General features: G+C 40.6%; 1 protein-coding gene across 1 annotated transcript; it reads right to left on the bottom strand.

Annotated features, from left to right (window-relative positions):
* Window positions 1-39,839: 39,839 nt before the first annotated feature.
* Window positions 39,840-70,822, bottom strand: LOC140860162 (early light-induced protein 2, chloroplastic-like). Its single transcript, XM_073263014.1, has 3 exons — window positions 70,606-70,822; window positions 70,414-70,506; window positions 39,840-40,190 (listed from the first exon to the last, which is right to left on the bottom strand). Exons 1-3 carry the CDS (start codon window positions 70,750-70,752, stop codon window positions 39,840-39,842), a joined length of 591 nt encoding a protein of 196 aa, XP_073119115.1. The 5' UTR covers window positions 70,753-70,822.
* Between the last annotated feature and the right edge of the window lie 1,267 nt (window positions 70,823-72,089).

Below are 72,089 nucleotides of genomic sequence, written 5' to 3'. Positions count from 1 at the left end.
CAAGCGCGGAATCCTTTCTCTTTTTTTTTTTTTCTGCAGCCTGAGCATTCTCTGCCCAGGCCTTCCGCGCGCGGGCGAGGCGTTCCTCGCGCGCGCGCGAGGCCTCCGTTGGGCCTCTGAATGGTTTGCCCGCGCGCGCGCGAGCTTGGTACCTCACGCGGGCGCGAGCCTTTGGTTGGTCTCGGGTGTTGAAGCTCGCGCACGCGCGAGCTTGGTTCCTCGCGCGGGCGCGCGGCGTTAAAAAAAAAATAAATAAAAAAAATAAAAAACTTTTGAATTGTTTTACTCTTGGATTCTTGTTCGCTTACTTGTTGTTTAATCCGAGATTAGTGGTTTAGAATCGAGGTCTCACATTAAGTGGTATCAGAGCGTTAAGATTCTTGGTCGAACTAGAGTGAGCGGGGTAGATCGAGTCTGTGTGTAATGACTCCTCGCATGTGTTTGAATTATTTAATTGTGTACTTAATTCCATGCGAGCATGCTTTATTGTTTGAGCATTATTTGAATTACATGGTTGTGTGATTTAAATTAATAAAGCATGATCTACTTGAGATATAACCGTTTCTGTTCTCGACTGGTATTCGGTATTCCAAGCGGTTGTAAGGGCACTGATGGTAGCGATTGAGATATCTCGTGTGCTAACCTTTGATAATCAGATGGGTCCTCGTCGAGTGATAAACAGAAACACACCACCAGTTATCCCTGCGACTGAGCAAGCTAGCACTGAGGTTGATCAGTTGGATGCTTCAGCGACTCCTATGGAAACCTTGCTGAAGAGGTTTCAGTCGTTCAATCCACCATTGTTGATGGGTTCAAAAAATCCAGTTGACTGTGAGAGTTGGTTGGATGATATGGATCAGTTGTTTGATTCCATTGACTACACAGATGACCGCCGAATCAGGTTAGTAATTCATCAGCTGCGTGGTGGTGCTAAGAGCTGGTGGATCATGACAAAGAAAGCATTTGAGAGTAGAGGTACAGAGGTTACTTGGACTCTTTTTAAATCTGAGTTTTATAAGCGGTTTTTCCCTATCTCGTATCGTAAGGATAAGGGAGCAGAGTTTGCAAATCTGAGGCAAGGGAATCTGAACATTGAAGAGTACGTGGCTAAGTTCGATAGTCTGTTGCGTTTTGCACCGCTAATTGCCATAGATGAAGAAGCTAAGGCAGATCAGTTCATCAACGGGTTGAACCCCGATGTCTTCACGTTGGTTAACACCAACAGGCCTAGCAACTTTGCGGATGCCATGAATTACGCAAAGGGAGCAGAAGCAGGCTTGTGGAGGCAAAGAGGTAATCAGGGGGCACCTCAGCAGCAGAGGCAGTATCAGAACCAACCATCTCAATACCAGAATCAGCCACCTCAACATCAGAACCAGCAGCAGAGGTATGAAGGTGGAAACAGTGGGGGAAACAGAAAGGATCAGTACAAGGCAAGAGGTAAACAGTTCAAGAGACAGGGAACAGTTCGTCCAGTTCCAGTGGTTCGAAGCAATTCGGTTCAGGACCGAGTTCTGGGTCATCATCCTTGTACTGCAGCAAGTGTGGAGGAAGACACTCACCGGATCAGTGTGTGGGAGTCTTCGGCAATTGTAACACATGTCAGCAACCGAGACACTTCTCTAAAGTGTGCCCTCAACGTAATAGAGATAGAGCTCAGAGTGGGAGTTCGTCTAGACCTGCAGCTCAGCCGGAGAGGCAGTCGTCTGCAGTACACTCTTTCCAACCCCAGCAACAGCAGAACAGACAAGGAGGTAGCTCTAGTGCAAATCAGCCTCCGAGACAGCAAGCACGAGTCTTTGCATTGACAGAGGATCAGGCTCAGGCAGCACCTGACGATGTCATAGCAGGTAACTGTTCGATTTTCGGTCATTCTGCTCATGTCTTGATAGATACAGGTGCTTCCCATTCCTTTATCTCTGAGAAATATTTGTTATTGCATGCTTTGCCAACTGAATTGTTGCCTACAGTAGTAGCTGTTACTTCACCTTTGGGTGGAGGAATTGTTTCTGTCCGACTGGTCAGGAACTGTGAACTTTGTTTCGAGGGGAATTGGTTAGAATTCTACTGTATTGTGCTTGGGTTGTCAGATTTTGATTGTATTGTCGGTATAGATGCTTTGACCAAGTACAGGGAAACCGTTGATTGTTTTCTGAAAGTTGTCAGGTTCAGACCTGAAATGGCAGACGAGTGGAAATTCTTTGGTAAGGGTTCTCGATCTAGAATTCCTTTGATTTCAGTGTTATCTATGACTCGTTTGTTACAGAGAGGTGCAGAAGGATTTTTGGTTTATGCGGTTGATGTACTGAAATCTAGCCCAGCTTTGGTTGACTTACCAGTGGTTAGAGATTTTGCTGATGTGTTTCCGGAAGATGTTCCTGGATTGCCACCCATTCGAGAGGTTGAATTCAGCATTGACTTAGTGCCAGGTACTCAACCTATTTTAAAAGCTCCTTATCGTATGGCACTTGTTGAATTGAGAGAGTTGAAGGAGCAGCTTGAGGATTTGATTGCCAAGGGATACATCAGACCTAGTGTATCGCCTTGGGGTGCTCCTGTTCTATTCGTTCGGAAGAAGGATGGTTCTATGCGGCTCTGTATCGACTACCGTCAATTGAATCAGGCTACAGTTAAGAACAGGTATCCTTTACCCCGAATAGATGACTTGTTCGATCAACTGCAGGGTTCTTCTGTCTACTCTAAGATTGATCTGAGGTCAGGCTACCATCAGCTGAGAGTGCGAGAGGAAGATGTTCCTAAGACCGCATTCAGAACGAGGTATGGTCACTTTGAGTTTATAGTCATGCCGTTCGGTTTGACTAACGCTCCAGCTGTTTTTATGGGTTTGATGAACCGTATCTTTCAGCGTTATTTAGATGAGTTTGTCATTATTTTCATCGATGATATTCTTATCTACTCGAAGAACCGTACTGACCATGCAGAGCACTTGAGAATCGTCTTGCAGATTTTGCGAGTTGAGCAGTTGTTTGCCAAGCTATCGAAATGTGAATTCTGGTTAGATCGAGTTGTCTTTCTCGGTCATATTATTTCTGAAGATGGGATTTCTGTCGATCCCAGCAAAATCGAAGCGATTATGAATTGGCCTAGACCGACATCAGTACCTGAGATCCAAAGCTTCATGGGTTTAGCTGGTTATTACCGTCGTTTCATCGAGGGTTTCTCGTCTATTGCCAAGCCTATTACCCAGCTGACTCAGAAGAATGCGCCTTTTGTCTGGACTCCAGATTGTGAGGCTAGCTTTGTTGATCTAAAGAGGAGACTGACCAGTGCTCCAATTCTTACTATTCCTAAGGGTACTGGAGGGTTCACAGTCTATTGTGATGCTTCTAACCGAGGCTTGGGTTGTGTTCTTATGCAGCATAAGCATGTGGTGGCGTATGCATCAAGGCAGCTGAAACCGCATGAGACTCGTTATCCTGTTCATGATCTTGAACTTGCAGCGATTGTATTTGCTTTGAAGATCTGGCGTCACTATCTTTATGGTGAGTCTTTCGAGATCTTTTCTGATCATAAGAGTCTTAAGTACTTGTTTTCACAGGCAGAGCTGAATATGAGACAGAGAAGATGGTTAGATCTGTTGAAGGATTTTGACTGTGAGATCAAGTATTATCCAGGGAAGTCGAATGCAGTTGCAGATGCCTTGAGCCGAAAGCTTTGTTCTTTATCTCTTTCAACTATCGGTGTTTCTCAGTTGGTCGATGATTGTTGCACTTCTGGTTTAGAGTTTGAAACAGATAGGGAGACTATCAGAGTGTTTGCTATTCAAGCCGAGCCGGAGTTGTTTGTTGCAATCAGAGATTCACAGAAGTTTGAGCCGAGCATTCAGGTTTCGGTAGAGAAAGTCAGAACTGGGCATCAGTCAGAATTCCAGGTTAGAGATGACGTTTTGTTTGTGAATAAACGTATTGTTGTGCCTGATATTTCGGAGTTGAGACAGCGTATTCTCCGAGAGGCTCATTGCAGTCGGTTTAGCGTTCATCCTGGAGGTCTTAAGATGTACAACGATCTGAAGAGTCAGTTCTGGTGGAAGAGAATGAAGAACGATGTTGCGAGATTTGTATCTCGGTGTTTGAATTGTCAGCAAGTGAAAGCAGAGCGGAAGCGACCAGGTGGTCTTTTGCATAGCCTATCTGTTCCTGAATGGAAATGGGATCACATTTCTATGGATTTTGTCACGAAGCTACCACGATCCGTTCGAGGATGCGATGCTATTTGGGTAGTGATCGACCGATTGACGAAGTCTGCGTGTTTTATTCCGTACAGGATGACGTATCGTCATGATCAGATGGCTGAGTTGTATGTTAGCAATGTTGTGAGATTGCATGGTGTGCCGAAGTCGATCGTTTCAGACAGAGATCCTAGATTCACTTCTCACTTCTGGCACAGTCTTCAGGGGGCACTTGGTACTCGATTGCATCTGAGTACAACTTATCATCCTCAGACAGATGGACAGTCAGAGCGGACTATCCAGACGTTGGAGGATATGCTGCGAGCGGTAGTGCTAGACTTTGGCACTAGTTGGCAGGATTCTTTGCCTCTTGTCGAGTTTTCTTACAACAACAGCTTCCAAGCGAGTATCGGTATGGCGCCTTTTGAGGCTTTGTATGGTAGAAAGTGCCGATCTCCGTTGTTTTGGGATGAATTGTCCGAGTCACCAGATTTGGGACCGGAGATGCTTAGAGATATGGCAGAGCAGGTTAAGATCATTCAGACCAGAATGAAGTCAGCTCAAGATAGACAAGCAAAGTATGCGAATGTCAGACATAGACCTCTGAGTTTTGAGCAGGGAGACCGTGTATTCCTTAAGATTTCTCCGTTCAGAGGCACCGTCAGATTCGGTAAGAGAGGAAAGTTATCTCCGAGATTCATCGGTCCGTACGAAATTCTCGAGAAAATAGGCGATCTTGCCTACAAACTTGCACTTCCTCCGTCTTTATCTGGTATTCACGACGTTTTTCACGTCTCTATGCTGCGAAAGTATCAACCAGATATTTCTCATGTTCTGCAGCCTGACGAAGCCGAGTTAGACGAGACTCTGAGCTATTTTGAGCGACCGATTCAGATCCTTGATCGGAAAGAAAAGCAACTCAGAACCAAGTTGATTCCGTTAGTGAAGGTGCAGTGGAGCCGTCACGGTGTTGAGGAAGCGACTTGGGAGACAGAGTCTGACATGAGACAGCGTTTTCCAGAGCTATTCGGATGACGTGAGTTCTTCTTACTGTCTTTTGATTCTTTATTCTATCTTTGAGTTGTGGTTCTCGTTGATTTCGAGGACGAAATCTCTTCTTAGTGGGGGAGAATTGCAATGCCCCGTTTTTATCTTAAATGAGTTTATTTGAGTTAATCAGAGATTACAGAGTTCTCGAGCCGGTTTGATTTTGATCAGGGTCCTTTTTGCAAATTTTGGAAATTTCAGGGACTAAAATGCAAATATGGAATTTTATATATTATCTACAACTTGATTGGATTGAGAATGGTCTTCTTCTCCTCCTCCTTTCCTTCTCCACGCCTCCAACCTCCATTAGAGAGCCAAACGTGAGTTTGGAGCTTTCAAAATCCAGTCCGAGCTCGATCCGTCCGTTAGAAATTAATTCTGAAGGCAGATTATCGATCACTGCAGTGAGAGCTCTGTTATATTGTAAGTATTTCTCCGATCGGATATGTTTTGTTTTTCGTAGGTTGTTAGAATCGATTTAGATTCTAGTATGTTGTTCTAGACAGAGTTCTGATCGTTTATTATCTGTCGGTTTTGAATTAGAGCGACGTTCGGAATTGTTATGATTTTTGGAAGCATTATTCGAAAATGTGGGTTTTGAGATTTGTTGGGTTTGTCTTGTTGTTGTGGTTTTAGCATTGAATTGAGTTGATATCAGTATTGAATTGCTGTCTGCGTTGCCGGTTTGTTCAGTTTATAGCCGTTATGCCGTCGGTTTTAGTTTTGAGGGTTTCGAACCGTTTTTGAGTTGTTGAACTTGGCTTGTAAGTTGGTCTTTGTTGTTGATCAATCTCTTGTATCTGAACAGATTCGTTTGGAGTTGTCAAGCCCTGAGTTAGCAGCTGATTGATCGTTTCAGAGTTGGACGAAGATCGGTAATGAGATTTACCTTGATCCGTAGTTGTTGTTTAGATTGTATAGTTGTTGATACAATCTTTTGTTGTAGCTTTCCTGGAGTTGGAACTACTGCATTGAAAGGTAAAAGCAGTCATCGTAGCGGGATAGCATACTCGGGACTGTTGGTTCTCGAGTTTCCCTTTTTAAATCACATATTGCATTGATACTTGTTCTAGCACGTGGAACTTGTAATTGTTGATTGATTGAGTTTTTGTTATGTGGCTTATGTTTATGTTTCTATTATGCATTCATCTTGAGCCTACTTTGATTTCAGCGGGCAAAACCGCCCTTTTGTTAGACGTTTGGGAACTATGATTGAGTGGCCTAGGTTGTAGTATTTCGCCTAGTGCTAGCATACTCATTGTGGTTGCTCAAAGTCTAGAGGAGTGGGATACGTGGCACCACCTCGATTGGGAGAGTCGGTGAGTCGTTACGTGATCTCATCCTCGGGATCCCAAAAGCAGAGCAATACTCCCGTGTTTATCAGAATCGATATCCTGGTTTTAAAGACATGCATATCATTAACTTCGACTTGAATATGTGGTTTGATAGCATGTTGTGTATTCATTACTTGATATGTTGCTTTTACTGGGATTATCATTCTCACCGGTTATCCGGCTGTTGCTTTGTTTTGTATGTGTACTTGGCAACAGGTGGGGCAGGAACAAGTCAGAAGAGGCATGGTTAGCTTCGAGGGCAAGTAGTAGAAGTGAGACTCGGTTTAGAAGTCGAATTAGCATGTTTATCTAGTTTAAGATTGAAGCATGTTAGAACTCGAACTTGATATGTTTTGTTATTCGAATTAGTTCGTATTCGGATTGTAATCTAAAATCGAAGTATGTTGTTGTTGTATCGATTTAGACTTCTGGTTGTTTTTATGCCTTCTGAAAGCATGACTTGTTATGGCATGTTTCCCTACACTCTGTTATTGCATTTGTATTTGAAGGCATGTCGGACCAAGCGCGGAATCCTTTCTTTTTTTTTTTCTGTAGCCTGAGCATTCTCTGCCCAGGCCTTCCGCGCGCGGGCGAGGCGTTCCTCGCGCGCGCGCGAGGCCTCCGTTGGGCCTCTGAATGGTTTGCCCGCGCGCACGCGAGCTTGGTACCTCCCGCGGGCGCGAGCCTTTGGTTGGTCTCGGGTGTTGAAGCCCGCGCACGCGCGAGCTTGGTTCCTCGCGCGGGCGCGCGGCGTTAAAAAAAAAAAAAAAAAAAAAAAAAAAAAAACTTTTGAATTGTTTTACTCTTGGATTCTTGTTCGCTTACTTGTTGTTTAATCCGAGATTAGTGGTTTAGAATCGAGGTCTCACAGGAACCGTGTTTGATTTCGAGGACGAAATCTTTTCTTAGAGGGGGAGAATTGTAACGCCCCGATTTTATCATAATTGACTTTATTTGAGATAATCGAAGATTCCAGAGTTCAAGAGCCGGCTTGATTTTGATCAGGGGCTACTTTGCAAATTTTGGTTTTTCCAGGGACTAAAATGCAATTTTGGACTTAAATAGATATTTAAGCATGGTTGACTCTTTCTCCTCCATTTTGCATCCCTTCCAACGCCTCCTCCCTCCATTAGAGCCGACTCCAAGCTTCCTCAAGCTTCCAGATTTCCTCCCGAGCTCGATCCGTCCGTTGGAAATTATTTTTTAAGGCAGATTAGCGATCACTTCTGCGAGAGCTTCGTTCTATCGTAAGTTTTTCTACGATCAGATACATTATAGTTTTGGGATGTTGTTAGAATCGATTGAGTTGCTAGTATGTTGTTCTTGACAGAGTTCTGATCGTTTATTATCTGTCGGTTTTGAAATAGAGCGACGTTCGGAATTGTTATGATTTTTGGAAGATTATTCGAAAATGTGAGTTTGGATATGTGTTGGATTTGAGTTTGAATGTTTGAATGTCGATTGAACTGAGTCTATTGGATTGATATTATGTTGTTTGCATTTCTGGTTTGATCAGAATACAACCGTTATGCCGCAGGTTTGAGTTTTGGATTATCTATCGGTTTGAATTGTTTGAGTCAAGCCTTCGATTGAGTTGTATGTTAATCTCGAGCCTTATTACTTCTTGTACAGATTGATTTGATGCTAGTGGAGTTGCGAGATTGCATCTTTGTGCAACTTGGAGATTGTAGACGGTATAGTATCGATTTCTTATTATCGATTGAGATAGTTTGATTGAATCTTGATTGAGGAATCGGTGTTGTTTCCAGGTTTGGAGCATCGACGTTGTTGAAAAGAGGTATAATATGACTTAGACTGGAATGGAACGTGTGACTCGAATCCGACTTGATTCGAGTGTTCCGGAAAAATCACATACTTGCATGTTATTTGATTATTTGAGTTATTTGAGTTATGTTTTGCATTGCATTCATATTAAGCTAAGAATCCTTGATTTGAGCAGCGGGCAGGACGGCCCTTTTATGATAGACGTTTTGGGGATTATATTGTGAGTGGCCTGGGTGTATCCGTTTCACCTAGTGCTAGCATACTCCTTATAGTAGCACCAAAGTCTAGAGGTTGGAGATACGTAGCACCACCTCGATCGGGAGAGTCGGTGAGTTGTTTACGTGATCTCGTCCTCGGGATCCCAAAAGCAAAAGCAGCAACTCTTTTGATTATCCGACTTGATAATCCCAGATTTAAAGACATGCATTGCATTTATGCATCTGAATTGAGTTTATATATGCTTTTGGAATTGCATGGTTGTTAATTGAATATCTGGAAGTTGATGCATTTCGTTTGAGATGTTTTTATGATATGCATGTTTGTCTCTTTTACTGGGAATTATATTCTCACCGGATTATCCAGCTGTTGTATTTGTTTGTATGTGTACTTGGCAACAGGTGGGGCAGGACCGAGTCAGGGATCGCATGGCTAGGTGGAAGAGTTGATAGAGTGAGGCCTTGTTGTTGTAGAAGTCGAATTCTAATCGAAAGTAGATTTTATTCGAATTCGTTTTGTATCGGTTATGGAACTTAGATTGATGCATATTCTATTAGTTTGAGATTGTATAACTCTAGAACTACCTTTGTATGTTGATTACATGTTGTTGGATTCGGATTTGAGCATGTTAGATTGAGTTGGATTGAGTTTGTAAGGAAAGGCATACCCTGTTTTGTATTTTTTTTGGGCAGGGGGGGTGCGCTCGATCCTATGAAAGGCTGGGATCGAGCGCAACCCCTGAAAATATTGAGGCAGAGACTTGCAGAAAATGGTGCGCTCGATCCTGGATTTTTGCCGGATCGAGCGCGGCACATGAATCTTTCTCGACAATGAGTTCAGGATTATGGTGCGCTTGATCCTGGAATTTTCTAGGATCGAGCGCAGCACTATTCATCAGAAAAAAAAATTTTTGTTATTTGTTTAATGTCTTATCTTTTGGCCTTTGATTGATTATCGATAGGACTAACTCTTGATTAGATGATTAGAATCAGTGTCTCACATAGTGCACAATGCCACAAGGAGGTCGAGATGAAACCCAACCCGATCTTGCCCTATATTGGTAAGGGAGACCATAATAGCTCTAGCCCCACACGAACACATGCTAAGGTAATGAAACCCATAATGATTTGGTAAGGGAGGCCAAAACGTCTTTCAGCCCCACACGAACACATGAATATGTATTCACAACCATCTCACTTCGTTCACCAATATTTCTTTCCTTTATTGAATTTGAGACTTAGCATGCACATGTAAATATGACGTACATGTAAATGTTAAAAAATAATCATTCATATGACTCAGACATGGATGATCGGGTGGTGATTTAGGTACTAAACCAAAGGATGGAGAATTTAACTCATAAATTGCACTTACGACTAATTCGAGTGGTTTGCCCTTAAAATTAATAACTTGCTCGATTCTTAATCAAAAGGGATTCCGCTTGAAACCACGACTTCATGATGCTTAGAACTAATTATGGAAATCATCCTTGGATTTTATTTCCTAAGTGATCATTTTATAAAATTCCTATTTCCGGGCAGCAGCCTTTTGGCTCCAAAAATTCTGTACCTAATCAATTAAAAAAAAAAATTAGAACTCGACCCAAAACTTAACCGAATAAATTCCCGCTTGAACCGACATATTCCTAACTTCCTAGACCATTTCCAAACTCAAGACCATATCCAAATTCTGATTCCAACCCGGTTTTAAACAACCGTATCCGGACAGCAAGCCTAGAATACAAAATTCTGTACCTCTCAAATCCATAGCCTATAACTCCTCCTAAACTTAACCGAATTCATTTCCGCTTGGACCGGTAATTTCTTAACATCTTAACCCAATACAAAACCCGAGCCCATAGTCAAAATATGTTTTTAACCCCGCCTTAGACCCATGATTCCGTACAGCCCCATCTATTCCAGAAACCTGGTCATTCCCTCTTCTCCATATCAATCCCAAAACCTATCAATTTGTCCCTCACTCCTCTAGCCACTATCCTAGCATCAAAGATCAACATTGAAGCTAACCTAAAGTCCCTTAACATTCATCATAACTAATCACATATGCCACTTCACAAGCACCCAAAACCAATCCTTAAGGAAGCTGTGAAATTCGAAATATACCATCCACAACCACATTCCAATTCCACTCATTCTAACACTACTATGTGAACTTCATATCACCCATGGTAGTTCCTAAATCACCAAACCAATCAACACCAACAACAAAACACCCAAAATTCGAAACAGGCTAGGCAAGAAAGTTCTGAAATTCGAAAATATTCTAGCATGCTTACCATTACATTTCAAATCTTTAAAATCAGTCATTCCTCACATATGAACGTGATTAAATCAACCAACATTAAAAAATCTTAGAATACCCAACCGTGAGATTCAAATAAAACTAAAACAGGGCACACATTCATGCTGTTTTCGTAAAAAAATAAAATAAAACTTAAAAGCAATCAATATAAATAAATAATCTACAACGTGAGCGAAAGAAACCATAATCTTGCCTAAGCTACCAAACCGAAGCACAAGAGTTTGAGATGGGCAATGGCCGATCCTACGAGCTGGAAAGGGGCTGAACTCAAGCTCGAACAGAGGGGAAACCAGCTTGCTCAGCTCACTGTGGTGGAGCTTCACCGGAGAAGAGAGGTGGCTGGTGGCGCTCGAAGCATGAAGAAGATGGAGAAGGCGATGGATTGCTTGAAGAAATGAAGGAACATGGGAAAATGTCGCGAGCTTCTGTGTGTGTTTAGGCATGTTGTGTGTGTGTTTAGGAGGCTAGGGTTTAGTTTAAGTTCAAGTGTGCAAAAGTGCTACAATAATTAAAAGTGCTACTCTCAAAATAGCAACCTAAACTTTAAAGGAATTTAGGCTAAAATTTAGAAATTAAATAAAACGCTTAAAATATTTTGATGTCACGGCAAGAAGTAAAATATTTGAATAACAAGCAGAAGGATTTAAAATAATTTAAACAAACTAGACTAACTTTTAGGAACAATTTAAATAAATACACAAGCAGAAATAAAAACCTTTAAAATGATTTGGATAATTAAAAAGGATTTAAATAAATAATCTAGAGATTTAAAATAATTTAAAAAACCTTACCACTAAACTAAGGCTATTTAAAATAAATAAGTTGAACACTCGAAAATATTTAACCAAATAAGCTAAAAAGTTAAAATCATTTAAAAGAATAAACTAAAAAATTAAAATCATTTAAAATAATAAACTAACAATTAAATCATTTAAATAAGCAAGCTTAATCCTTTTAAAATATTAACACAATTAAGTTGCACAATAAAAATCATTTAGACAAATAAACATAAACAAATTAAAACATTAGTTAAATAGTTAGTAAAATAAAATCACTGAATAAATAATAAAAATATTTATTAACAAATAACTCACATAAAGAATTTAAATCAAATAAACTTAAAAATAATAATCCTAACATTTATTAAATTTAATGCAAGAGATTTAGTAGATTGGATTTTAGGCTTCACAATAACATTACCATCAAATATAGACATCATATTCCTAGGCTAGATGATATGTTAGATGAATTGCATGGTTCTAGTATTTTTAGTAAAATTGATCTTAAAAGTGGTTATCATCAAATTAGAATGAGAGAGAGTGACGAGTGAAAAACTGCTTTCAAAACTAAGTATGGATTGTATGAGTGGTTGGTTATGTCATTTGGGTTAACTAATGCACCTAGTACTTTTATGAGGTTGATGAATCATGTTTTGCGTGCTTATATTGGAAAATTTGTTGTGGTGTATTTTGATGATATTTTGGTGTATAGTAAGAACTTGAATGAGCATGTTGAACACTTGAGAATTGTGCTAATCACACTAAAAGCTGAACATTTGTATGCTAACTTGAAAAAGTGTGTGTTTTGTACAAAAAAACTTGTGTTTCTTGGTTTTGTTGTGAGTTCTTGATTAGTGCATTTTGTATGCATTAGTTTGTGTTATTTTTATTTTTATTTTGCATGCATTCATATGTTTTTGTGGTTGTTTTAGTTAGTTTTAGCATCTTTAATTCATTTATTTGCATAATACTCTTCCTGGTCTGTTTTGAAGGAAAACTTGGCATTATTTAGATTTTTGGACAGAATGTTGCTCGCTCGAGCGAGAGGCTACGCCCGCTCGAGCGAGCTAGATGGGGCAAAAAGGATTCCGAGACAGAAGATGGCTCGCTCGAGCAAGAGGCTATGCCCGCTCGAGCGAGCAAGGTTGGAAAATTTATCTCCCGGACAGAGGACTGCTCGCTCGAGCGAGACCCTATGCTCGCTCGAGCGAGACCCTATGCTCGCTCGAGCGAGAATCGCGCGCAGAGTTTTTAAAAAAGAGAGTCTTACTCGGGAAGGATACCAACTTTTGAAGACCCTTGGGCATATAAATATGATTCTTATCAGCAGAATAAGGGTAACACATCAGATTTGAAGGCAAAGGCGGCTACTACACCTTGGGAGAGAAGATTTCTCGTTTCTTCTTCTTTTCTTATTTTTATTTTCAATTCATGATCAAAAACTTTGTTTGAATTATGAAATTGATTCTTGAGTAGTTTTCTCTTTCGATCAAGGCCACGTGATTGGGCCAGACAATTTATGTATAAAACTCGTTTGTTTATTTGAGATTTTTAGACTTGATTTGATTTTATTGATTATCAAATTTATATTTGTCTTACAAATTTCTTGGACAGTTATTTGTTTGCTTTTTAATCGATTCCAAGTCGACAGAGAAGGTCTTGAATTCGATCACTTTGATAGTCAACATAGTGTAAAACTGACTAGAAATAGAATTCGGTTTCATTATGCGGTTTGGGTGTAAACTTAATTTTCACAGTTATTCATGCATTCAAGTTTGATTAGAATTACGAAAGATTAGTTCATCAATATTTGAATAGGTTTGATTGTTCTAGAAATAGTCCTTCGAACAAATTAGGAAAATTCCCGTGAATTAAGATTAAGTCTGATGTCTTAGATCGACTGCTTGTTACATGAATTGTCTGGTACCTACGTGAGTCCTTGATCGAACGTTTACCAAATTTGAGTTAAATCCAAATTTTCCAGCTCCGTTTTAGTTTATTTAATTTTATTTGCAATTTTATTTGTTAGTTAAAAATCTGAAATCATCCTTTTAATTAGTCTAGATTAGGTAGAAATAAATATATTTTGGTAATCATTTTTATACAGTCCCTGTGGGTTCGACACTTGGACCTTTGTCCACTATATTATTACTTGACCTGGTACGCTTGCCAGTTGAATTTATTCACACCGATTAACGCGGTCAGTGCTCAAGGTGTCAAAGTTGATGAGGACAAGGTAAGTTCAATTCGAGATTGGCCAACTCCTACTTCTATTGATCAAGTTCGGAGTTTTCATGGTCTTGCAAGTTTCTATAGGAGATTTGTGAAAGATTTCAGCACTTTAGCGGCTCCTATGACTGCGGTGATCAAGAAGAACATTCCATTCCATTGGGGCGAGGAGCAAGAGAAGTCTTTTGATATTATTAAGCAAAAATTAATTAATGCTCATTTACTTGTATTGCCTGATTTTTCTAAAACTTTTGAAATTGAATGTGATGCGTCAGGTGTAGGAATTGGCGGTGTTTTGATGCAAGGCGGACGACCGGTTGCATACTTTAGTGAGAAATTAAGTGGAGCAGCGCTGAATTATCCTACTTACGACAAGGAATTTTATGCATTGATTCGTGTGCTAGAGACATGGCAGCATTATTTGAGGCCAAAAAAATTTGTGATTCATACGGATCATGAGTCTTTGAAGCATCTCAAAGGACAACAAAAACTGAACAAGAGACATGCAAAGTGGGTGGCGTTTGTAGAGAATTTTTCCTACATTATCAAGTACAAGCAAGGGAAAGAAAATGTGGCAGCAGATGCTCTATCACGAAGGTATGTGCTTTTATCTACTCTAGATTCTATGTTTTTGGGATTTGAGTATGTGAAGGAATTGTATGCCAATGATCTTGATTTTGGTTATATTTATGCGTCATGGTTCCATGGTCCAAAGGAAAAAAATTTCATGCATGATGGATATTTGTTTAAGGAAGATAAGTTGTGTGTGCCTAAAGCGTCTATTCGTGAATTACTTGTCAGGGAATCACATGGGGATGGTTTGATGGGACATTTTGGTGTGTCTAAAACTTATGAAACCTTACGTGAACATTTTTATTGGTCACATATGAAGCATGATGTTGAAAATATTTGTGAGAAATTTGTTACTTGTAGAAAAGCTAAGTCTAGGACACAACCACATAGATTGTATACTCCACTTTCTGTTCCTAGTGAACCGTGGGTAGATATTTCTATGGATTTATTTTAGGACTACCAAGGTCTAATAAGGGGAGGGATTCTGTGTTTGTTGTGGTTGATAGATTTTAAAAAATGGCTCATTTTATTGCTTGTCATAAATCTGATGATGTTTCTCATGTTGCGAATTTATTCTTTAATGAGGTTGTGAGATTACATGGCATGCCTAGGAGTATTGTGTCTGATAGAGATACTCGTTTCTTGAGCTACTTTTGGAAAACATTATGGTGAAAACTTGGTACTAAACTACTGTTTTCGACTACATGTCATCCTCAAACGGATGGTCAAACTGAGGTTGTTAATGGAACGTTAGGAACTTTGTTGCGTACTATAAATAAAAAGAATTTGAAGAGTTGAGATGAATGTTTGCCATTTGTTGAGTTTGCATATAATCGTAGTGTGCATTCTACTACAAATTTTTCACCATTTGAAATTATGTATGATTTTAATCCTTTAACCCCATTGGATTTGATGTCTTTGCCTATGAGTGAAAAGGGTTAATTTGGATGGAAAGAAAAAGGCTGAATTTGTGCAAAATTTGCATGAAAAGGTGAAAGCGAACATTGAGAAAAAAAATTTGCAATACACAAAGCAAGCAAACAAAGGTAAAAAGAAGGTCGTGTTTGAACCCGATGATTGGGTTTGGTTGCATCTGAGGAAGGAGCGATTTTTGGAGAAGCGTCGTTCTAAGTTGTTACCAAGAGGCGATGGACATTTCCAAGTCTTGGAAAGGATCAATGACAATGCTTATAAATTGGATTTTCTAGGTGAGTATAATGTCAGTGCTAATTTTAATGTTTCTGATTTATCTCCGTTTGATGTAGGTGATGATCAAGATTTGAGGACAAATCCTTTTCAAGAAGGGGATGATGATGCGATCATGGATGGTTCGCGTGTTGATCGAGTGGCTAAGGATCCATTGCACGCCCGTGTCGTGATCTGCGCAGCTTCTGCGGGCCCGCGCAACATCCTAGCCCGCCCGCGCCGATGAATTTTACATGCACCGAAGGTGTTAGTGTGTGTGTTCGGGAATCTTAATATTTTGGCATTAGTTTGCTTATTTTAGGTCTTTTATTCCTACTAGAAAACTTTAAGGAGATATTATTATATCTTTAGATAAATTTTTTGATATCTTTTATTATTTTGTAGTTGTATTATAAATACAACAAACATTCACTGTTGAATAAGAATTAAGATTTTCAGATTATTGATTACTCAATACATAAAACTCTCTCTAGAATTTTATTGAAGCTTTGTGCTTTATTCAAAGTCAAACTTATCAAAGTTCTTCAACTTTGTGGCGTTTGTCAATCAATTTTTCACTTGGGTTGTCAAAGATAGGTTCCTTTGAATGTCTAATTGAATTATTGATTGTTTTCTATCGCGATTCTCTATTACTAGTTACGGGTTCAACTAGAGGTGAAGATCCAAATTTGTTACTTGTTTCAAAAGTCGGGACAAAAAAATTGATTTCTTTTGTATTCAAATTGAGGGTGTGATTCGCTATAATCGTGCTTACCTTTCATTCATAAGAATTCATATCACCCAGGATATAAAGGTTTATCAGCATCTTCAAGTAGCTTATGAAATTGGTTTGAATTCTCTTCATAACTTTCAAATGCAGCATGTACCATATCAATAGGTTTCTTGGCAAAAGATTTCCGTTCATCTTTCATTGAGTTGATCGTATATCTTTCACCATGCCAAATCCATTTATGCTATGTTAAATCTATAACATTACAACACAAATGTTCCCTTATAATGTCAACATTTCTCTTCTGCAGATTACCACATCTTGTACATAGGCAAGGTATTTCATTGGGATAGGTAGCGTTTTGAAATGAAAACTGCAAGAAAGACTCTATCCCAACCTCATATTCATGTGATAACCTATTCTTTGACATCCAGTTGTCCATTTTTTTATTATCAGCTCGAAACGCATCAAAATCTACCTTCACAAAATTATACATCATACAACAAGTTCAAAACACAATCTCAAGTACCAACTATTATAACAAAACATTCAATATAATAGAGTAATACTCGACATAAACCAACCGGACAAAAATGCAAGTTTGAGACAGATTTTTTTAATACAATGAAGTTTAGAAAACTAGGACCGCTAAGAAATATTTATATACTCCTAGTTCTAGAACCGCAATAGTCAAGTGCCCAAACCATTTACTCTACAAAATCATCACAAAGTCTTCTTCTTCCTACTTTCTCCTAGAAATTAACAGAATCTTATCAATTTAACATTTCCGTGAAGATTCCAACAAATTCAGTCATATTAATCACGAGTTGCAAACATTATTCAGCAACATATCTGGGCTTTCCACTAAATAACTTTCTTTTCCAACGAAAATATTGGGCACGTATTAAAAAGTAAAAAACAACATAGTACATATTTCAAAACGTAGATGAAATGCATATGAATAATGTGAGAACAGATAAGAAAAAAATGCTACGAAAACAAAGAAATAAGGAAAAAAAGGCTATTACTTATGAAGACAGGAGCGTTAAACACATATAACAAAAAAAAAACAGAACACATCTCAGAATGTAGATACAATTCTCATATCGTAAGAGCAAAGAAGAACAAAAAAGGCAAGGAGAACAAATCCATATTAAAATTTGTTGTTGAAATGAGTAGGCAAAAGACTTAAAAAGATCAAGAGAGTAGAGAACGGTAAATGCCTATTCCATTGTTAAAACCTATGGACCCAAAAAAACACAGATATGGAAACCAAAACACGGATCTATGCAGATCAGCTTATCTGTTCACTTTAGCTCTTTCTAAATAAAGAGATCTATTCAAATGTTTAGGCAAAAATAACCCTATTTTTGATAAGCTACTTATGAGCTACTAGTCAATATTGTTCACTTGCAGCAATGCGACTCTGTAGTGACCCGTATCCAGAATTAACGATTAATGAGTAATTAATCATGTAATAATGTTTAGATTAATTAAAACATGATTAAGGAAATTCCAAATGGATTAACAGAGTCCGAAAATGAATCCAAAACACTCAAAAATAGTCGGGAAGGTTCCGAGTCTTAGACAGGATCGGAGGATCCGAACTTAAGATCGGATGGTCCAAAATGTACAAGTCCGGAGGGCCCAAGGATGTTCAGAAGGGCAAAGTTCGGACGATCCAAACTAGGAACGGATCCACGGATTGGAGGGTCAGAAGAGTTTGGACGATCCAAAATCAGATCGAAGGATCCGATCGTGCATGACCAGCTGTCCTGGAATAATACGTCATTGGTGACGTCACAAGGGTGACTTCGGACGATACGAACGTCGGATTGGAGGCTCCGAACTCGTGTCGGCAGGAGTCCTCTAGAAGCTAGACACGTGGTTGGCGGAGGGAGTTTGGACGGAGGAATCGGACGCTTCGAACTTGATCGGACGGTCCGAACGTGATTTTGGATGATCCGAACGATGTCTATAAAAAGGGGCAGCCGAGATCATTTCTCCTTGCACCTTTTCCTCCTCTCCTCTATTACTTTATCTAGTATTAAGCTTTCTAGATGGCCTATTGGGAATCCGGAAGAAGCGGAGCAATCCTGGTGTCGTAGCTGAGCTGTGCCTAAGTTTTGAGACAGTCGCCATTAGTGGACTAACGACGGACTCAGGTACAGCTATGGTCTCCTAAAATTATTTAGGAGTATGCAATAGCTTAGTTAAGGCTTTTAGAGCTTGAATGATGCATGGGTATTTGCATTTAGAGTTGATGATAAGCTTGGAACCTAGAGTGGGACTGCTAGGACTGCCTTAAAAAGGTACGTAAGTACTGACTGAGATTGCCAGCGGGTTTGCTTGCTTATATGTTGCATTTGTGTGTCATATTATTATGCAGCATGTGCATATCATATTGTGCATGTCCATCTTTTGAGATGAGCCATGTAGGGCCGCTCAGCCCTGTTCGAATGATTGATGTCGAGTGCCCCGCGACCGACGATTTATCCGGCACTGGCATCTGTGGGATATAGTCCACGTCCGGTAGGAATGAGCAGTGTACGCAGGGTTTGATTCTCAGGTTGTACCACTCATGTCCTAGTTGTCATTCTCAGCAGTTGTATACAGTTATCCCATATATGGATACCCAGTCATTTGCATGCATCATATTTGTATGTTTTACCCGTGCTTTTGTATTGAGCTTAGAGCTCACGTCCATTATGTTTCTGTTTCTGGACACCCATTCTACGGGGCAGGTGTAGGTGCAGGGTTGAGCACCAGGAGCTTGGAGTAGCCAGTGACCAGTGAAGACAGCTGGATTAGCTGTAGGTTTTATCTGCCCATTGGAATTATTTAATTCGATTGAGTTGTATATTGGTTTTATTTAACCGGTTGTATACTGCCGGTCTACTTTTAAATAAGTCTTCCGCAACAATTTATTTTATGCATGCTTAATTATGCTCTAAACTCTGATTAGATAGTGGATCCGGGTTGGGTCGCTACATTTATTGGTATCAGAGCAGCATGCAAGAGACTTGAGATATAGTATTGAGACTTTGGGTTATCCTTGTAGGATTTTTGCGACCTTATGAGAGAAGATGATGAGGCGATTGGGTTGCCCAAAAACTATCATCATCGGTAGGATTTTTAAAGATTTGGCTTATGGGATTCCAGCAAGTGCGGACAGGAGCAATGGATCGTGTCCGAGTTTTTGCAATTTCTACTCATGTGGATCCTAGCTTTGGATCGAGTACCGGATGCCAGAGGTAGTGGGAGAGGATTGGTTGGGACATACTTGATGTTTGCATCTTTACCGTTCGTACCATGATGACACTACTATGAAGATTCTCCAGTCGTAGTTGGAGATATTGTCAGATAGACCTTCACCAGAAATTCCTCAAGTGGCTAAGGCATGATTGGGTTCGAGCGTAAGGTCATTAACCTCATGCAGAACATGTCTTTGCCGGTATGCTTGTATCGATGCCTTCGGTAGGCACACGGGAAAATTCATGTTCAAAAGCATGATATGGATGCAAGAAGAACGCTGATGGTAGATCGTGAGCAGAAGAAGTCGACTGACACGAACTGATGCAGCGCATAGCTGGTTAGCAAGCTCGAGTTATTTCTCCGAAAGTCTTGGCAGGATGAGATACTGAGAGATTAGGGGCAGGAGTATACTTTCATTGATGCGTGTATCGATGAGAAGCTTCATGCTCAAGAATTGAAGACTAGTACGATGATTTTAAATATTGTATTGTTGTAGTTGTAAACATTATTTCAGTTGTAATGAATCATCATACTTTGGTTGTATCATTTCAAGTTAATGGTTGTACATTTTGAATACTGTATGTATTACATGGGATTGTAATAAAAAAAATTGTACATAACTTGAATTAATGATGCGTGTATTATTTATCCAGCAATTCATGAATGAGTGCATGATTTTTTTAAGATTGGCAGGGTTTTAGATGATTTGTGTTCAACTATTGTAGCTCATGGGTTTTGAGTAAGCCAATTGTAACCGTTTGACTGATGGTTACTCAAGGTGTTTCCTAGGATTGACCTAGATAGTCATTGGACTAAGTTAGTGTCAGTGATGTGGTGATTCATCTAGAAGCATGAGGACATTGTTCGGTTTGGAACATTGGGCTTTGTTCTAGGTTGTTTCCTTATAACAGTAGTCTGTCTGGCCTTCGTAGGTTGAGACTTGTGATGATGGGATTTCATTAGGAACCAGGTCCAATATATGCCAAGAGTTGTGGACTATGACCATGACTAGATGTGATGGGGTGCGACCCTATGCCAGTGTTACTCTGGGAGTCTTTGTACTTCAGAGGTTTCCTGGAGCCTTCGTGCTTCAGGATCGGCGGTGGGGAGGCTACTCAGTCTAAGGATTTAGCGACAGTCACAATGAGGTATGACCTTGGATTAGATATCAGGTTTGATATGTAAGAGTGGGTGCCCAGTGAGCCAACTGTGTGGCTATGGGCTTTGATGACTCTTTGTATAAACAATCTTTTGTTTAATATTATTTACACTTTTATGGCAATGACTTTATATTACTTCATATTGTTATATTGTGATATACTATTGTTGTTTTGATAAAGACCTTGAATATACTATAGTGTATGTAAGATGTGGTAGAACATGGAGATGTCTATCATGAAATACATCTTATAGTCACTGTATATTCTAAAACCGTTCCTAGTCGATTGAGCCGTCCGATAATAAGGATAAGGATCGCTCGAGTTTGAGACTAGCATTTGCGATGCGGAGTACCACGTTTCATTGGTAGGGAACATGGAGATGTTCGAAGCATGCAAATGGATATTCATAGGATGAATAGTCGAACTACCCTATCCGGACTTTCCAAGTGGTTATCACTTATCGAGTGGATAAAGTCCGCGGTTTTGGTTGTACACCATTAGTCCTTACGACTTGAAACATCATGGAGACTCTATATGCTAGTACTGTGCTTTGACTCGTTTACCGACTCTGAGGGGGTCATCAGGTGTCGAGATTGGGTACAGTTACGACACATATAGGAGTCAATGCATTGTTGTCAAGGATTCACCACATACTTGCGAGTGTGGATATCCTATGCGATCTGAGGAGATATTAGTGTGACAAATCTCTGGCCAGAGTACTTGATGTGATTTAAGAAATGGTTTCTTAGTAGCACATGCGATGTCACTAATTTGATCTTCAAGATGTATTGCATAGTTATCGAATCTTGAGCGACTCTCGATATACCAATGGTTGTTGATTCGATCGGGATATATGGATGAAGGGACCGTACTGTACGCTAACCAAAATCTACTGGTTCTTGTAGGCACTATCAGTGATACCTAGGGAATCATGGGGCGATGTTGCTAGGCGCTTTACCATGATTCGTTGGGCAAGTCGGAAAGTGTTGTTCCGAGTCACAAGGAGTTGTGAGCCCACGGCTAGCTGTATCCCTGAACCATTGAGGGTCACACAGTGTAATGGAGTTTTAATCCCCGTTGAGATAGTTAAATTTAAAGAGTTAAATTTAATGAACTAAGGAGTTGGACTTCTTAAATAAGAGTAAGGGAGTAGGATTTCCTAAAATGACATAGGGATGGACATTTTTGGAAACCACTGAATTCGGATTCAGGAAAATTTATTTTGACTTTAAAACGTGCAGAAATGGTTTCTGTTCACATTGGTGAAATCGTTTCATCAATCGGAGTCACGATGAATTTTATATTAATTTCTGAACGAGCGGGCTTTGCTTGTCGGGCCCCAGCTTATGACTAATGGGCCCTAAGGTGTTAGTGGCCTGCATTATAAATAAGTTATTTCAGTACAGAAATTATACACAACAGGTCATAATTTTTGAGACAGAGCAAAAATCGAACCCTAGCCTCTCTCTCAACAAATCGGCCGAACCCTCCCCCTCTGCCCGAGAAAATTCCGGTCTGTGATTTTGAATCGCAGTAAGGAATAACGAATCAAATTCGTGTATTCTCTTCGCAGAAAACTTCTGATAGATTTTCTAGTGCAATCTATCAGAGGGATTAAACCTCTGTTCGTGGACCTGATTGAAGGCGTTCATCGGTTCCAGGGAGAGACAACAAGAGCAGAATTGTTCTGTTGGTGTCCATTAATCTCGTTGCGAGATTTGAGGTAAAATTTATTTAATTGTTGTTTAAATTTTACACTCACACATAATTCAATCGATGAACGGTTGATACCCATACCATGGAAACGTTCCATGAAAAATTTTTAAACTTCCGCTGCACCGGGTATCAATCGTAATTGGTCTGGGAACTCGCCAGTTTTCCAACAGTGGTATCAGAGCCAGGTTGCTCAGATCAATCGATTGAATTAATCAATTGTACAAAATTTTTGAGTCTCGGTTTTTGAAACAAAATAAATATTTTTAATAAAAAAAAAAAATTTTTTTTCCAGGGGCGAAACCCGGGCAGCGATTGGATCGCTGCCCGGAAGGGGCAGCGATGGTCGCTGCCCCCAGGGGCGGCGCACGGCGCTGCCCAGGGCAGCGCTGTGCGCTGCCCAGCGCAGCGCTGGGCGCTGCGCAGGGCAGCGCTCGGCGCCGCCCAGGGCGGCGCACAGCGCCGCCCAGCGGCGGCGCCAGGCGCCGCCAGGGCAGCAAGCGTTGCTGCCCTAAGGGGGCAGCTGGGCTGCCCCGGCCCGCGCCCCGGGTGCGGGCCAACCCGGGAGTGTCCCGGGCGGCCCGCGGGAAAAATTAATATTTTATTAAAAATTAATTTTAATATGTTAAAATTTTATTTTTGGTCCGGTCAAAAATTGTTTTTGATTGGTTCACGAGATTTCGGATCGAATTGTTCGAGTCCGTAAATTTTAAAATTGATTTTGGATAAATTTGAATTTTTGGAAAATTTTAATATTTTATCCGTAAATTGAATTTTGAAATCAATTATTTTGGTACAATTGATGATAAGATATGATCTTATGATATATTAAGTAAAATATGATTTTATTTGTAAAATTGGATTTTATAGATAAAATATGATTTTATTTGATATAGAGATAAAATATGATTTTATATGTGAAATGAGATTTTATATATAAAATATGATTTTATCTTGTTTAAATTTGAATTGCCACAGCATGTTATCCAATAAATTAATTTTGAATTAAATGTTATTGGATAAGGATGATCGATTGCCATGACCAATTTTGTAGGTGTATGTTAGGAATTTACATTTTGTCTTTATTGTTGTTGGTTTTTATTAATGGGCCTGGTTTATGGCCCGATATGAATGTCATATGTAATAAAAGTGGGCTTGGTTTATAGCCCGTTCCCACCCCCTAAAAATGTATCCCCTACTTGTCATTGTTATTTATTGTAAATACATTAGATTTAGTGGGAGATCAAGATTTGAAGATGGTGGGCCCAGCAGACAATGAAGACTGAAGAAATGTAAATTGGAAGCATATGTAATAGGATTGCATTTGCATACTGCATATTACCTAGGATTGGACTAAGACCCGTGATTGGCAACCACGGGTCAATTAGAAATGGAATCGATCATCCTATATAATATGTGATATTATGATTGTATGCATGTTTAGACATAAATTGCGTGAATCCGGCAATGCATGCAATAAATTAAATATGATGAGACAAATATTTTTATAAATAAAATCCCTCATTTTAAATATGATTTAAAATTTATATCAAGATAAATAAAGGAAATTTAAATATTGTTTAAATGTTCCTACCTTCCATCAACGGTCAATGTATGTGATGCTACCCGCGGATACGGTCCGGCTCATATTATTGGGGGGGCCCGTCCGTCGGAAAGCTGTACATTGGATCGACAAATGTTGTAAGTTGGGTGGAACTCCCATGGGATCGGCTCATATTATTGGGGGATCCACATGGCGACCGTCCATCACAACTTAATATTGATGGGTCATCTTGACATGTCACTTTAAACGGCGTCATATTATTGGGCCCTTATTGGACATGAGGTAAATACATGGGGGTTGCTTTGGAAGCAATTGGGCACTACCTTTTGAGAATTATGGTTGGCTGATATTATTCGGGACCATAAGTTTGTCAATTGGACTCCATGTTCTCACTAAGGAAAAAGTTTCCCGTTTTCACTAGAGGGTGGTGAAATCGTTAAAATAGTGGGAGTGAGATTCATAAAATTAAATTCGCCTATTTTATGTCTTAGTAAATTGTTAAACAATCATTGATATATGTCTGTTTTCCTTTTCAGTATTTCATACAATGAATTCGCGAAATCCTTTATTCTCGATCCTCGAACAAAACAAGCTGACTGGCGCCAACTATACGGAATGGTTCCGGAAGTTGAAGATTGTCTTAACTTCGGAGAAAATGCTCTACGTGTTAGAGAAAGCACCTCCGAAGGAATCACCAGCTGACATAAGTCCGGAGGAATTGGCCAAACTTGATGCATGGTATGACCATGACATCAAGACCAAATGCTATATGCAAGCCTCGATGTCTGATGAACTCCAGAGGCGATTTGAGGACACGGTGAATGCTGCTGACATTCACGCGCAACTCAAGGAACTTTTTGGGGCTCAGTCGAGGGCTGAAAGGTTCTCTACTGTTAAGGAGTTGATGACGTGCCGCATGCGTGAAGGGACTTCGGTCCGTGATCATGGGGTACGAGTGATTTGGCTCATACAGAAGTTAGCGACCCTTGATTTGGTGTTGGAGCATGAACTCAATGTGGACTTGCTGCTTCTATCTCTTCCTTCTTCATTTGATGGATTCGTGATAAATTTTAATATGAACAAGATAGAGGCCACCCTTGAAGAGATGGTCAATATGCTCGTTACATATGAATCCACACTTAAGAAGGATAAGCCAGCTTTCTTGGTGGGCTCCTCATCTTCTGCTAAGAAGGGGCCAAGTATGAAGGGCAAGAAACGTTCTGCCCCACCCAAGAAAGTGGAACCCGAGAAGAAGCAAAAGACAAAGGCTTCAAACAATGGAAAATCCAAGGATGTTTGCCATTACTGCAAGAAGCCGGGTCATTGGAAGCGCAACTGCAAGGAGTATCTTGAGCAGTTAGGAACTGCAAAGGGTATGTTCTATATCGAAATAAACATGTCACTTAATACAACTTCTTGGGTATTGGATACCGGATGTGGATCTCACATTTGCAATGATTTGCAGGTGATGACAAGAAGTCGCAGGCTTAGAATGGGTGAGACCCAGCTGAGGCTCGGGAATGGTTCCAGAGTTGAAGCTACGGCCATTGGAGATGTTTGTTTGATTTTGCAGAATGGTTTTAAATTATTGTTGAGAGATGTTTTATTTGTGCCAGATTTAATTAAAAACATTATTTCTATTTCTATGCTTGATAGAGATGGTTATTCTTGTAATTTTGTGAATGGGATTTGCAATATTTACAAGAATGAATGTTTAAATGGAAATGGACAACTTGAAAACGATCTATACAATTTAAAACTAAAAGACGTTCCAGTGAATTGTATTGACAAACCGGCGACAACAAACAAAAGGAAAATCGATAGTCAAAACCCGGCAAACCTTTGGCACGCTAGACTAGGTCATATTTCCTCAAGGAGGATGAACAAGCTAGTGGGAGAGGGCATGTTTGATATGTCTGATATTAACTCTCTACCTACTTGTGAATCCTGCCTAAAAGGAAAAATGACTAAATCTCCTTTTAAGGGGAAACCTGAGCGTAGTCAGAATCTGTTGGATTTGATCCATACAGATGTTTGTGGTCCATTTAGAGTAGGGACTCAACATGGCCACACCTACTTCATTACCTTTACTGATGATTATTCAAGGTATGGGTATTTATATTTAATGAAATATAAGTCTGAAGCATTTGAAAAGTTCAAAGAATTCAAGGCTGAAGTAGAAAACAAGCTAGGTAAAAGTATTAAAGCACTTCGATCGGATCGAGGTGGAGAATACTTGAGTACCGAGTTTTTGGACTATCTGAAAGAGAATGGGATTCTCTCTCAGTGGACTCCTCCTATGACACCACAGCTTAATGGTGTATCGGAGCGTCGTAATCGAACTTTGTTGAACATGGTTCGATCTATGATGAGCTTCACTGAGCTTCCACCTTCGTTTTGGGGCTATGCGCTTGAAACGGCGGTATTGTTGTTGAACAACGTCCACACTAAAGCAGTGGACAAAACACCATACGAGTTATGGAATGGCAAAGCTCCTAAGTATTCATACTTGAGGATTTGGGGATGTCCTGCTTACGTGAAGCGGACAGTGGGAGATAAGTTGGATAGTCGATCCAGCTTGTGTTATTTTGTGGGGTATCCGAAGAATTCAATCGGATATTATTTCTATTATCCTGCTGAAACAAAGGTGTTTGTTTCACGGAATGCCACCTTCTTGGAGAAGGAGTTCTTATTGGATAAGAAAGGCGAGATGATGGAACTCGAAGAAGTTCGAGAAGAACCCGAAATACAAAATAACGATCCCACACCTCAGGAACCATTGCTGGACACGCCTGCACCTAGAAGATCCGAGAGGACTTCTAGACCTCCAGTTCGATATGGTCTTCTTCTTGAAGAGGGTCAAGATGAACCCGACATTGGATGTGATCCAAGAAACTTCAAGGAAGCAATTTCTGATGCGGATTCGAATTTATGGCTTGAAGCTATGCAGTCAGAATTGGATTCGATGCATACAAACCAAGTTTGGTCTTTAGTAGATCCTCCCGATGGAATTGTTCCGATAGGGTGTAAATGGATCTACAAAAGAAAGCTTGGGCCTGATGGTAAGGTATTGACCTACAAGGCGCGATTGGTGGCTAAAGGTTATACTCAAAGGCAAGGAGTTGACTATGACGAAACCTTTTCACCAGTTGCAATGTTCAAGTCCATAAGAATCCTAATTGCCATAGCTGCATGGTATGACTATGAGATATGGCAGATGGATGTGAAGACTGCTTTTCTTAATGGAGACATTAAAGAAGAAATCTATATGAGGCAGCCTGAGGGGTTCACATCCATGGGAAGCGAGCATAAGGTATGCAAGCTTCAGAGATCAATTTATGGTCTAAAACAAGCATCAAGAAGTTGGAACTAGAAATTTGATGAAACAATAAAAGATTTTGGTTTCATCAAGAACCCGGAGGAACCTTGCGTGTACAAGAAAGTAGTTAAGGATGCGGTGACATTCTTAGTACTTTATGTTGATGACATCCTACTCATTGGGAATGATGTAGGGATGTTGCAGTCAACAAAGATATGGTTATCAGGTAGATTTTCGATGAAGGATTTGGGAGAGGCATCCTACATTCTTGGGATACAGATCTATAGAGATAGGTCTAAGAGAATGATAGGACTCACTCAATCAACCTACATCGATACCATATTGAAACGGTTTTCAATGGATGGGTCCAAAAGAGGACATCTACCCATGTGTCATGGAGTTTCTCTATCCAAGTCTATGTGTCCCAAGACTGATGAAGAGATAGAGAATATGACACATGTACCATATGCGTCAGCTACAGGTAGTATCATGTATGGGATGATATCTACCAGACCGGATGTAGCATTTGCTCTGAGTGTCACGAGCAGATATCAGTCTAATCCTGGTCAAATGCATTGGAAAGCCGTGAAGGACATTCTTAAGTACTTGCGAAGGACTAAGAATATGTTCATGGTGTATGGAGGACGAGATCTCAAATTGGAAGGCTATACCGACTCTAGCTTCCAAAGTGATGTGGATGACTCGAAGTCAACCTCTGGATTTGTGTTCATGCTCAATGGCGGTGCTGTCTCTTGGAAGAGTTCCAAGCAGGACACCACAGCGGATTCCACCACTGAGGCTGAATACATTGCAGCATCAGCTGCTGCTAAAGAGGCCGTTTGGATGAGGAAGTTCGTCCAAGAGTTGGGCGTCATTCCTGAATTTGTTGGTCCAGTCCCGGTGTACTGTGACAACACGGGTGCCGTTGCTCAAGCAAAGGAACCAAGGTCTCATCAAAGATCCAAACACGTACTGAGGAAATACCACATAATCCGGGAGATTGTGGAAAGAGGAGACATCATTGTCGAACGAGTGGCCTCTGCAGACAATATCGCTGATCCGCTTACTAAGCCCTTGCCAGGACCATTGTTTGACAAACATCGCGAAGCAATGGGTCTACGTAGTATGACTAGTTGGCTATAGGGCAAGTGGGAGATTGTAAGAGTGGGTGCCCAGTGAGCCAACTGTGTGGCTATGGGCTTTGATGACTCTTTGTATAAACAATCTTTTGTTTAATATTATTTACACTTTTATGGCAATGACTTTATATTACTTCATATTGTTATATTGTGATATACTATTGTTGTTTTGATAAAGACCTTGAATATACTATAGTGTATGTAAGATGTGGTAGAACATGGAGATGTCTATCATGAAATACATCTTATAGTCACTGTATATTCTAAAACCGTTCCTAGTCGATTGAGCCGTCCGATAATAAGGATAAGGATCGCTCGAGTTTGAGACTAGCATTTGCGATGCGGAGTACCACGTTTCATTGGTAGGGAACATGGAGATGTTCGAAGCATGCAAATGGATATTCATAGGATGAATAGTCGAACTACCCTATCCGGACTTTCCAAGTGGTTATCACTTATCGAGTGGATAAAGTCCGCGGTTTTGGTTGTACACCATTAGTCCTTACGACTTGAAACATCATGGAGACTCTATATGCTAGTACTGTGCTTTGACTCGTTTACCGACTCTGAGGGGGTCATCAGGTGTCGAGATTGGGTACAGTTACGACACATATAGGAGTCAATGCATTGTTGTCAAGGATTCACCACATACTTGCGAGTGTGGATATCCTATGCGATCTGAGGAGATATTAGTGTGACAAATCTCTGGCCAGAGTACTTGATGTGATTTAAGAAATGGTTTCTTAGTAGCACATGCGATGTCACTAATTTGATCTTCAAGATGTATTGCATAGTTATCGAATCTTGAGCGACTCTCGATATACCAATGGTTGTTGATTCGATCGGGATATATGGATGAAGGGACCGTACTGTACGCTAACCAAAATCTACTGGTTCTTGTAGGCACTATCAGTGATACCTAGGGAATCATGGGGCGATGTTGCTAGGCGCTTTACCATGATTCGTTGGGCAAGTCGGAAAGTGTTGTTCCGAGTCACAAGGAGTTGTGAGCCCACGGCTAGCTGTATCCCTGAACCATTGAGGGTCACACAGTGTAATGGAGTTTTAATCCCCGTTGAGATAGTTAAATTTAAAGAGTTAAATTTAATGAACTAAGGAGTTGGACTTCTTAAATAAGAGTAAGGGAGTAGGATTTCCTAAAATGACATAGGGATGGACATTTTCGGAAACCACTGAATTCGGATTCAGGAAAATTTATTTTGACTTTAAAACGTGCAGAAATGGTTTCTGTTCACATTGGTGAAATCGTTTCATCAATCGGAGTCACGATGAATTTTATATTAATTTCTGAACGAGCGGGCTTTGCTTGTCGGACCCCAGCTTATGACTAATGGGCCCTAAGGTGTTAGTGGCCTGCATTATAAATAAGTTATTTCAGTACAGAAATTATACACAACAGGTCATAATTTTTGAGACAGAGCAAAAATCGAACCCTAGCCTCTCTCTCAACAAATCGGCCGAACCCTCCCCCTCTGCCCGAGAAAATTCCGGTCTGTGATTTTGAATCGCAGTAAGGAATAACGAATCAAATTCGTGTATTCTCTTCGCAGAAAACTTCTGATAGATTTTCTAGTGCAATCTATCAGAGGGATTAAACCTCTGTTCGTGGACCTGATTGAAGGCGTTCATCGGTTCCAGGGAGAGACAACAAGAGCAGAATTGTTCTGTTGGTGTCCATTAATCTCGTTGCGAGATTTGAGGTAAAATTTATTTAATTGTTGTTTAAATTTTACACTCACACATAATTCAATCGATGAACGGTTGATACCCATACCATGGAAACGTTCCATGAAAAATTTTTAAACTTCCGCTGCACCGGGTATCAATCGTAATTGGTCTGGGAACTCGCCAGTTTTCCAACATGATATCAATGGTTAGATATCGTTTTGTGTATCCGAGATATTAGTTTTACTGTTCTGCTGTGAGAACTTGTCTTAAAGGAATTTTCTTGGCAAGTGTGCAATCCAAGCGGATAGGTCTTGACCTATAAGATACTGCTAGACTAGTGGATCTCGTGGGTAATCGGATTTCTACCAATGGTGATTGGGGATATCATATGATTAGTATCATATTAGATGATATGTTTGGATTCTCTTGTCATAGGACTTATCCAGGAGATGAGATTGTAGACTGTCTGGGACTTTGACTCGGAGGTAAGTATTTCCTCAGTGGTGAATCATATCAGATGCTAAGGATTGTACAGGATTTATGTAATGGAGTGGGACTCTCTGCTGCCCAGCCATTTTGCTACTCATGGCCTTCTTCCCCCTGGTGGGAAGTTTCATGCCCTCCCAAGGACTCAAACCTTGTACCTCCAGGCTAAGTACAAAGTCTTATCAACTCTGGTACCATTGAGCTAGACTAGCTCAATGGTACCAGACTTGATAAGACTTTGTACTTAGCCTGGAGGTACAAGGTTCGAGTCTGGGGAGGGCATGAAACTTCCCACCAGGGGGAAGAAGGCCATGAGTAGCAAATGGCTGGGCCAGCAGAGAGAAAAGCCCAGTCCATCAAGCTTCCAGATTTCAACCCGAGCTCGATCTGTCCGTTAGAATTTATTTTTGAAGGCAGATTAGCGATCACGGCTGCGAGAGCTTCGTTTTATAGTAAGTTTTTCTTCGATCAGCTAGAATTCTTTTTTCGGATGTCGTTAGAATCGATTGAGTTTCGAGTATGTTGTTCTTGGCAGAGTTTTGATCGTTTATTCTCTGTCGGTTTGGAAATAGAGCGTCGTTCGGATTTATTATGATTTTTGGAAGATTATTCGAATAAGCGAGTTTTGTGATTTGTTGGAATCGGATTGTTTTAGTTGATTGTTGGTTGATTTGAGTTTATGGTATTGATATTATGCTGTCTGCTATTTCGGTTTGATTAGAATATTGTCGTTGTGCCGCCGGTTTGAGTTTTGGACTATAGCTTTGTTTGAATTGAATTGAGCCGTTTTCGGTCGATTTGGATTGTCGATATTGATCTCGAGCCTTTATTACTTCTTTTTGCAGATTCGTTTGAAGGCCGTTGAGTTGCGAGGTTGCAGGATTTGTATCGTTTTAGAGATTGTAGCCGGTATAGTATCAATTATCTTATTATCGATTGAGGAAGTTTGATTGAATCTTGAATGAGTATATTGTGGTTGTTTCCAGGTTGGAGCATCGACGTTTGAAAGAGGTATAAGACGACTTAGACTAGAATGGAATGAGTAACTCGAATCCGACTTGATTCGAGTGTTCCGAAGAAATCACATACTTGCATGTTAATTGAATTACTTGAATTTATTGAATGAATTATTATTTGTATTGCATTCATCTTGAGCCAAAATCTGTGATTCAGTGGGCAGGACGACCCTTTTATGTTAGACGTTTTGGGGACTTTTAAGCTAGTGGCCTAGGCGTAGAGGTTCGCCTAGTGTCAGCATACTCCTTATAGTCGCACCAAAGTCTAGAGGATGGAGATACGTAGCACCACCTCGATCAAGAGAGTCGGTGAGTTGTTTACGTGATCTCGTCCTCGGGATCCCAAAAGCAAAAGCAGCAACTCTTTTGATTATCCAGACTTGATAATCCCGGATTTTAAGACATTCATTTTATTTTGATTTCTCTTGGAATTGCATGGTTGATATTTGAATATATGGAAATGGATGTATTTCGTTTTTGAGATTCTTATCTGATATTTCATGTTAATCTCTTTTACTGGGAATATTATTCTCACCGGATTATCCGGCTATTGTCTTGTCTTTGTATGTGTGCTTGGCAACAGGTGGGGCATGACCGAGTCAGAGATCGCATAGCTAGGTGGTCGAGTTGATAGAGTGAGGCCTTGTTGTTGTAGAAGTCGAATATGTAATCGAACTTAGATTGTATTCGAACTTGTATTGTATTGTATTGCATTGAATAAACTAGACTGAAGCATGTTCTATTAGTTTAAGATTGTATAACTCTAGAACTACCTTGTAATGTAATATGCATGTTGGATGTGTTGATACATGTTTTTTATTGAAGATTTGAATGGGGTTGAATGGTAGCAAGTCTGCCCTGTTTCTGTTGTTTTTCTGGGCAGAGGGCGCGCTCGATCGCACGAGTTCGTAGGATCGAGCGCGACCCTTCCTTTTGTTGAGGCAGTGACTTTGCAAGAATGGTGCGCTCGATCCCACGAGTTCATCGGATCGAGCGCAACCCTTGTATGCTTAATTATTTTTTATCCCGAGATTAGATGATTAGAATCGAGGTCTCACAGTTTAAGACAAGAGAGAAGTGTGGCTTATACCCGTGAAACCTTGGTGGTTGTGCAGGTCAGTTATTGAGGTAAGCTACCTCAGTCTTGAATTTTTGAACAATCTTAGCGAGGAATATAATCAGGAGCGTGTTCGGAGATTGTGGGAATCTTTAGGATTCATTAGTTGTAATTTTCGGACTTGATGAGCCGTGGCGTTCATCCTGAATGAACGAGGTAAGGATAGTGAGTCCAGTGTTTGCGCTAAGTATTGTCTGATGTTTTCAGAGTTAAGAGTAGGATTTTCCATGGGATGGAAATGATCTAGGTTGATAGATCACAAGCAATTCTCGGGCTTAGTTCGTCTTGATGCTCGCCTTGGGTGAACAAGACAACGATTAGTAGTGCTGTGGTGGCACAGGATTTGTGCTAATTACTACTAGTGGCTATTGTTTAACTCTGTAAAAGTTAGGGTGATTAAGTCCAGTGAAGAGGCAGTTGTCGGTAGTAAGGAGCGACTTTGTGCCGATAGACTACTAATATCTATTTTCTGGCTATCAAGTATAGATGTGTTGAAACCAGAGCGATGTGGGTATTCCAAGTTTTTGGGAATAGTAGACTTGTGACATCCGAGTCAAGATTACTGATCGAGTCACATAGGTTTTGTTGATCAGTGGTGGTCTAATTTTATTTTCACCGACCAGTTGAGTGAGAGTCGTAGTAGAATCGACGAGGTCGATTAGTTGAGCCCAATATGTGATGATCAGGGTGTAGCAATTAGGAAATACTTGGGATAGTATTTTGTCGCAAAGTGCTTAAGGGAATTTGTACTTGGTACAATCTCAGAGCAGTCGGCGATTTGGGTAATTTAAAGTCTCTAGGGTTGCTAGAGATGGATCTTTTGGGATTTCTGTAATCGGGGATGATTGAAATTTGAATTGTACGATCAAGTTAGGCGATAACTTGACAGTAGAGACAAGAAAGGGAATTGGTGATTTTCCAGTTTAGTGCTTTCTTGCAAAGGAGAAACCGAGAATGATCCAAGCAATTGCTAAGTGATAGCAATCGTATACTTGGATTGAGTAATGGAAGGGATCAAGTTTCTGCTTCATGTGACAGTTATCCGCTAACAACGATATCAAGGTTGTCAACCGAACATTTCGATGAAGTGTTCCTGTGATAACATCTAAGTATACCATTGTGTTTGGGGTCCGAAGAGTGTTTGGAAACGCTAATGAACATTAGCGAGTAAAACATCGGTGGTTGAGTGAAGAAATGTGACATTAGTTAAGATCTAGTTTCCGAGGTCTAGCAGGTTGTGTCACTAGTTTTCCAGAATGGGATGCATGATGTTGTTGAAGTGACTGAGACAGTCTGTGATTGACTTAGGAGTCAACAGGATTGCTTTTGGGGAATTGAATACTTTTCAAGATCGCGATGGAATGAATGACTTCGTTATTTCCAGCCAGCAAGATACATCCGTAAGGATTGTTGTCAGGAACATTGCATATCGGCAATGGAAAATAGTCGGATGTGTGAGGTGTGACAAGTTACTTCATGCATAAAGTGCTTCCTAGGGGTGACTAGGTAACCGACGATTTAGTTCTCTCAGTGCTATAGCTGATGCGTACAGTAAAGGCGCGAGTTGAATGTTTGAATCCGTTGGGATTTAGTTGTCAGGATCAATAAGTTCCACCTTGTGAGGTTGGGACGGGCGTTGTTGATGTGTCATCATAGACTCCGTGATGAGTAGTGCTAAGTGCATGCAATGATTGTAGAGTTTTGAGACAGGATATGAAGCGTTTCCATATTCCTGTGTACTGTGGAATGTCCCAGTAGAGAATTTTGGGTGGGAGCTTACCTTAGTCTTGATGGGTGTACAGTGATTGCAAGTATAACTGTCAGGAGGATGTCCAAGATTAACTAAATCTTGTAGAAAGATTTTACTAGCCTATTGATCGAGATTCATGCGCAAGTAACCTGTCGTTGAGACGATGTAGTTCATCGGAGGTACGATGATTACCATTGCTATGTATGCGTGGCTTCGCAGACCAATGGTTAAGAGAAGACCTTATGATATAATTGGAAAGTGATGAGAGTTTTCATCAGGGCACAACGTTGAAGTATGACCTTGTGTCGATTTAATTCTCTTGAGGAGAGATTCGAGTTTTGTTGTGGCAAGAGCAACGTTAGGATGAGTGTTTCCTAACTATAAGTGTTATGGAACAAGTGTGATTGAGGAACCAGTGGATGTTTGGACAATGGCATGAACCAGTTGGGTTTTTAATACTTTCTCGAGGTGTTACCCTAGATTTCAAGGACGAAATATTTTAAGGGGGGAGAATGTAGTGACCCGTATTCAGAATTAACAATTAATGAGTAATTAATCGTGTAAGCATGTTTAGATTAATTAAAAACATGATTAAGGAAATTCCAAATGGATTAACGAATTTTGAAAATGAATCCAAAACACTCGAAAATAGCCAGGAAGGTTCCGAGTCTTAGACAGGATCGGAGGATCCGAACTTAAGACCGGATGGTCCGAAATGTACAAGTCCGGAGGGCCAAAGGATGTTCGGAAGGGCGAAGTTCGGATGATTCGAACTAGGTTCGTATGATCCAAACTGGGAACAGAGCCAAGAATCGGAGGGTCTGAAGAGTTCGGATTATCCGAACTCAGATTGGAGGATCCGATCGTGCATGGCCAGCTGTCCTAGAATAATACGTCATTGGTGACGTCACAAGGGTGACTTCGGACGATCCGAACTTTGGATCAAAGGCTCCGAACTCGTGTCGGCAGGCATCCTCTAGAAGCTAGACACGTGGTTTGCGGAGGGAGTTCGGACGAAGGGATCGGACGCTCCGAACTGGATCGGACGGTCCAAACATGAATTCGGACGATCCGAACGATGTCTATAAAAATGGGCAGCCGAGATCATTTCTCCTTGCACCTTTTGCTCCTCTCCTCTCTTACTTTAGCTAGTATTAGGCTTTCTAAGTGGCCTATTGGGAATCCGGAAGTTGCGGAGCGATCCTGGTGTCGTAGCGGAGCTGTGCCTAAGTTTAGAGACAGTCTCCATCAGTGGGTTGACGACGGACGCAAGTATAGCTATGGTCTCCTTAAATTATTTAGGAGTCTGCAATAGCTTAGTTAAGGCTTTTAGAGCTTATTGAATGATGCATGGGTATTTGCATTGTAGAGTTGATGATAGGCTTGGAACCTAGAGTGGGACTGCTAGAACTACCTTAGAAAGGTACGTAAATACTGACTGAGATAGCCAGTATTTGTGTGCCATATTATTATACAGCATGTGAATATCATATTGTGTCTGTCCATCTTTTGAGATGAACCATGTAGGGCCGCTCAGCCCTGTTCGGATGGTTGATGTTATCCAGCACTGACATCTGTAAGATACGGTCCAAGTCCGATAGGAATGAGCAGTGTACGCAAGGTTTGATTCCCGGGTTGTACCACTCATGTCCTAGGCGTCATTCTGAGCAGTTCTATACACTTATCCTAGATATGGATACCCTGTCATTTTCATGCATCATATTTGTATGTTTTACCCGTGTTTTGTATTGAGTTTAGAGATCACGTTCAGTATGTTTCTGTTTTTGGACACCCATTCGACGGGGTAGGTGTAGGTGCAGGGTTGAGCACCAGGAGCTTGGAGTAGCCAATGACCAGTGAAGACAACATGATTAGCTGTAGGTTTTATCTGCCCTTAGGAATTATTTAATTCGGTTGGGTTGTATATTGGTTTTATTTAACCAGTTGTATACTACCGGTTTTCTTTTATTTAAGTCTTCCGCAGCAATTTATTTTATGCATGATTAATTATGCTCTAAAATCTGATTAGGTAGTGGATCCGGGTTGGGTCACTACAGACTCCAATAAAAATTATGGATTAAATGAAGAAAAAATAGGATATAGGATTAAGAATGTCGTTGGTTCTGTGAAATTTGTAGAGCGACTTAGAGGAAAATCAGGTTGCACATCAAATTATCACCAGCAATGAACTCGCGCAAGACGCAATGGATGAAGCAAACATATGATCGATCACTTGGTGTGCACACACTTCCCAGAACATCCCTATAAGAAAATCGTGAATTAGGAAAATCGGGTGATCGGGGACTAAATTGCGGCCACAATCGGGAGTTAGGAAAATCGAGGACTAAACACCAATACACAAAGAAGACTTACAGCCACAATAGGGAGTTAGGAAAATCGGGTTTTCGACTTGGACACACGCTTGGATTTTGGGGAGTAATATCGGTAGCTAGTTGGTTCAAGAAAACGGAACCATTCTTGGATCGATCAGGGAGTAATATCGGCAGCCGACAGGAGCACGCTAACTGAAGATCTACGGCAAGCTAACCGAAAACATTCTTAGATCGATCAATCGATAAATAAGGAACTAGGGCAGGCTGACAAGAGATAAGATATGAGAGATGAGAGGAGATAGGAGAGAAAGAATCCAACTCGATCTAGCTTGTATAATAGAGAAAACACAACAGATTTATAATTCGTTGTATTTATGCATCTTTTTTTATTTTTAATTTAATACACAACAGTTTAAAAATCCGTTGTCTATATTTCAAAAATCTGTTGTCTATTTGATCCAAAAAAAACCGCACAATGACAACGGTAAGAGCTCATAGACAACGGTTAATAAAAATTGTTGTCGTAGAACACCAATTACAACAGTTTTCTTAATCCGTTGTCTTCAAATTTTTTTTAAAAAAACGCACATCCACAACGGTTTTAGTACAAACTGATGTCAAAATTCAAAAATCAACAGTTTTTCTACAAATCCGTTGTCTCTTTAGTGTGGTTAATTAGCATATGTGGTAGTGTAAGAAGGAAAAAAAAGAACTCATCGAGAATAAAATTAACATCACTAGATTATGATTATATACATGCATATATATATATATATATATATATATATATATATATATATTATTTTATCAATTGTGCATGTGTAGCCTATTCTAATTGTTTTTGGTGTTATGATTTGTTTTTTTCAATTTTTTCCTTTTGTACCCCTACGCTCTCCTCCAACTCACTTATCCCACCATTTCTCTCAACTAATCGCATCATCTATTATTTTATAATATATCTTTCCATCAATTAAAACTGAATTTCATTCATGACTGATTTTTTTTAATTTGAAAAAAAAAAATAAAAATAAACAAGCACTTTAAAATTTAAAAATTATTCAATATATAATACATTATATTTAAATATAATATTTTACTCATACAACGCGTGTGCTTCGTCGCTGGTTACTAATAAAGCGAGACGTGGATATTAACTAAATTTGGTGATACTTTTTTAATATATCAATAATGTCCTTAGTTTATGTTGTTTGGTTTAAACTTTGATTTACAATTAGGATTTTGTTTTTTTTGTTTTTACAAAACTACTCTTATATAAAGTACTATTAAATTACAAAAAAAAAGATAATAATATTAGTTGGTTTTAGGGATTTTTCTTACTCTTATCAGCAACATCACGGCCCTCTGGACAAAAAAGGGGCCGAACTAGAGTCCAGTGCTGAAGCTGAAGATGATTAGTTGGTTTTAGGGATTTTTCTTACTTTTATTATATTTTTTATGTTTTTCTCTATTCAAGTTTTAATATATCTGTTTTGTGTTTCTTCTCTAAGTTATTGATCTATTCTTTATTACTTTGATATATTCGCTTGTTTATATAAGTTTCTCTTATATGCTAATAAGCTAGTTTCTACTCTGATCTATTATGTGTTGAGAGTTAGTGTTGACAACACGCTCACACAACACTTAATTTTGAAATTATCAAATTCAATGAGAGCATTAGTTATATAACTCAAGGGGAGTTAATTAGACTTGTTTATGTGTTTTGTCCAGAAAGACAAAAAAGAAGAGTTTTAAAGAACATGTTTCACGTACTTTAAATTGTTTCCTCATTGAGATCAAATTCTATTTTTTTAGAGTTTTGCTTTTCTTAAATTTGTTTTAGAATTGTTAATATTTCTTATCTCTTAATGCAAATATCTGATTCCTAATAATATCATGTTTTCATACTTTGTAGGATTCTATTCATGGAAGGAATTATAAGGTCTATTTAAAGGAGAGAAGAGAAGACATACAAGAGAAAAAAAAAAAAAAAAAAAAAAGAGAGACGACGAGTAATAGAGCAAATCACATAAGAAAAATTATAGTCGATTACTGAAGGAATTCTGGAGCTTTGAAGATCGAAGAATACTGAAGAATTTTTGAAGTACTCATAGTTGTAACACAGTGTTGCTGAATAGTGTTGAAAACAATGAAGAATACGCGAGTGATGTATTGTTCTGAAAGTGATTCTTTCGTTTTTATCTTTTGCACATGTGTTTAAAACTTCCTATTTGTTTTTCTATTCTAGTTCTTACTAGTTTTTAGAAAGCTATTTATTTTCTGAACTTGTTGAGAAAAGTAAGTTTTTCATATACGTTCACTAGTTGGTTTTTGTAAACTGATTTATTTTCTAGTTATCTTTTTGTCATTAGTCATCGCACAAGTATTTATTTAGTACTTGTGCATAAATATCTTCGTGTTATTTATTGTTTTATGTTAATTATTCCGCTGCATATTTTCTTTAAGTGTTAACAACACTGCAAAATAACACTTACTCTGAAATTTATTGTTGGTATTTTTTGATAGAGACGTCAAAATCTTATATATATGTATGTATACAAAACTCCATCGCTAGTTACTAGTAAAACGAGACGTGGATATTAACTAAATTTTGTAAAACTTTTTTATTATATCAATAATGTCCTTAGTTTATGTTTTTTTAAACTTTGATTTACATTTAGGTTTTTGTTTTTGTTTTTTGTTTTTATAAAACTACTCTTATATAAATTACTATTAAATTACAAAAATTTACAAAAAAAAAAAAGATAATAAGAAACTTAAAAACAAAATCATGATTATACAAAACATGCTCCGAAACACTAAAATATAGTTCATTATATTATATCTTTCTGCACAAAATATTACATGATAATCACATGACTATGGAACCAAACAGTTCTTTATAATATTATTTACACAAGTGGTCCGCCCTTCAAATATTCAGTGTATGCCAAAGCAATCAACCCCACCATGGCAAGCCTCCCATTCCATAGCTCAGCGTCCGACGACATCAACCCGCCCGGTCTCGATTTCGAATCAGCGCTTACGCCTTTAAACAACGGCACAAGAGATGCGACTGAGAACAGAATAGTGGTCCCGATGAACCACTTGAACCCTCCGTTTTGTATCTGTGAGAAGATGTCCTGTCCTTTGGTTAATTCGACTGCAATGGCGGTGGTGAATCCGAGCATGGCGAGACGGCCATTGATCCTCTCCGCAGCAGGCCCGTTAAAGGCCATGATGTCTGTCGCCTTGGTGCTCTCCTGGATATCATATAATTTGAATGTTACTACAGAAATTAATATTAATCATGCATATAAAAAAAAACGAATTATTTATTTCCATCTGAAATCACCTCCGGTTGCGGTGGCGGTGGCGGGGTTGAAAACACCTGTGGCGGAACCGGAATGGCTGCTTTTTCTTTCTCATCAGCAAGATCACGGCCACCATCCTGCTAAATCAAACAATATAAGTGCGGTAATTTCATCAATCAACTTATAAATACAATATTCACTTATTAATATAGTGCACGATAAACTCGATGTCTCGATACATACATATATATATATATATATATATATCATATTTACCTCAGCAATGCTTCGAATTCTGAACATCAAATCCCTCTTAAGGAACGGCATGCTTCTCACCGGAGCGAACTGGTTGAAGCCTGCAATTCTTGAACTGAAACCCGCTCCACATGTCATTTGCAACCCTGTTGCCATATTGCGTGAGAATTAAAAATGTAAACTTGAAATTTATTTCACAATTTCAAGAATGAAAACAAGTATTAGGAGTGGATGGAAATGTGGTTGAAGCTAGTAAAAGTTTGGTAATTAGTACTACAGGGGATATTGGGGTTCATTTATTTATAGTATATGCATGGAAGTACGTATACATATTGTGGGCATCTTTAAGGACACGCGTAAGATGGCCGATACAACATTAATGTATATGCAACCGTACACGCGCGATTTCTACGTTCTATTGTCTTATGTGAATCTGGAGAATTTGCTTTTAATTACTTAATTATTTTTTAGCATATGTATACGTCCATCATCTCGAACCTCCTACGTACTTCACTGCATGAAAATCCGATCGTTGGCGATGATTCAAGAAAAACCGTTGATAAAAATATAAAGTTTTTAAGTTGCTAGGATTTAACTAAACCGGCCATCATCGGCTCTACCACGTACGGTTTAGTAAAACCGTCACCATTTTGAGATGGTTCGAAAAAACTGTTTCCATGTGTGGCTACTGCAGTTTAGAGAAGCCAAGAAAATAAAAATACTTTAAAAAAAAAACAATTTTATTGAAAATTCTAGCATTTGGTTACATAAGTACTCGTTTTAAAATAGCAACTTAAAAATAAAACATTTTTTTAGAAGTTAGAATTTCTAGCTTTTAAGCTTTTGCTTCTAACTACATTTATTAAGAATAAAAATGAAAAAACTTTTCAGCATTTATATCAAAACATCAAAAGCACTTTTATATATATATATATATATATAGAATTAAAATAACAAAAATTATTTAAAGTTTTTTTTAAGTTATAATTTCGGTATCCAAACTGACTCTCAGATAAATCTGGCATATCTCTATATAAAATTAAGTAGATAACTAGATAATTAGAATATGCGTCAATATATCTACGACAAAATAATAAACAAATATCTCTTTTAATAAAAATTAAGTAAAGTTTATTGACGGAGAATCAATTATTATTATTACCAGATTTTACTTTTTTATTTTTATTTATATTTTTTATATCTTGGTTAAATGACGTGCCTCATCATCATGAGTCTATTTGTAAATTTCATTTTATTTTTTCAACATGGATTCACGGGGGTATCACACAGTTGGCTTTCGAGAAAAATCGCTAGGATTCACGGTTACCGTACACGATTTCTACGTCCTTTTGTCTTATATGTCAATTAGGTATCTCGAGAAGCAAACCATTTGCCCTTACATAATTATTTTTTGGCATATATATATATATATATATATATGATACCCGGAGAAGGAAATCACTTCAGCTCCTCGATAACTCTAAGATAAAAGCTAGCCCCTAATCAACTAGGACAAGCTCGGGAGCTCGGGAGCTCGGCCAAGCTCCCCCACTATAATTTCTAGCTCGGGTCGGGAGCTCGGCCAAGCTCCCCCACTTTTATCAGCTCGGGAGTTTGGGAGCTCAGTTCGGCCCTGATGCCAGTAGGGGGTTAGCTTGGTAGATTGGTTCGGCAACCTTGGTGAGCTAGCTGGGATGTTAGGATTAGTGTTTAATGTGAGTTCAAGGGTTCAACAATAACTCATTCATCTCTTTCCATATGACTCTAGGGAGAGCAGTAATATAGAGTCCTATAGTGTTTAATGTGAGTTCAAGGGTTCAACAATAACTCATTCATCTCTTTCCATATGACTCCAGGGAGAGCAGCAATATAGAGTCCTAGTGATTACAGTTCAGCACAGATAAGATGTACAGATCAATAATTCCTTTATCGAAGGAGTTCCAAACGAGATCTCCACCTATATGTTCGGGATCGTGATCCGGGATTATCGGGTTCTTGATTAGGAAGGTAAGCGTAAGATCCGGAGCCCTCTCCTATAAATACCAGGTTTATTTTCATTATTCGGATCCTAATTTTTCACTCGTGTGCACACACCACTCTCTATATTTCGCTATCCTAGCATCTGACTTGAGCGTTGGAGGGGATACGTCGGAACACCTTTCGGCCCCCCTTAACACTCTTGTTCGTGGTTTTAGGTAAACAACAGTTCATCTTTTGTTGGAGGAGTTTCTTCAGCTCATCCAAGGAGATCACTTCATTGAGGTATATCAATTAGCTCCGTCTGTGGGAATCTTAAGCTAAGGCATAGATATCAGGAAGAGGAAGAGGAAGAGGAAGAGGAGGAGGAGTAGGGAATGTGGCGGACATGACTGTAGATCAGCTCAGTCAGTTCATCACCCAAACAGTGCAAGCGGCCATGGGTCAGAATCCACCACCCCCTCCACCAGGAGGGCAGCCGAACCAAATGGATGCGATGTGGGAGGAGATTAGAAGATTGGGTCGGCAGGTCGGAGGTCGGCCCGGGCCTACAGAGAGTGAAAGCCCTTTTTCTCGGGCTATTTTAGATGAAGAACTCCCTGCGAATTTTAAGCAGCCCACCTTAGGGGAGTATGATGGGAGCTCAGACCCGGAGGAACATTTTTGGAGATTTGAAAATGCAGCTCTGTTACATAGATATTCGGATGCAATTAAGTGTCGGGTTTTCCTCACTACTCTGGTGAGATCAGCTCAACAGTGGTTCAACCTTTTGCAGCCTGGTAGTATCAGAAGTTTCAACGAATTCAGCTCAGCCTTTTTACATCAATTTGCGAGTAGTAAAAAGTATTTGAAGACCTCTCTCAGTTTTTTTAATTTTATGCAATCTGAGATGGAACCCTTGAGGGAGTATGTTTAGCGCTTCAATACAGCAGCTCTGGAAGTTCCTGCTGCTACTGCCGATACTTTGGTGAACTCTTTTACTCAGGGATTGAGGGGAGGAGAGTTTTTTAAATCCTTAGTCAAGAAGCCTCCTTTGACTTATGATGAGCTCCTTAGTCGAGCTGAGAAGTATATGAATCTGGAGGATGCACAGAGACAAAGAGTACAAGAAGATACCTTAGGAAGTAAACCCAATCATAAGTCAGGAGCAAAGACAGAGGGGAAGGTAGAGGTAGGGATAAAGAGGGCTGCAGAAGAGGTGAGCAGAGCTAAGGGACCCTATCCCTATGTGCCACTTTCGAGAAGCCTGGAGAAGGCAATGCAAATATGTGAGGAAAGACGGGTACTTGCAAGACCTCGGAATGCTGAGAGAGGCCCGTGGTTACCTCCATCCGACAAGTTATGTGATTTTCACCAGGAGTATGGGCATGTCACCAACGATTGCCAGAGGTTAGGTGAGGAGGTTCATAGGATCATGTATGAAGATCCTAGAATTAGAGCTGAGCTAACTCAGAGAGCAAACCCTCCTCTCCAAGGCCGAGCTCCGCAGTGGAGGAATCAGAGGAATGAGGACAGGGGAAATCAAGTTGATCATCAGGGAAGAGCTACCCAAAATGGTCAGGGGGAGAGGGTGGAACAAATTGCTAATCACCCTCACAGGGGTATGATCCATATGATTTCAGGAGGAACTACAGATGGAGATTCAGGAAGAGCTCGCAAAGCTCACAGACGTAGATTGGAGAATTTTGAAGTAAATTCTCAGCTCAGCCAGGTGGTTGACCCAAGCATCAGCTTTGGAAGGGAAGATCTAAAGGATGTAGTGGTACCTCTTAATGACCCTTTGTTGGTCACCTTGACCATTGCTAATTATGATGTGGCCCGTATCTTTGTGGACACAAGAAGTTCGGTGAATATTATTTTTAAGGAGACTCTGGATCAGATAAAGTTGGAGGGTTTTGAGTTGGACCCAATTACTGCAGCACTATATGGGTTCACAGGTCATGCTCTGCAACCTTTAGGGAAAATAGTGCTCCCATTATCTCTCGAAAGTGGAGAGCAGGAAGTCACAAAAATGGCATGTTTTAACGTGGTGGATGCACCATCTTCCTTCAATGGAATATTGGGTCGTCCTACCCTGGGTGATTTTCGGGTTGTGCCATCCACTTACCATTAGAAGTTGAAGTTCCCTAGTGGGAAAATAGTGGGGGTTGTTTGGGGTGATCAGAAGGCAGCTCGATTGTGCTATGTGAATGAGGTAAAGGTTGATGCGAAGAGAAGTAAGAGGGAAGTAGGAATGGTTTCAGTGGGTCGGACACCAAGGGTGTTTGGTCGGAGTGTATTTCTAATGTCTGAAGAGGGTCAGGAGAAGGTGGAGTTAAGCCCAGGAGCTCAGATTGTTAAATTAGCTGTTGATCTCAGCCCTTCGGTGAAGCCAAGTTTGGTTGGTTGCTTGAAGAAGAACAAGGATGTTTTTGCTTGGTCTGTGTCGGAGCTCACAGGGGTCAACACAGAAATTATGGTTCATCGACTCAATATTCTTGCGGGAGTAAGGCCAATAAAACAAAAGAGGAGACACTTTGGACCAGAAGTGGATAAGGTCATTAAGAAAGAGGTAGATGATCTTCTTAAAGCCGGACACATTAGGGAAGTGCAATTTCCTACCTGTTTATCCAATGTGGTCCTTGTCCCTAAGAGTTCAGGAAAGTGGCGGATGTGTGTTGATTTCAGGGACTTGAATAAGGCATGCCCAAAATATTGTTATCCACTACCTCGAATTGATCAGTTGGATGACTCTACGGCAGGTCATCAGTACTTATGCTTCATGGATGCATATCAAGGGTATCACCAAATCCCCTTGGCGGAGGAAGATCAAGACAAAGTAAGTTTCACTACTTTTCATGGAACTTTTTGTTACAGAGTGATGCATTTTGGTTTGAAGAATGCAGGGGCCACTTATCAAAGGCTCATGGACAGAGTGTTTGCCTCCCAAATAGGCAGAAAAATGGAAGTTTATGTGGATGATATCCTGGTGAAGTCTCAGGATGATGTGGGACTGTTGGCTGACATGGAAGAGACCTTCTCGACTTTGAGGTTTTATGGAGTGAAGCTCAATCCAGAGAAATGTGTATTTGGAGTTAGGGAAGGTAAGTTTTTGGGGTACATGGTTACTGAGAGGGGCATAGAGGCTAATCCTAAAAAGGTGCAGGATATTCGATCTATGTCTGCTCCTTGTAGTCTGCAATAAGTTCAGAGGCTAGCAGGAAGGATAACAGCTCTATCTCGATTCATATCCAGATCAGCTCATCGAAGTTTACCTTTCTTTAGGGTACTTCGGAAAGCTAAGAAGTTTGAATGGGATGCTGAATGTGGGAAGGCGTTTGAGGACTTAAAAAAAATTACTTAGCTGAACTCCCTGTGTTGGCTAAGGCAGTTTCGGGTGAACCATTGTACATCTACTTATCAGCTTTAGAAGGAGCAGTCAGTTCGGTACTTATCAGGCAGGAGGGTACAGTTCAGCATCCTATTTATTTCTTCTCACATGCCTTTAAGGGTGCTGAGCTTCGGTATTCAGAGGTTAAAAATTTGGCGCTTGCCCTAATTATGACAGCCAGGAAGCTCAAACCTTATTTCCAATCACATCTTATTGTTGTGTTAACCAATAGCCCTATTGGAAGAATACTAACTCATGCTGACATCTCGGGGCGATTGGTGAAGTGGACTATTGAGCTTAGTGAATATGATGTTCAGTACGAACCAAGAGCAGCCATTAAAGCTCAAGCATTAGCTGATTTCTTAGCCGAAACGAAACACGTGGAAGGAGAGGGCTTATGGAGGGTTTACGTGTATGGCTCTTCTAATAGTGAAGGATGTGGAGTGGGGGTGCTTTTGATATCCCTTTGTGGAGATGAGATCAGGTTGGCGGTCAGGTTGGATTTTCAAGCATCCAATAATGAGGCAGAATATGAGGCTGTGTTAATTGGCCTCCGGGCGGCCAAGCAAGTTGGGGCATCTCAGGTGCATCTTTATTCTGATTCGCAATTGGTGGCTCAGCAGGTGAATGGGTCTTATGAGGTAAAAAGTGAGAAGTTAAAGGAGTATATGAAGGCAGCAGAGGAAGCCCGGGGCCTCTTTGATGAGGTGGTGTTTGAGCAGATTCCTAGAGAGAGCAATAAATAAGCAGATTCTCTTGTCAAGATGGCTAGCTCACTTCATAGCTGGAAGACCCAAGAGGTAATTGTGCAAGTGGAGCTAACGCCTTCTACGGAGCTCATACCAACCGCTCAGGAAGAGAACGATTGGAGAAGAGAACTCTTGGGATATATGGAGAAGGGTGAATTACCCAAGGATCCAAAGAAGGCCTATCGTTTGAAGCAGAGGAGTCTCCGCTTTATGATGGTGGAAGGAGTTATTTACAAAAGGTCATTCTCTGGACCTCTTCTCAAATTCTTGGGCCCTAAGAAAGCTCATTATGTCTTGAAGGAGATACATGAGGGGTGTTGCGGAAATCACTTGGGTTCTTATTCTCTAGCCCTTAAGGTGCTCTTAGCAGGGTATTTCTGGCCTACTATTCTAAAAAATGCTCTATCCTTGGTGACTTCCTGTGAAAGTTGTCAGCGACATAGCAAACTGCAGCACCAGCCAGCGGCATTAATGAAAGGAATAGTGGCAGCATGTCCCTTTGATCAGTGGGGGATTGATATTGTGGGTCCTTTTCCCCCAGCTCCACATCAGAAGAAGTTCTTATTGGTTTCTATTGATTACTTCTCTAAATGGGTTGAGGCGGAGGCTTTAGCTTGAATTACTGAGGGGGAAGTCTTGAAATTTCTGTGGAGGAATATTGTGTGCAGATTTGGAGTACCATGAAAGCTCATCTCTGACAATGGGAGACAGTTTCAAGGAGCTCGGGTGCAAGCTTGGTGTAAAGAAATGAAAATTCAGCAACACTTCACATCTGTCCATTATCCCCAGAGTAATGGTCAGGTGTAGGTGACTAACAGGTCTTTGGTGCAAAGCTTGAAGGCGCGCTTGGGGAAAGCCCAGAGAAATTGGGTGGAAGAGCTCCCTAGTGTGTTATGGTCATATCGTACCACACCGAGAACTGGGACTGGGGATACTCCATTTAGTATGGTGTACGGAAATGAGGCAGTCCTGCCAGAAGAAATTGGAGAGTAGTCGGCTCGGATTATTTTCTATGATGAAAAAAATGGAGAAAGGAGAATGGAAGTCTTAGACTTTTTGGATGAAAAGAGAGAAGCTTCGGCCATCAGAATCGTGGTGTACAAGAGCAGGATAACTCGGTCCTATAATCGTCGGGTGCGCAGGAAAGGATTCCAGGTGGGAGATTTGGTGCTCAGGAGAATTCAGGATGTGGCTGTAGGGAAGCTCGATCCTAAGTGGGAAGGACCATACAAGGTGGTAATGAGGCTCAGTTCGGATGCTTACTATTTGGAGATTCAAAGGGGAAGATGCTGAAGAGACCTTGGAGCGCTTACAATTTACGCAAATATTATTCTTAAATGTTTCAAGTTCAATTTTCTTTTAAGTTGTAATACATGCAAGCTACATTCTACTTTTATTTATAAACAGTTACTTTTTCAGAAATATGGATGTAAACATGCCTCAACTCATCACCTTAGCTACGCCTTTTAGGCCCCTGGCTTTGGTTCAGCTCATCACCTTAGTCACGCCTCTTAGGCCCCTGACTTGGGTTTAGCTCATCACCTTAGTCACGCCTCTTAGGCCCCTAGCTTTGGTTCAACTAATCACCTTAGTCACGCCTCTTAGGCCCCTGACTTGGGTTCAGCTCAACACCTTAGTTACACCTCTTAGGCCCCTGGCTTTGGCTCAGCTCATTACCTTAGTCACGCCTCTTAGGCCCCTGGCTTTGGTTCAGCTCATCACCTTAGTCACGCCTCTTAGGCCCCTAACTTGGGTTCAGCTCATCACCTTAGTCACGCCTCTTAGTCCCCTGGCTTTGGTTCAGCTCATCACCTTAGTCACGCCTCTTAGGTCCCTGGCTTTGGATTTGCTCATCACCTTAGTCGCGCCTCTTAGGCCCCTGACTTGGGTTCAGCTCATCACCTTAGCTACGCCTCTTAGGCCCCTGGCTTTGGTTAAGTTCATAAACTTAGTCATTCCTATTAGGCCCCTGGCTTTGGTTCAGCTCATAAACTTAGTAACGCCTCTTAGGCCCCTAACTTTGGTTCAGTTCATTACTTAGCCACATGGTTTTGACCTTTGGTCTTAGCTCAACAAAACACATTAATTTTAACTGAAGTACATCTAATAATGGTATATCAATACAGTGCATACTTAAATAAGGCTCTTCAAGATAAGTTTGGAACAAGTGCAGGTCAGGTCGAGAGCTCGGGAGACAATTTAAGCTCTCGGGACTCGTATAGCAGGTCAGATCGGGAGCTCGGCTATTGTAGCGAACCTACCCGGATCCACTACCTAATCAGAGTTAAGAGCATAATTAAGCATGAATTAAAATAAATCGCTACGGAAGAATTAAATAAAAGCAGACCGACAGAATACAACCGGTTAAATAAATTCGATTTATACAACCAAATCGAATAAATAGCCTAAAGGTAAAACCTACAGCTAATCCTGCTGTCTTCACTGGTCGCTGGCTACTCCAAACTCCTGGTGCTCAATCCTGCACCTACACCTTCCCCGTCAAATGGGGTGTCCAGATACACAGAAAAGACTGGACGTGAGCTCTAAGCTCAATACGAAAGCACTGAGTAAAACATACAAATATGATGCATGCAAATGATAGGGTATCCATATCTGGGATAACTGTATACAACTGCTCAGTAATGGCGCCTAGGACATGAGTGGTACAACCCGGGGAGCAAAACCTGCGTACACTGCTCATTCCTACAGGACATGGAATGTGTCCCTCAGATGTAGTAACCCATAACCCGTCGGTCACTGGGCACTAGGCATCAGCCGTCCAAACAGGGTTGAGCGGCCCTACATGACTCATCTCCAAAGATGGACAGGCACAATATGATATGCATATGCTGCATAATAATATGACACAAAATGCAACATATAAGCATGCAAAACCCGCTGGCTATCTCAGTCTGTACTTACGTACCTTTCTACAGGCAGTCCTAGCAGTCCCACTCTAGGTTCCAAACCTATCATCAGCACTACAATGCAAATACCCATGCATCATTTATTTAAGCTCTAAAAGCCTTAACTAAGCTATTGCATACTCCTAAATAATTTAAGGAGACCATAGCTTTACCTGCGTTCGTCGTCAGCCCGCTGATGACAATTTGTCTCAAAACTAGGCCACAGCTCCGCTACGACGCCTGGATCGCTATGCCACTTCCGGATTCCTCATTGGATGCCTAGATCTCCCTAGATCTGAGTTAGAAGGCTTAGTAATCAGAGAGAAGAGAGGGAAAGGTGCACTCCAAATGAACCCTCGGCCCATATATTTATAGGCAACGTTCGGAGCCTCCGAACCCGGTTCGAAACGTCCGAACACGATCGGAACCTCCGATCCCATCTTCGGAGCGTCCGATCGCCCAATATTACGTCAGCCATGATGTCACCTTGTTGACGTCAGCGATGACACATGCCCTGGTCCCGATCGGAACGCCCGATCTCACCGATGGAGCTTCCGATCTCGATCGGAGCCTCCGATCCTGACTTCGGATCCTCCGATCCTGTTCGGAACCTCCTGACTTAGTTTGGAGCTTCCGAACACTCCGGACCCTCGGGACCTTCCCGGCTATTTTGAGTGTCCTGGATCCATTTCTGGACTCCGTTAACCCTTTAGGAATTTTCTTAATTACGTTTTACTTAATCCAACATTATTACATGCTTAATTACTCATTAATCGTTAATTCTGGATACGGGTCACTACATTCTCCCCCCCTTAAAAGATTTCGTCCTCGAAATCTAGGGTAGAACCTCGAGAACATATTAAAGACCCTTGCCCGAGTGTCTGGTCGAAATAGCTTCCGACAATTCAGACTCTTGTCGAATCCTCTACAAGCTCCATTAATGCTGAACCGTATTAACATTCTTCTAGCTGAAAAACCATTGCGCTACTGGTCGATAGTCGAACTCTTCTAGCGCTAGAGTACCACAACACTGATACGTCTTCCCTTCTGACCACGATCCCCCTGATCACGAAGGATACAAACATCCGTTTGACCGAGATCATCATCTCCAGGAAAAGTCTTAGACTGACGAAGACCAAATCATAACCTGATTGGCTTACGACAATCGTCGAATCACTAATCAAAATTAACCATCTAATGGTTCCAAAAGTTCTCGGTGCTCAACACCTCTAGTCAGGAAACACTATTTCCAGCACTGTGCCGACACAACAAAGCCCAAATTCTCCTCAAGAGAATCTAGTTGACACCAAGCTATACTCCAACATAACTGATCAACTTGATTCCAGACTGGTCATCCTTCACATGCTCTACCGAAGCAAACGAGCTTCCCAAGCGATCACTGGGAACTCAGACCATCCAGTCTAGTACCAATCACAGTTCATGTCTCTTAGTATAACTCAGCACTGTGTCCTGATGAGAACCATCATCGCTTGCCAATAATGATACTAAGTCATCTTCTAGCCATTGGCCTGCGAAGCCACGCATATACTGCAATAGAAGTCATTACACCTCTGATGATCTGCATCATCTCAACCATAGGTTATTCACCCATGAATCTCAATCGATAGACATCCTCTGGTTAGTTATACATACTCGCAATCACTGTACACTGATCAAGACTAAGGCAAGCTCTCACCAATGTGTTCGACTGGGACATTCCACAGTACACAGACATATGGAAACGCTTCCTGTTTCGTCTCGAAACTCGACAGTCATTGCACTTGGTATAACTCAACTCGGAGTCTCTGATGATACCATCATTGCTCGTCCCAACCTTACAAGGTCGAATTATAAAGTTTCTGGAATTTAAATCCCAACGGATTCTCAAATCATTCCCTTGCTGAACGCATCCGTCTCAGCACTGAACGAACTAATTCGTTGATTCCCTATTCGATCCTGGAAACACTTGTGCTCGAAGTAACTTGCCACCCGACGCACATCCGAATATCGTCCATTGCTAAAGCACAATATCCTTGACGAATGGTCCGCACTGATGTGGCTTGTCGACTGGAAAGAACAAAGTTGCTTCATCGCTATCTTGCGAAATCTTCAATTTCCACAATAATCTTGTTGGCTACTAAATCGATCTACGACTGCCTCGATCATCCCAATGATCTTAAGCACCACACGATGAAAATTTGTGACACACCCTGCCGGATCTCGAGAACTAGGTCTCAGCAAATGTCACACCTCACAATCAAACAACTGATGTCCATACAAGTACACATTCCTCGTTGGATCTCAATCCAATGATATACTAAGACATCATCACAAAAGCACTATCCTGGGAGTTACCAATTCCTTCGCTTGTTCCTCCTATCAAGTTAACATGTAACTCGACCATACAAGTCAATCATAATCTTTCGGTAGATTAGTCCCTGGTAACCTAGAGACCCTAAATCATCCGAATTGTCAAATTCTCTGAGATGGTATCCAGTACTCATCCCATAAGCACTACTCGACAAAATACTATCCCAAGTATTTCTTAATTGCTACATCCTGATCAACCCTGATTGGCTCAACCAATCGAACTCGTCGATCTACTTAAGCTCGCACTTATTAGATCAGACCACCACTGATCATCCAACCTACATGGCTCGGTCAATAACCATGACTCAGCTGCCACAAAGAACCATTTCCAAACGGTGTCAGATCACAGTACATAAGTAGTTTACTTGGCACAAGTCCTGCGCCTTTTCAGCACTACTAACCGCTGCTTCGTATTCTAAACTTAATCATCCTAACTCTGACAGAGTTACCCAATAACCACTAGTAGTCACTAGCACAGATCCCGTGCCACCTTAGCACTACTAATCGTTGTCTTGTTAACCCAAGGCAAACATCAAGATAAACTAAGCCCATTCCATCCCATGGAAAATCCTACGCTCAATCTCTGAAAATATCAGGCATTACTTAGCGCAAACACTGCACTAACTATCCTTGCTTCGTTCATCCAGGATGAATATCACGATTCGTCAAATTCAGAATCATAACTAACGAATCTCCAAGATTCTTACAATCTTCAAACACTCTCCTAATTATATCCCTCGCTAAGATTGTGCAAAAATTTAAGACTAAGGTAGCTTACCATGTTAACCCACCTGGACAACCACCAAGGCTTCACGGGTATAGGCCACGCTTCCCTCATATATCAGATAGCTCTGTACAATCCTTAGCGTCTGACATAATCTATCACAGATGAAGTCAATCATCATGGAGTAGTCCTCGTATTCGAGTTTAAGTCTTAAAACAACATTCCATCCAGTATCTTGGATAATTCCTATCACAAGGAAATTCTAACCACAACTCTGATGACAACCCCTAGTCATCGCTAGTAGGAATCCGTCCACCTACTAGATCCACACGTCTAGCAGTAACCCAAAGGTTAAAATCTATCTGCTTAGAGTACACACTTGTCAAGAAAATCCCTCCATGACTGGTTCCTACAGCAGAATACTCAAACTATATCTCTGGCACACTAGACGATATCGAACCATCAATATCAAACCTGATATCTTAATCCAAGGTCATACCCTGTCGTGATTGTTACCAAATCCCTAGACTGAGTAGCCTTCCCATCGCCAATCCTGAAGCACAAAGGCTCCCAGGTATCCTCTAAATTACAAGGACTCCAAGAGTAACACTGGCATAGGGTCGCGCTCCATCACGTCTAGTCATGGTCATAGTCCACAACTCTTGGCATATAATGGACCTGGTATCCCGATAAAAACCCATCATCACAAGTCTCAACCTAACGAAGGTCAGACAGCCTGTTCTAAGGAAACAACCTAGAACAATGTTCTAAACCGAACAATACCCTTAATGCCTCTAGATGAGTCCACTCATCGCTGGCACTAACATAGTCCACTGACTAACTAGGTCAATCCTAGGAAAACGCCTAGACTAACCACAAGTCAAACAATCACAGTCGGCCCACTCAAATCCCATGAGCTACACCAGTTGAACGCTAATCAACTAAACCCAATCCAAACTTCCGCACAATCATGCAATCATCCACGAATTGCTGGATAAATAAAACATGTATCACTTATTTCAAGTTATGTACAATTCTCTTTATTACAATCTCATGTAATACATATAGTATTCAAAATACAATGAAATGTACAATCGAACTTGAAATGATACAACCAAAGTATGATGATTTATTACAACTGAAATACTGTTTACAACTACATCAATACAATATTTAAACCATCGTACTAGTCTTCGTTTCTTGAGCATGAAGCTTCTAATCGACACACGCATCGATACAAGCATACCCCGACCAAGTCTCTCTACATGTCCTCCTACTAAGAACTCTGGAGAAATGGCTCGTGATAGCTAACCAGCTATGCTCTGCGTCAGTGCATGTCAGTCGACCCCTTCTGCTCACGATCTACCATCAATGTTCTTCTTGTACTCATATCATGCTTTTGAACATGAAGTTTCCCGTGTGCCTACCGAATGCATCGGTACAAGCATACCGGCAAAACTATGTTCTGCATGAGTTAATGACCTTACGCTCGAAACCTGTCATGCCTGAGGCACTCGAGGCATTCCCTGGTAAAGGTCTATCTGACAATCTCTCCAACTACTAGTGGAGAATCTTCAGAGTAGTGTCATCATGGTACGGACGATACTGATGCAAACATAAAGTGCGTCCCATCCAATCCTCTGCCACTGCCTCTGGCATCCGGTACTTGATCCAAAACTAGGATCCACCTGAGTAGAAATCTTCAAAACTCGAACACGATCCATCACTCATGTCCGCACTTGCTGGTATCCCATAAGCCAAATCTTCAGAAATCCTGCCGATGATGATAGTCTCTAGGCAAACTAATTGCCGCATCATCACCTCTTCCAAGGTCGCATCAATCCTATAAGGATAACCCAAAGTCTTATCTCTATATCCCAAGTCTCTTGCATTCATTCGCTCTGATACCAAAAATGTAGAGACCCTACCCGGATCCACTACCTAATCATAGTTAAGAGCATAATTAAGCATGCATTAAAATAAATCACTGCGGAAGACTTAAATAAAAGCAGACCGACAGAATACAACCGGTTAAATAAATTCGATTTATACAACCAAATCGAATAAATAGCCTAAAGGTAAAACCTACAGCTAATCCTGCTGTCTTCACTGGTCGCTGGCTACTCCAAACTCCTGGTGCTCAATCCTGCACCTACACCTGCCCCGTCGAATGGGGTGTCCAGATACACAAAAAATACTGGATGTGAGCTCTAAGCTCAATACGAAAGCACTGGGTAAAACATACAAATATGATGCATGCAAATGATAGGGTATCCATATCTGGGATAACTGTATACAACTGCTCAGTAATGGCGCCTAGGACATGAGTGGTACAACCCGGGGAGCAAACCCTGCGTACACTGCTCATTCCTACAGGACATGGACTGTGTCCCTCAGATGTAGTAACCCATAACCCGTCGGTCACTGGGCACTAGGCATCAGCCGTCCAAACAGGGCTGAGCGGCCCTACATGACTCATCTCAAAAGATGGACAGGCACAATATGATATGCACATGCTGCATAATAATATGACACACAAATGCAACATATAAGCATGCAAAACCCGCTGGCTATCTCAGTTTGTACTTACGTACCTTTCTACAGGCAGTCCTAGCAGTCCCACACTAGGTTCCAAGCCTATCATCAGCACTACAATGCAAATACGCATGCATAATTTATTTAAGCTCTAAAAGCCTTAACTAAGCTATTGCATACTCCTAAATAATTTAAGGAGACCATAGCTATACCTGCGTCCATCGTCAGCCCGCTGATGACAATTTGTCTCAAAACTAGGCCACAGCTCCGCTACGACGCCTGGATCACTATGCCACTTCCGGATTCCTCATTGGATGCCTAGATCTCCCTAGATCTGAGTTAGAAGGCTTAGGAAACAGAGAGAAGAGAGGGAAAGGTGCACTCCAAATGAACCCTCGGCCCCTATATTTATAGGCAACGTTTGGAGCCTTCGAACCCGGTTCGGAACGTCCGAACACGATCGGAACCTACGATCCCATCTTCGGAGCGTCCGATCGCCCAATATTACGTCAGCCATGATGTCACCTTGCTGACGTCAGCGATGACACGTGCCCTGGTCCCGATCGGAATGTCCGATCTCACCGACGGAGCCTCCGATCCTGACTTTGGATCCTCCGATCCTGTTCGAAACCTCCTGACTTGGTTCGGAGCTTCCGAACCCTCCGGACCCTCGGGACCTTCCCGGCTATTTTGAGTGTCCTGGATCCATTTCTGGACTCCGTTAACCCTTTAGGAATTTCCTTAATTATGTTTTACTTAATCCAACATTATTACATGCCTAATTACTCATTAATCGTTAATTCTGGATACGGGTCACTACAGCTATGCTAGCTCGGGAGCTCGGCTAAAGTTCCTACAAGAATTTGCCAGCTCAGCTTGAGAGCTAAGCTCGGAAACTTGGAAGCTAAGCTCGACCATCTAAGCTCAGCTCGGCCACTTCGACTGGCGTTCTAAGAAAATATCCGACCTTGCAAATGTTTATCATGATTCCCTTGAGGAGCTCAGCTCACCTTTGGGTGTTAATATTATTGTTTATTATGCTTCCCTTGGGGAGCTCAACTCACCTTCGGGTTTTAATATTATTGTGTTTATTATGCTTCCCTTGAGGAGCTCAGCTCACTTTTGGGTGTTAATATTATTGTTTATTATGCTTCCCTTGAAGAGTTCAGCTCAGCTCACACCTTTGGGTCTAAGTGTTATTTTTGGTGTTTATCTTACTTCTGCTCAGAGAGTAAGCTCAGCTCGTTTTTGGATATCGAGGAGGTCAGCTTAAATTTTGATAACAATAAATAAACAATGTAGTAAATGAGTTTGCATAATAAAGCAAAAATTTAAATGTTTACATCCACCATAACAGAAATCAATGCTCATTCTCTCCCTCCCCTTCACCCTGCTCGGACTTACCCTCACCTTCCTTGACTGCCTCTCCTGAGGTGAGGAAGAGGGCAAACCCATCCAAATCCAAAAAATATACTGGGACCCCTTCAGGAGGATAACCTGCTGCCCTGAACTGTTGGGTACAACCCTCAAACCCTTTGGATAGGTATCCATAGGCTTGGGAAGCTACCTCGTCCATAAATTCATCGGACTTCAGGAATGCCTCCTTGAAGCCCTCATCTCCCTTGGACAGATCAGCTCGGGACTCTTTTAGTTCTTGAAGGGCCTGAGCAAGTTGATCATGGGACCCCTTAAGTTCACTCCGAAGAGCTTCCTTTTTAACCTCCAAAACTCGGAGATCATTTTGTTGCTTCAGCTGATCTGCTTGGAAGCCCATCTGCATCTCTTCCATTTGGGCTCGGAGATTGGCCACCTCCCTTTCATGAGCAAGCTTTACGTTCTCTGCTTCCTGAATAAGCTCAGCAACATGATCTTCATAACTTCGGGTATCCTTTGCTTCCGAGCAATGGAAGCTCGGAGGGACACCTCGGCGTTCAGGGCGGCAGTCTGACGAGAATAATGAGATAATTATGGTACTGAGATGAATGAAAGAAATGCGCTAAACATAAGGGGGATAGAAAAGTAAGTTACCTCAGCTGAAGCAGTGTTTGAGCGTTGTAGCAGCTCGGCCCATCCAAGGCCTTTTACAAAGTCTGCGTCAGCCTGGGAGACCATGTCTCGGAGGACTGAGCCGACAGTGGGGGTAGGCCCTACCCCCACGATGCGCAAAGCATCATGGTACATATCAAAAAAATTGGTCCTGCATCGGACCACAGGTGTCTAAGGTTTTTCCGCCCTGGCCTGGCATAGAGGCATCACCTTAAGAATAGATGACTTCCCGGAGTCCAGCTCCACCACCTCAGGACGGGGGCTGGAGGTGGCCCGCCTTTTCAAGCCCTTAGAAGGAGTGGTGGATGGCTCGGATTTGGTAGCAGCTCGAGGTGAAGGGGCCTTGGATTTGGCTGAACTCCCTTCAGCCTTTCCCACCGATGGAGTAGCTGTTTTATTTTTTTCCAGCATCCTCTTCATAGCAGCATCCATAACTCTTTTTTCTGCACAGGACATAAGGAAGGTCAGGTCAGGAAATAGTAATAGGGATAATACTAGTAAAGTAGAGCACGGGCGGGGGAAGGGCCATACCTATGTTTTCTCGAACCGAAACATCGGCCGAGCTGAGCCCATGGCGGCAGAGCAAATCCTCCGCCAAAAGGGTGGCGGTATCAAAGAACCTCCCCCCTACAACCCTTTGGGCTCCAGTTAACAATTCCCCTTGTCGTAAGCCCAGAACGGGAACAGGTAAAAGGGGGATAGCCTCTCTCCAGACCGAGCATATATCCCAGTCCTCGGAAGGATGGACAAAAAAAAAATTATTCTTCCAGTTCTTGTTTGAACTAGGAGATCCATTGAAAAACTTGCAATTGGGACCACAGGAAAAATAAAAATAGCCCTCCTCAGAACGCTTAGGGAGCAGAAAATTGAAAATGGTGAAACAATTAACCTCAAAACCTAGAGTCCTAAAAAGAATTACAAAACTACAAAGAGTTCGGAAAGAATTAGGGGTGAACTGCCCTAAGTGTAGCTCGTAGTATCTACTGAGCTGTTGGAAAAGGGCGGGGGAGGGGAAACCTTAGACCTCCCTCTAACTGATCTACATAAAAGGTATAATATCCCACGGGGGGGTTGTTTGCTCGGTCTTCAAGTCAGGAATGATGAATTTGTAATCATTAGGGGCATGGGATAGAGCTCTTATTTTGTCCTCATCCGAAGCATCTAACTCGGAAGGGTACATCTCATACAATTCCACCGCAGGTGCCTCGGGGTCATCACCTAGGGCATCATCCCAAGCCAAGGTAGTGGAAGAAGCAGGATCCTTGCCTTTAGGCTCTCCTGCTGGAGTAAGAGCGAGGGAATCAAATTGATCCACCTCACATAACACTTCGTCTGAGCTTCCAGAGTGAGTTCGGGAAAAAGTGGCCATGAAAGGTATTTACTTACTTAGGAAGCTCGGAAACTTGAGAGAAAGGGAAGAAAGCAAAGAAGCTTAGAAAAGGAAGTTAAGAGAGAATTCACAAAATCAAGAAGTGGAGAAAGTGAAAATGAAATTTTTTACAGCAAAGGGCTATTTATAGAAAGCTCAGGTTGAATCGGACCGTTGAATGTAGACAGGTGGATGGCTCAGATTATCTGGAATTCAAAAGGTTATCGTTACATAGTACTTGTCAGAATGACAACTGGGCTCGATGGGGCACTTCAGCTCGAAATTCGCTTGGGGTCATCTCAGAATAAGAATAACGAACTTTGAGTCTTTGACCTCAGTTCGAATTTTGAGGGGGGGACTTGTGATACCCGGAGAAAGAAATCATCTCAGCTCCTCAATGACCCTAAGATAAAAGCTCGTCCCTAATCAATAGGGACTAGCTCAGGAGCTCGGGAGCCTCGGGAGCTCGGGAGCTCGGCCAAGCTCCCCTACTATAATTACCAGCTCGGGTCGGGAGCTCGGCCTTGGAAGCTCTGGAGCTCGGCCAAGCTCACCCACTATAATTACCAGCTCGAGTCGGGAGCTCGGGAGCTCGGCCAAGCTCCCCCACTATAATTACCAGCTCGGGTCGGGAGCTCGGGAGCTCGGCCAAGCTCCCCCACTATTATCAGCTCGGGAGCTTGGGAGCTCAGTTCGGCCCTGATGCCAGTAGGGGGTTTGTAGTAACCCGTATCCAGAATTAGCAATTAATGAGTATATTAATTGTGTAATCATGTTTATATTAAGTAAAACATGATTAAGGAAATTCCAAAAGGGTTAACGGTGTCCAGAAATGGATTCAGGACACTCAAAATAGCCGGGAAGGTCCCGAAGGTCCGGAGGGTTCGGTAGCTCCGAACCAAGTCAGGAGGCTCCGAACTGGATCGGAGGATCCGAACTCAGGATCGGAGGATCTGAAGTGGATCGGAAGCTCCGTCGGTAAGATCGGACATTCCGATCGGGACCAGGGCACACGTCATCGCTTACGTCAGCAAGGTGACGTCATGGCTGACGTAATATTGAGCGATCGGACGCTCCGAAGATGGGATCGGAGGATCCAATCGTGTTCGGACGTTCCGAACCGGGTTCGGAGGCTCTGAACTCCGTTTATAAATAGGGGGCCGAGATTTCATTTTCAAGTGCACCTTTCCCTCTTTTCTCTCTGATTCCTAAGCCTTCTAACTCAGATCTAGGGAGTTCTAGGCATCCTATTGGGAATCCGGAAGTGGCATAGCGATCCAGGCGTCGAGGCGGAGCTGTGGCCTAGTTTTGAGGCAATTGTCATCAGCGGGCTGACGACGGACGCAGGTATAGCTATAGTCTCCTTAAATTATTTAGGAGTATGCAATAGCTTAGTTAAGGCTTTTAGAGCTTAATTATTTATGCATGGGTATTTGCATTGTAGAGCTGATATAGGCTTGGAACCTAGAGTTGACTGCTAGGAACTGCCTGTAGTAAGGTACGTAAGTACAGACAGAGATTGCCAGCGGGTTTTGCATGCTTATATGTTGCATTTGTGTGTCATATTATTATGCAGCATGTGCATATCATATTGTGCATATCCATCTTGTGAGATGAGCCACGTAGGGCCGCTCAGCCCTGTCTGGACGATTGATTTCTAGTGCTCAGTGACTGACGGGTCATGGGTGATTAGCATCTGGGGACACATTCCACGTCCTATAGGAATGAGCAGTGTCGACAGGGTTTGCTCCCCGGGTTGTACCACTCATGTCCTAGGCGCCATTACTGAGCAGTTATATACAGTTATCCCAGATATGGATACCCTATCATTTGCATGCATCATATTTGTATGTTTTACCCAGTGCTTTCGTATTGAGCTTAGAGCTCACGTCCAGTCTTTTCTGTGTATTTGGACACCCCATTCGACGGGGCAGGTGTAGGTACAGGATTGAGCACCAGGAGCTTGGAGTAGCCAGTGACCAGTGAAGACAGCAGGATTAGCTGTAGTTTACGCCTTTAGGTTATTTATTCGATTTGGTTGTATAAATCGAATTGGTTTAACCGGTTGTATTCTGCCGGTCTGTTTTTATTTAAGTCTTCCGCAGCGATTTATTTAATGCATGTTTAATTATGCTCTTAACTCTGATTAGGTAGCGAATCCGGGTAGGGTCGCTACATTTATTGGTATCAGAGCATATGCATGCAAGAGACTTGGGATATAGTAATGAGACTTTGGTTTATCCTTATAGGATGGATGAGACCTTGGAAGAAGTGATGATGCGGCAATTAGTTTGCCCAGAGGCTATCATCATCGGCAGGATTTCTGAAGATTTGGCTTATGGGATTCCAGCAAGTGCGGACAGGAGTGATGGATCGTGTCCTAGTTTTCAAGACTTCTACTCAGGTGGATCCTAGCTTTGGATCGAGTACCGGATGCCAGAGGATTGGTGGGGACTTACTTGATGCTTTCATCTGTACAGTCATTACCATGATGACACTACTCTGAAGATTCTCCACTAGTAATTGGAGAGATTGTAAGATAGACCTTCACCAGAGAATGCCTCGAGTGCCTAAAGCATGACAGGTTTCGAGCGTAAGGTCTTTAACCTCATGCAGTACATGGTTTTGCCGGTATGCTGATATCAATGCGTTCGGTAGGCACACGGGATACTTCATGTTCAAAAGCATGATATGAATACAAGAAGAACGCTTATGGTAGATCGTGAGCAGAAGAGGTCGACTGACATGCACTGACGCAGAGCATAGCTGGTTAGCTATCACGTGCCATTTCTCCGAAGTTCTTCGTAGGAGGACATGTAGAGAGACTTGGTTGGGAGTATGCTTGTATCGATGCGTGTGTCGATTACAAGCTTCATGCTCAAGAAACGAAGACTGGTGTGATGATTTAAATACTGTATTGATGTAGTTGTAAACAGTATTTCAGTTGTAATGAATCATCATACTTTGGTTGTATCATTTCAAGTTTGATTGTACATTTCATTGTATTTTGAATACTGTATGTATTACATGAGATTGTAATAAAGAAAATTCTACATGACTTGAAATAAGTGATATATGTTTTATTTATCCAGCAATTCGTGGATGATTGCATGATTGTGGGGAAGTTTGGATTGGGTTTAGTTGATTAGCGTTCAACTATTGCAGCTCATGGGATTTGAGTGGGCCAACTGTGACTGTTTGACTTGCGGTTAGTCTAGGCATTTTCCTAGGATTGACCTAGTTAGTCAGTGGACTATGTTAGTGCCAGCGATGAGTGGACTCATCTAGAGGCATTAAGGGTATTGTTCGGTTAAGAACAATTGGGCTTTGTTCTAGGTGGTTTCCTTGAGAACAGTAGCTTGTCTGGCCTTTGTTAGGTTGAGGCTTGTGATGATGGATTTTCATCGGGATACCAGGTCTAGTATATGCCGAGAGTTGTGGACTATGACCATGATTAGACGTGATGGAGCGCGACCCTATGCCAGTATTACTCTGGGAGTCCTTGTACTTCAGAGGTTATCTGGGAGCCTTTGTGCTTCAGGATTGGCGGTGGGAAGGCTACTCAGTCTAGGGATTTGGTGACAGTCACGACGAGGTATGACCTTGGATTAGATATCAGGTTTGATATCGTCTGGTGTGCCAGAGATATAGTTTGAGTATTCTTCTATGGGAACCAGTCTTGAAGGGATTTCCTTGAGGAGTGTATACTCTGAGCAGATAGGTTTTAACCTTTGGGTTACTGCTAGACGTGTGGATCTAGTAGGTGGACGGATTTCTACCAGCAATGACTAGGGGTTGTCATCAGAGTTGTGGTTAGAATTTCCTTGTGATAGGAATTATCCAAGATACTGGATGGAATGTTGCTTTAAGACTTAGACTCGAATACAAGGACTACTCCTTGATGATTGGCTTCATCAGTATTGGATTATATCAGACGTTGAGGATTGTGCATGAATATTTAAGATGTAGGGAAGCATGGCCTATGACCGTGAAACCTTGGTGGTTGTCCAGGTGGGTTATTGAGGTAAGCTACCTTAGTCTTAATTTGTTGCACAATCTTAGCGAGGGATATAATCAAGATTGTGTCCAAAGATTGTGGAAATCTCTGGAATTCTTTAGTTATTCTTCTTGGACTTGATGAGCCGTGGTGTTCATTTTGAATGAACGAGGTAAGGATAGTGAGTCTAGTGGTTGCGCTAAGTACTGTCTGATATTTTCAGAGATTAAGCATAGGATTTTCCATGGGATGGAAATGGGCTTAGTTTATCTTGATGTTTGCCTTGGGTGAACAAGACAGCGATTAGTAGTGCTGATGTGGCACGGGATTTGTGCTAAAGACTACTAATAGCTATTTACTGGTTATCAATCATGAGTGCGTTGAAACCAAAGCGATTTTGGTATTCCAAGCGTTTGGAAATAGTTCTTTGTGGCAGCTGAGTCATGGTTATTGACCGAGCCATGTAGGTTGGATGATCAGTGGTGGTCTGATCTGATAAGTGCAAGCTTAAGTAGATCGACGAATTCGATTGGTTGAGCCAATCAGGGTTGATCAGGATGTAGCAATTAAGAAATACTTGGAATAGTATTTTGTCGAGAAATGCTTATGGGATGAGTACTGAATACCATCTCAGAAAAATCGAAGATTTGAGTTATTTAGTCTCAATGATCGCCAGAGATGAAAATTCGGATGATTTAGGGTCTCTAGGTTGCCAAGGACTAATCTACCGAAAGATTATGATTGACTTGTATGGTCGAGTTAGATGTTAACTTGACAGGAGGAACAAGCGAAGGAATTGGTAACTCCTAGGATAGTGCATTCTTGTTAAGAAGAAAGATGATATTGATCCAATCAATTGCTTAGCAATAGCAATAGGTCAGGAAAGGATCATGTTGTTGTTTCATGTAAGAGTTTTCCATTGAACAACAATAGTGAAGATTGTTGACCGGACATTTCGGTTAAGTGAGGGCATCTATGTGTACCATTGTGGTTGGATCCGACGAGTAGTTGGGAATGCTAATGGACATTAGCAAGGAGACATCAGTTGTCTGATCTGTGAGACATTAGCTAGGATCTGATCCTCGAGATCTAGCAGGTTGTGTCACTAGTCTTTTAGCGTGTGATGAACGATGTCTCTGAAATGACAGAGATAGTCAAGGATCGACTTAGTAGCCAACGAGGTTTGCCTTTGGGGTCGAAGATTTCGCAAGACCGTGACGGATCGAGTTATTTCTTTCGAGTCAGTGAGTCACATCTATGTAGACCATTTTTCAAAGATATTGCGTGGTAGCAATAAACGACAATCAGAGACACATCGAGTGGCAAGTTACTTCGAGCACAAGTATTTCCCAGGATTGACTAGGGAATTAACGAGTTAGATCGTTCAGTGCTGAGACTGATGCGTTCGACAAGGGAACGATTTGACTATTGAGAATCCGTTGGGATTTAGTTCCAGGATTAGTATGTTCAACCTTGGGAGGTTGGTATGAGCTGATGGTATTATCAGAGACTCTGAGTTAAGTTATACTAGGTGCAATGACTGTCGAGTTTCGAGACGGAATAGGAAGCAATTCCATATGTCTGTGCACTGTGGAATGTCCCAGTCGAGCATATTGGTGGGAGCTTGCCTTAGTCTTGATGAGCGTACAGTGATTGCGAGTATGTATAAATATCAGGAGGACGTGCATCGATTGAATTCATGAGGTGAATAACCTATGATCGAGATGGTGTAGATCATCAGAGGCGTGATGACTTCCATTGCAATGTATGCGTGATTTCGCAGGTCAATGGCTAGGAGATGACGTAGCGTCATAAATTGCAAGTGATGATAGTTATCATCAGGGCACAGTGTTGAGGTTATACTAAGAAACGTGGACAGCAGAATGTACTAGACATGATGGTTTAAGTTTCCAGTATTTCTTGGGAAGCCGGTTGTGTTTCAGGGAGAGTAGGGAGGATAACCAGTCTAGGGAACATTGCGAGCAGTTACGTTGAAGTATAGACATGAACAACTAGATTCTCTTGGGGAGAAATTTGAGTTTTGTTGTGTGGGCACAATGTTGGGAAAAGTATTTCCTAACTAGAGGTGTTGAGCACCGAGAACTTTTGGAACCATTAGATGGTTAATTTGATTAGTGATTCGACGATTGTCGTAAGTCAGTCAAGTTATGACTTGGTCCTCGTCAGTATAAGATTTCCTTGGAGGATAATCTTAATCAAGCGGGTATTGTATCCTTCGTGGTCAGGAAGATCGTGTTCCGAGTGAAAGAAGTGTCAGTGATACGATACGCTAGCGCAAGGGAAGTTCGATTGTCGACCAGTAGCGCAGTAATTTTCAACTGGGAGAATGTTAATGCGGTTCAGCATTAATAGAGCTTATATAGAATTCGACGAGAGTCTGAGTATGTCAGAGGATATTTCAACCAGGCACTTGAGCAAGGGTTTCTGATACGTTCTCGAGGTATTACCTTAGATTTCGAGGACGAAATCTTTTAAGGGGGGAGAATGTAGTAACCCGTATCCAAAATTAGCGATTAATGAGTATATTAATCGTGTAATCATGTTTAGATTAAGTAAAACATGATTAAGGAAATTCCAAAAGGTTAACGGAGTCCAGAAATGGATTCAGGACACTCAAAATAGCCGGGAAGGTCTCGAAGGTCCGGAGGGTTCGGAAGCTCCGAACCAAGTCAGGAGGCTCCGAACTGGATCGGAGGATCCGAACTGAGGATCGGGGGCTCCAAAGTGGATCGGAAGCTCCGTCGGTAAGATCGGGCGTTCCGATCGGGACCAGGGCACATGTCATCGCTTACGTCAGCAAGGTGATGTCATGGCTGACGTAATATTAAGCGATCGGACGCTCCGAAGATGGGATCGGAGGATCCGATCATGTTCGGACGTTCCGAACCGGGTTCGGAGGCTCCGAACTCCGTCTATAAATAGGGGGCCGAGATTTCATTTTCAAGTGCACCTATCCCTCTCTTCTCTCTGATTTCTAAGCCTTCTAACTCAGATCTAGGGAGTTCTAGGCATCCTATTGGGAATCCGGAAGTGGCATAGCGATCCAGGTGTCGAGGCGGAGCTGTGGCCTAGTTTTGAGGCAATTGTCATCAGCGGGCTGACGACGGACGCAGATATAGCTATAGTCTCCTTAAATTATTTAGGAGTATGCAATAGCTTAGTTAAGGCTTTTAGAGCTTAATTATTGATGCATGGGTATTTGCATTGTAGAGCTGATATAGGCTTGGAACCTAGAGTGGGACTGCTAGGAACTGCCTGTAGTAAGGTACGTAAGTACAGACTGAGATTGCCAGCGGGTTTTGCATGCTTATATGTTACATTTGTGTGTCATATTATTATGCAGCATGTTCATATCATATTGTGCCTATCCATCTTGTGAGATGAGCCACGTAGGGCCGCTCAGCCCTGTCTGGACGGTTGATGTCTAGTGCTCAGTGACTGACGGGTCATGGGTGATTAGCATCTGGGGACACAGTCCACGTCCTATAGAAATGAGCAGTGTCGACAGGGTTTGCTCCCCAGGTTGTACCACTCATGTCCTAGGCGCCATTACTGAGCAGTTATATACAGTTATCCCAGATATGGATACCCTATCATTTGCATGCATCATATTTGTATGTTTTACCCAGTGCTTTCGTATTGAGCTTAGAGCTCACGTCCAGTCTTTTCTGTGTATTTGGACACCCCATTCGACGGGGCAGGTGTAGGTGCAGGATTGAGCACCAGGAGCTTGGAGTAGCCAGTGACTAGTGAAGACAGCAGGATTAGCTGTAGGTTACACCTTTAGGTTATTTATTCGATTTGGTTGTATAAATCGAATTGGTTTAACCGGTTGTATTCTGCCGGTCTGTTTTTATTTAAGTCTTCCGCAGCGATTTATTTAATGCATGTTTAATTATGCTCTTAACTCTGATTAGATAGCGGATCCGGGTAGGGTCGCTACAGGGTTAGCTTGGTATATTGGTTCGGCAACCTTGGTGAGCTAGCTGGGATGTTAGTATTAGTGTTTAAAGTGAGTTCAAGGGTTCAGAAATAACTCATTCATCCCTTTCCATATGACTCCAGGGAGAGCAGCAATATAGAGTCCTAGTGATTACAGTTCGGCTCAGATAAGATGTACAAATCAATAATTCCTTTGTCGAAGGAGATCCAGACGAGATCTCCGCCTATATGTTCGGGATCGTGATCCCAGGATTCTCGGGTTCTTGATTAGGAAGGTAAGCGTAAGATCCGGAGTCCTCTCCTATAATTACCAGGTTTATTTTCATTATTCGGATCCTAATTTTTCACTCGTATGAAAAATTATATTAATTATTTTATATAAAATTTACAAACATAAAATCAATAATTAAAATTTTTATTAATATGTTTCTATTATTATTTATTTATGAAATGATATTTATAATTAATTATTATATTATTTTTTTTTTATTTGTCGTGATTCAACCCGCGGGCCAGCCCGCCTAACCCTAACCCATTTGAGTTGGGTTGAGTTGAGGATTTTCAGCCCGCCAGGATGGTGGGTCGGCTCACCATCGACCCGCCAAAAGGTGGGTTTTTGGTGGGCCGGCCCGCCCCGCCATGGGTTGGCCTGTTTGAAAGCTTTATATATATATATATATATATATATATATATATATATTTATATATATTAAATTAAAGTTGTTATCCAAACAATGCCTAAATTAAAGTTGTTACAAATCCTTAGTTATTCAAAATACTCCTCCGTGCACTTAAATATCACAAAAACTTTATTTTGCATCCGACTTTCTTAAGCTCCATAAATTACTCCATAGCCTTAGTTGCCGTTGTGTGATGTTAACGATACTCCGAATAACTACTAGTAGAAATCGTTCCATCCATTAGATTTATCCGTTTTGGAATATCATAATATTGAGAACAAAACAAATCTGCTCAGATTGATCAGTGCCGGCCCTAGGGGGAGGCCACCTAGGCAGCTTCCTAGGGCCTCCACTAGGGTGGGGCTTCAATTTTTTTTTTTAAAAAATACATTATATATATATATATATATTTATATTTTTTTCATTCAAAATTTAGATGAAACATGGACATCAAAATATTTTGTAGAAATTTTGAAAAGATAATTTTTGTGATTTTGATCCTTTCTTTTCTTTGTGTACAAGAGGGGGGAAAAAACTCTCTTTATAAAATACAAAGCTCTTTTTTCGATAAATTTCTTCATTCAAGCGAGTAAGGTTGCTCAAAGTGGGTCAATTATAGTGTCGTTTTTTATTGAATGTGATTTATCTTGTATGTTGGTAATTTTGTTTGGTTTTTAATTATTTGATTTTGTGGACTTTGGTCTTCGGGATTCTAATTCCTTGCCAATTTTAGTATTAAAATTATAATTCATATTTGTATTGTTAGCTTTTTTGTCACAAAAATAAATTGTTAATGTTTCCTTAATACGATGATTCTTACTATTTTTGTATTATACATTTTTTTTTTAGTTTTAGCTTTTTTATGTTTTTATACAATGTTTATGTCATTATTTTTAGTTGCAAGAATTTTGAATTTTTTATTATTATAAGTTATTATAGTATTGGTTCTTTCTTGTTGGAAAATTTGACAGTAAATAAAAGGAGTTTTTAATCTTTTATTACGATCTAAAATACTTTTTATGTTGTGTTTATATTAAATCTCGTATCAACAATCAATCTTTGTTATTATTTAAATTATTTTTTGTATTTTTTTTATTAGATTTACATTGTGAATTATGATGGGTAAAAGAAAATTTGAATATAGAAGTTCAAAGAGAAAAAAGCAATAGATTTATTAAATTATATATTACCGATCATTATGTTTATTTTATTACTAGTTTATTTGTAATATTTTTTTATTTAATTAAAAAATTATATAGACCTTAAATTACCCTAGGGCCTCTAGCTAATATTCTGGAGACGGCCCTGAGAATGATTACTCGTCAAGAAAAATCCCTTCCAAGACTAATTCTGACAGCAAAATCCAGAAATCTGTATCTTTGATGAAAGCTAAACCATAACTAATTTCTTTGGATACTAAATCTAGTATCAAATAAATTTTCATGAGAGAATCCAAATGTCGAAAAACTACTCTTACTGTGATTGTTGCAAAACACCAGACTGAGGTAGCCTCCCCATTAATAACCATCTGAAGCAAGAAAAGCTCCCAGACATCCTCTGAAGCACGAAAGGATCCAAGAATAATACAAGCATAGGGTCGCGCCTCCTCTACATCTAGTCATAAATCCTCAGTTTTTGGTATTGAACAACTTATTTGGTTTTAAATTATTCTATGGAATATGTCAAGTTATAGCTAGTATATGGACGATGAGTCCAAGTATCGATCCCACAGAGACTGTAGTCAATTCTCAAGATTTGATTATTTTACTTTATCTTAGACAAAATAATAAAAAAGATGCGATGAGTTAAATAAAAATTCAATTACTAACAAAATAAGAATTAAAATAAAAATTAAAATAGTTGAAGGATAAATTTAATTAAAACGAGACAACCAATATATATGAAGATATCGAACTAATTTATGAATCCACGTGACACAGACTAAAAATTATGTTTAATCCAATCAGAGAGACAAATAGTCAAATTAAATGTCTTCTTCCATTTCTGGGTTTTGGCAACCTGTATTAATTAATTGTGAAGAAATACAGATTGAAGTTTCTAGTATATTCTAATATCATATAAGCGTTTTTCATTGCCATTTGCCACATCGTGCCGATGACAAAAATATCAAAAGTCACGGTTTCGATTTCCGTATTGAAAAAATGACATGAATGTGACTGGTCATACGTATATTTATAAAAGGAAATGAATGATTTCCCTTACTTTCATTATTTACTTTTGATCACATATAGAACGATTAGATCGATTGGCTTCTTGATCATATCTAATATCTTGAGTCAATGTAAATTACACAATCCCGTTCTTTTTTAAATCTAGGTTTATAAAATATGTATTGAGTAATATATTGAAATGAATAACAGGCCTGTCTAGTACTATGTCCTTCAAATTTGGCAATTTATATTTTTGTTTATAACATCTAAGTTATAAGAATATCCCTTAAATTTTTAGTATATTCTAATATCATGATAAGCGTTTTTCATTGCCACGTCCTGCCGATGACAAAAATATCATAAGTCACGGTGATCATCATATTAGAACATTTATAAAATTTTTTTTATAAAAAATGTTTTATAAAACGGACCCTTAATTAAAATGTTATAATATATAAATGTCACGTACTTTGGACAATACAACTCCTGTAATTGTAAATGTCCTCGAGGAAACTCACAATGTATTTCTATATATACATCAGTTAGTTCACAAACTATTACAACACAATCACATCATCTGCCCGCGATATTTGAATATTGTTTATTTACACAAGGGGTCCGCCCTTCAAATACTCCGTGTACGCCAATGCCACCAGCCCCACCATGGCAAACCTCCCATTCCATAGCTCTGCGTCGGACGACATCAACCCGCCGGGTCTCGATTTCGAATCCGCGCTTACGCCTTTGAAAAACGGGACAAGAGATGCCAGCGAGAACAGAATAGCCGTCCCCATGAACCACTTGTAACCCCCGCTTTGTATCTGCGTGAAGATGTCCTATCCTCTTGTTAATTCGACTGCAATGGCCGTCGTGAATCCGAGCATGGCTAGGCGGCCGTTGATCCTCTCCGCCGCAGGCCCGTTGAAGGCCATGATGTCTGTAGCCTTGGTGCTCTCCTGGAATATCATATAATTTAATTTCATATGTTAGTACAGAAATTAACCATATGCATACAAAAATAAGTGAAACCATGCACCAAATTGTTCTGATCTGAAAGTACCTCAGGTTGTGGCGGCGGCGGCGGAGTTGAAAACACCTGTGGCGGAACTGGAACGGCTGCCCTTTCTTTCTCATCAGCAACATCACCACCATTCTATTAAATCAAATTATTTATTAATTATTCATTCAAATATTAAGTATCAAAATATATATACATGATAAACATTATATTAATTAATAATATTGTATTCACCTGATCTGCCTTGCTTCGAATTGCTCTGGACTTCAAGTAGTCCTTTTTAAAATATGGCACATTACTTCTCAAAGGAGCGAACTCGCTCAAACCAGCGATTCTTGAACTCAAACCAGCTCCGCATATCACTTGCATCCCTGTTGCCATAATGTGTGTTTGTGTGTGTAAAAGAATTAAGAAACTTCGGATTTTGTAACGTAGTCGAAGTGGAAATGGATTTTGTACAAGAAATTCGTATGTGTTTTGAATATGGAAGAGTATATGAAATGGGCTCATTTATTTATAGTTGCACGGGTTATACAAGATTGTGGGCAGTTTTTAGGACACGTAAAATTGGGTAAAATGTTTACAACATGGTACGTAACATGGATTCCATGGGCACCGCACAGCTAGCAACTCTCTTAAAAAAAGGAGAATATGGGTCGAATTTGTTGTATATACTCAGATTCATGGCTACCGTACACATTTTCTTTACGTGCCCTGTCTTCTGTAAATTAGGTCTCACGAGAGGCAAATCTTGTCACTATTTAAGGGCACGGCTTTCATTGTTCTAAACAGAAATATGACTTCTTAATTAAACCATATATATTTCACTTTATTTTTTAAAAGAATATATATATAATATTATATTCAGTTATTTTTGCCGCTTCTGATTTGTGTTCCTTGCAGGCATACATCTGTCCCTACATCAAGAGTAATGGTTGCCACGTTATACATACCAGTACTCGTGCACGCAATTCAATCCGTTTTTTTTTTTTTACCAAAAATCAAAAATAAAAGTTGAGAATAATTTTAAAAGTATTTTTTTATATAAATTAATTAATTTTATAAAAGTGGTTTTTGGTAAATTAGTAATTTTCATTAGATAAAAATAAAATGATTTTTTGATTTTTTTTAATAATTAAATATATATAAATTAAAGTGTAAAAGTAAAGAAGTTGGTTTTATCAACGTACTAACCCCTCAATTTTAATAAAATAGAAAAGATTTCTTGAGTGAACTTTAAAAATATTTAGTTATGAGATATTTGTTATGTGAGCGACAAACATCTATCAATTGGGAGATTTTTTTCGTTAAACTAAAGGCCTTGTAAGAACAATTGTGGAGTCAAGATTTCAAATATACTAGGGTTTGAATTTTTTTTTTGTAGGAAGAAGAATGTTTACTAGCTAGAATGGCGTAAAGTAAATTACATCGAACATATAATTTATATTAGCGATCGAGGCATACACGATATGTGTGCGATATTTGTACTTGAATATTAAATATAACATGAGTAACTACGTGTGTTATGATGTCATTTAAATTTTATCTAAAATTAAATGTGTAGAAAAATAATTGTATCTTACCACACAGTTGAAATGACATAGTTGTTGATATCGTAAAAGTGTAAATAAACTTGAACTAAAAAATTTGAAAATACAATCCTAATATTCATATATACATGTTTGTCGAAGCATAATAATTTTTTTAGCTAAAACTCC

Source organism: Henckelia pumila, chromosome 1 (genome assembly GCF_033568475.1).
Source record: "Henckelia pumila isolate YLH828 chromosome 1, ASM3356847v2, whole genome shotgun sequence".
NCBI lineage: Eukaryota > Viridiplantae > Streptophyta > Magnoliopsida > Lamiales > Gesneriaceae > Henckelia > Henckelia pumila.
This window is presented reverse-complemented; position numbering and strand designations above follow the sequence as displayed.

What these genes read in the sequence shown, in the direction of transcription:
- LOC140860162 (XM_073263014.1), bottom strand. Translation starts at nt 70,752, where the DNA reads ATGGCAACAGGGATGCAAGTGATATGCGGAGCTGGTTTGAGTTCAAGA. An exon ending in TTCGAAGCAAGGCAGATCAG is followed by an intron (nt 70,507 to 70,605) that starts GTGAATACAATA and finishes TTGATTTAATAG; the next exon opens with AATGGTGGTGATGTTGCTGA. An exon ending in CGCCGCCGCCACAACCTGAG is followed by an intron (nt 40,191 to 70,413) that starts GTACTTTCAGAT and finishes TATGATATCCAG; the next exon opens with GAGAGCACCAAGGCGACAGA.